The sequence below is a fragment of the Podarcis bocagei genome (genome assembly GCF_964188305.1).
Source record: "Podarcis bocagei genome assembly, chromosome: 8".
NCBI classification, from domain to species: Eukaryota; Metazoa; Chordata; class Lepidosauria; order Squamata; family Lacertidae; genus Podarcis; species Podarcis bocagei.
The window spans coordinates 61945804-61999806 of NC_138133.1; the positions used below are offsets into that span (position 1 = coordinate 61945804).

General features: G+C 41.2%; 1 protein-coding gene and 1 long non-coding RNA gene across 5 annotated transcripts; one reads left to right on the forward strand and one right to left on the reverse strand.

Moving 5' to 3' along the window:
* Positions 1–1089: 1089 nt before the first annotated feature.
* On the reverse strand, positions 1090–15688 carry IL7 (interleukin 7). 4 transcript variants are annotated; one of them, XM_081205247.1, is made up of 6 exons: positions 14942–15688; positions 10971–11098; positions 7004–7075; positions 6485–6526; positions 4384–4503; positions 1090–3759 (listed from the first exon to the last, which is right to left on the reverse strand). In XM_081205247.1, the coding sequence occupies exons 1-6, from the start codon at positions 14949–14951 to the stop codon at positions 3607–3609; spliced, it is 525 nt and encodes a 174-aa protein (XP_081061373.1). In that variant the 5' UTR covers positions 14952–15688; the 3' UTR covers positions 1090–3606. The 4 variants fall into 4 exon arrangements, with proteins under 4 accessions (XP_081061373.1, XP_081061371.1, XP_081061372.1 ...); XM_081205245.1 differs by lacking the exon at positions 14942–15688 and adding an exon at positions 14237–14319; XM_081205246.1 differs by lacking the exon at positions 14942–15688 and adding an exon at positions 12219–12739.
* On the forward strand, positions 14613–49505 carry LOC308593111. Its single transcript, XR_014010732.1, has 2 exons — positions 14613–14747; positions 49089–49505. It is a non-coding gene; the product is annotated as an uncharacterized lncRNA (long non-coding RNA).
* The last annotated feature ends 4498 nt before the right edge of the window (positions 49506–54003 follow it).

The following is a 54003-nucleotide window of genomic DNA, read 5'->3' on the forward strand; positions in this document are numbered from 1 at the left end:
GTCGAACAGCTCTTACTGTCAGGAAGTTCTTCCTAATGTTTAGGTGGAATCTTCTTTCTTGTAGTTTGGATCCATTGCTCTGTGTCTGCTTCTCTGGAGCAGCAGAAAACAACCTTTCTCCCTCCTCTATATGACATCCTTTCATATATATGTGAACATGGCTATCATATCACCCCTTAACCTCTTCTTCTCCAGGCTAAACATGCCCAGCTCCCTTAGCCGTTCCTCATAAGGCATCGTTTCCAGGCCTTTGACCATTTTGGTTGCCCTCCTCTGGACACGTTCCAGTTTGTCAGTGTCCTTCTTGAACTGTGGTGCCCAGAACTGGACACAGTACTCCAGGTGAGGTCTGACCAGAGCAGAATACAGTGGCACTATTACTTCCCTTGATCTAGATGCTATACTCCTATTGATGCAGCCCAGAATTGCATTGGCTTTTTTAGCTGCCGCGTCACACTGTTGGCTCATGTCAAGTTTGTGGTCAACCAAGACTCCTAGATCCTTTTCACATGTACTGCTCTCAAGCCAGGTGTCACCCATCTTGTATTTGTGCCTCTCATTTTTTTTGCCCAAGTGCAATACTTTACATTTCTCCCTGTTAAAATTCATCTTGTTTGTTTTGGCCCAGTTCTCTAATCTGTCAAGGTCGTTTTGAAGTGTGATCCTGTCCTCTGGGGTGTTAGCCACCCCTCCCAGTTTGGTGTCATCTGCACCGGGCCCAAGACAGAACCCTGTGGCACCCCACTAGTCACTCTTCTCCAGGATGAAGAGGTTCCTTTGTTTTGTTTTTCTGGCAGCACCCTTGCTGCTAAGTTAGTACATAAGCTGTCAAATCCTGAAATCTTTCTCAATACCTGGGTGATGTGAACTAGATGTGGGCAAGCTACTTGACACTGAATCCTGATGGGGCCAACATAATGGTCTTGTGGCTTGTCACACTATTGAAAGGGTTCATCCTTCCCTGATCAAGCAAGCTGACCTAAAGTTTGAGACTGGGTATTCGTGTGCAATGGAAATTGTTAAAGTATATAGTGTGCTATTAACTGGGTCCCTGCAGCTTAAGCTTATATGTAAGTCAAACCCCCAATATTTTGTTTATTTTTATTTAAAATATGTTTTATTAAATATACAAAATTGTTTACATCAAAAATCCATCCAACTCAATATAAAAGAAATACACACAATTTAAAGCAGCAGCATGAATGAGGAAAGCAGTCAAAAATCAGTTGAAATTAAGAACAAACCAAGCAGCCACCGATTGCCATTAAAAACCTTGAAGATATTTTTTTTGTATAGTCAACATGTACATATTTAGTAAGTGGGGGGGTCCCCACTAAAAGTGGGCCATGCAAGCCTAGTATCGGAAATTGGGGGAATCCAGAAAATGACTCTGAACCCAACCTTAGATTTTGGAAAGGCTTATTTGGCAGTCCTCTACTCAGGTCTAAAACCCCATTTGCATTGCACCTGGAAATGCACTGGAAAGAACTTAACACAGGTGAGTTAATACTCCTCTACTATGTATATTTGCTGTGTTTAAGAAACTGCTGATAACACTTTCCATGTCAAACTTGTGCTCAAAATACCTCCATGCACTCTCTTGAAAAATAATAAAATCCACAGAAGTCTACTCCCATACTTCAGTGCTTGTACAATGTTACAATGGAGAGCTGGGCCAGTGTGCCTTACTGGCTTGACCAGGTGGGAAATAAGAATAACTGGAAGCATGAAACAGGAGAATTCAGGTCTAATGCACAGGTAGGCTAAAACACAGGTGGCAACCTATGGACTGCATGCAACCCTCAGCTTTTCCTCCTCAGTGCTGTGAAGAGGAACAAAAGAGCCATTGGGAAGACATTAGCCAACCACAGCATGATAGCTAGAGTACCATTGGCTCTCTTTCTAGGTGCATGTGTTCTGTAGGATTGCTGCAGAAAGTCAGACAACCCAGCTACAGGAGTAAGACAATCTAGTGACATAGGTTGGGACACCTGGCTGCCTTCCTGATGGATCTTCCGTTTCTCATTGAAGCAGCGCAAAGGTACATCATGGGGCACGGAAGGAGGCTGACTGGGCAACCAAGAAACTAACTCTGCCATGACAGAAGAGCCAGCAGAGAGTCAGGCAGGTGAACAAGTGCTAGCCATCGCAGAGGGAGGGATATAGGGAGGCCACCAAAGGTGGTCTACCCTTGGGCTCAACTTGACTAAAGGAAGAAGACGCAAGTTTTAACAGATATCAAACATCTTCCTAGAAACAGGATGTTATGTACTAAGACATTTATACAGGGCTTTTTTTTCAGCGAGAGCTCACTGAAATTCAGTTCCAGCATCTCTCAGGTGGGCACTATTGTCATTCTAAGAGGATGAGGGAGGCATTCATGGTGAGTTCTGGCACCTCTTTTTCTGGAAAAATAGCACTGCATTTATAACTATTAACTACACATGTTATAGTCGTGTTTTGTTTGCATTCCAAATTTATTTAGCTTAATCCCTGAGAATTGAGATCATGGTTACATTTTTTGGCTTTACGGTTGTTGTTCTTTAAAGAAGAGTTAACAACTTTCCGCTTCTAAGCTTTCTGTTTTCTGCTTCAAGACTGTTTTCTCCCTAGTTAATGCTAGAATGCACTACAAATATCATTAGACAGCAATATAGATACAATATAGGAGACAGCAATATAGATACTTTTAATACTAAAAATAGTTCAGAACTCTGCAATTTTATACAAGACAAATATAAAAAGCATTTTTTAAATTAAAACATTCTAGCTGTAAAATGCCAGTATTATTTTATTTTTTAAAATCTAAATATTTTAAGTTAAATGGCTGTTTGTTGCATTAAATGGCTGGCACCCAAGAAGTCAATCCCAAATTTGAGCAATTCCTGAGTATTCCTGCAAGTACCTTTCTAACTTCCACAAAACAAAGCAGCAGTACTTTCCTCATATTCACAGTTTAGCTCCTAGAAGCTACCTACACTCCTCCTCACTACAAATCCCCAAACCAAGAAACTGTACTCTTCGTTCATCCTTTTTTTCCTTCCAAGCTTGCCTTTGGTCCTAAAGTGGTTTTGAAATCCATGAAGTACAGTATTAGTAACTTAAGAAATCCCTCGTAATGACTTTTTTAAAAAACAACACCACCACCACCACAATGTATTACAAACACATAATTTTCTAAGTTCCTTTGTATTTTTTAAAGTGCTTCATTGTTTCAGTTGTACATTTAAAACAGTTGTCGGTTTAAATAATATATTTTAAAGGGCAGGTACAGGTTTTAATGACTGATGAAGTACAGATTGCAGTTCTCCACCCCACTGGTCAGTTCTCTGCTTCCACTGGTGTTGAAAGTTTCCTTGAGACACAGAGTGCTTTGACTACAAACTTCCAACTTTTGACTCTGTGACCCCTCTTCCCAAGAACGAAAGAACTGCCGTCTTCTCAGGGACTTGGTGCAGAAGATTTGCATAAGCAAAGAGGAGATCGTTGCAGTGCTTAAAAGTATTTTTGTAGAAAACCGGTGTGCTCTGAAAAACCAGAGCATTGTGTAGTTCATAAAGCTTCACTTAATTGTAACAAGCTTTAAAATGCTTCATCCTATTCCACTTAAGTCCAATGTGACATCAGTTGATCCCAACATAACTTAAACTGAAAAGTTATATCTTTTATCAAACATTCACGACAGAGCTTTTTGATATATCTTACATTTGGACATGGGTTTCCTCTTTGTCGTTTTATACCAGTGTTGTTGTTACAGTCCTATTTTTTTAAAAAAAAAGAAAAGAAAAGAAAAGATGACTGTTGAAGTGTACATAGATCATCTTTTTGAGTGACAATATATCAAGTCTGTACACAAAACATTTTGAAATTGGTAGGCTTAAGAATATACTAGCTAGATTTTAAGCCACTACAAAACAAAAAAAAGTTGTACAAGGTCATGGGTAGGTAAACTAGGGCCTGGAGGCTGGATCCGGTTCAATCGCCTTCTAAATCCGGCTGCGGACATTCTGGGAATTAGCGTGTTTTTACATGAGTAGAATGTGTGCTTTTATTTAAAATGCATCTCTGGGTTATTTGTGGGGCACAGGAATTCATTCACCCCCCCCAAAAGAAATTATAGTCTGGCCCCCCGCAAGGTCTGAGGGACAGTGGACCGGTCCCCTGCTGAAAAAGTTTGCTGACCCCTGTACGAGGTGTTTCAATAAATCAGCTAGGGGGAAAAGCAGTTAAGTACTATGCAGGTAATAACACTAGGGAAATGATGGATATGTTACTGAATCAGCAAATTCAGTGTCAAATCTTCCAGAAGTAAAGAGAGGTGCACAGATTTGAGGGGCAAGTAAAAGTAGCTGAAAGGAAACAAGCTGCAAAAACAAAGCATACCTTAAGCATTACCAATGTCATATTGGAAACCTCATTCATGTTCCTCTCTACACTTTCAGTGAAGTTACATCTCCTGGTCATTTTTTGAAGATGGCATGCCACGTCATGAATGTCTCTCTTCTGTAAACAACAAAATTTTTTAATGAGTTGGAGTGCTATTAGGTTTGATACAACTTTCTTACATACTGATCCTTCAGGCTCTTGGTTCTCAAAATTGAATAAAATATTCAATATGTTGATCCCTACGCCCCACTTTTACTTCAGTGTGGAGTTTAATTCCCAGTCTCTCCTTTAAACTACTTTCAAGTGACACCGACACTTTGCTAGGTCTTCTCCATTTAATGCTGGTGCCTCCAATAACTGCTTTAACATTAAAAACAGTTAAACTTTCCATAGGACTGTTTCTTTTATATTGGGTAATCCTGTGCAGCTCTAAGGCCAGCGGGCACTATCCGTGTACCACTTTTCACAATGGCTTGGGCTAATTTAAGTGCCAAGATTAGTTCTGTTCTTAATGGTTTTTCTATTTTAGTATATACATATATATATCATACACAGCTCTGATACTTTATGACAGACGGAGAGTATATATAGGGTTGTAATCAACTAAGTTTTACGCAAAGTAGACTCATTGGAATGAATGACCCTAAGCTAGCTGTGTTTATTACTTTAAATGGGTCTAGTCTAAACAGGGCTTACACTTGAATACCACCCTATATTTATGAATAAATTCAAATATTACAAGATGCCATAAATTTCCAGGGATGCTTCCTTCCTTCCAAACCCTAGTAAGTGCCGCCTGTGAAACAATATAAAATGCAAATAGAAGATAAAGTCAAAATGCCCCCGTGAGTTGTAAAAATGCTTTTGAGGCATCTGATGAAGATCTGCATTTTTAAAATGAGCTTAAAAATATATATTTGTAAATGTTTGTATCTCTCATTCTCTCATGCCAGGCATAAAGCAGCTGGCAGCTGTTCAAGGGCCCCTGTTTAAGCAAGTGCCTCAGGGTTGTAAAAGGAAATTACAGGCTAGGAGCAAAAGGTCACACTGACCATACAAATTACAGAATACAATCAAGCTGCAAAGACACAATTAAGAATTGGTAAATAGTAAGAATTATTGTGCCTCCCATTAAAACTTGAGCCACATTTTCATAAGGTTAAAAGGGCAAATAGAAACAGCAGCTGGACTAGGGAAAGAGGCTGCTCTCTGAAGCTGCTTTGAAGCTTCAGAGAACTTAGTAAAAGCTAATTTCTCTAAGTTCTCTAAGTTCCTTTTCTTCTAAAAATCTATATATGTTATGTATGAAATATATTGGCTTAAATGTAATTATGCAAAGGATTTAGAAAGTAAGAAATGTTAGATTCTTATGTTAGATTCTTATTTCATTGATGGTGTGTGAGAAGGTGAACCCAAGATCTCTGTTTAAGATAAAATTAGAACAATTAGCCATCTGTTTTGCAGTGAATAGGGCAATAGGGCAAAGATAATCTGATAATTAAGGTGCCTGGTCGAGGTAAATGTAAGGTATATGGCTACTTGTTTGCCATTTATAGATAGAAGGAAATATAGCTCTTTGTCTCCCATAAAAGGTAATAGGAAATGGGTGTATCTTTTATGATTGGTTCTAGCAAACAGCCAATAGGAATTTCAACCAGGCTGACTGGACAGAGCCAGCCAAAGGAGGAGCAAGGGGGCTGGGCTGAGGGAATTTATTTGTCTGACAAATAAATTATTATTTTAATTTCTCTATTGCTGCGTTGAATATTTCATTCCAGCTAAGCGTTAACCACAAGCAGGGTGCTACACTTTATCATGCCTTTATAAAAGCTCAAGCCATTTGACCAGGCTGTTCATGCCTTGGTCATGCTTGTCCATGCTATATTTAAAGCACATCAGCTTCAGGCCAAGTATAAGAAAGTCTGGAAGGACAACACACTCATCCTGCTGATACCCTGAGCAGGTCACAGGCAGGGAAAAGGGAAGGAAGTAAGTAAGTTATAGTGTCTTTCATAGTTATGGTATCTTTCCTTGCTTGTATTTGCTCCACAGAAACTAAGGATACAGTATATACTAACTCCAGAAAAATCAACATTACCAAAGCTGAATTGCAGAAGACTTCTAGTCCAGTTGTATTCACCTATAACAAATTAGAACACAAGGAACAAGCATGTTAATTCAGATGTTTCCGCATTTCTCTTTCCAGTGTAAATAAACCCACTGTTGTATAACCAGTCAATGGCTTGTGCACATTACTGTGGTCAGTTCTGAAACTCTGTGATAAATGTTTCTACAAGTATTCATTTACAACTATCATTTTGTTGGGCGCTGTCAGGATTCTCTTTGGCACCATCCCACACCACTTCCCTACACACCTTCCCAGGTGTGAAGATCAGCATAAGGTCCTCTCTTGGCAGTTCCATCAACGCATCCAGGAATCAGACTATCAAAATGGCGTCTGAGCAGATTTCAATCCAAAAAAGCCTGAAGACTTTTTGGGGGGGAGGGGGAGATGTTCCCCCCCAAAAGTCAACAATGTCTCATAATTGTGAAATCCTTTCCTATTGTGCTTGCTCTACAGAAACTACAATGTGTTGTTGTTTTTAAGCAACATTACCTCCATTGTGTTGCAGAAAACTCTATTGGTGTTAGACCGGTTACATCCATCATTTTGTTCAATCTGGTTTTCCTATAAATTAGAATGCAAGTAACAACGTTTAAATTTAGATGCTTCTGCATCTCTTTTTCCAGTGTAATAAGCTCAATGCACTCAATGATTTGACCATGTCCCTGAGATCCATTGTGAAAGCATGAGAAACGTTTCTGCAAGCATTCATATGCAGTGGTCTGTTTTCCCTCCATTTGGTTCATCAGCCTGGAGTAACTGATCTGCCTTGCTGGGTACATTTACATGTAGACAGTATGAAGTCAGTTGGATACAACAGCATTTTATGTCCAAACCTCAAGAATAGATTGATATGCTTCTTTTGTTTTTTAAAAGGAAGACATAAAAAAAGTTGTTGAAGAGGAAAATACATGCTTGCCTGCATACTTTAGCTTCATTTCACATTTTAAAAAGCTTTTTGTTATTTCAGCATTCCCCCCACCCCAAGTATCTAGGTCTGTACATGAACACCACAAATGTTCTAATGCAGGATTTTATTATGATTTATTGCCAGCCATATGAGAGGACATCCTGGAAGCACTGTATGTCGTCAACTGCTTCAGTTTTGCATGTTGCTATTCCTACGGAATTTCCTTACTGTTTTAATAGATTCACTGTAAGCATGTTTACTCAGAAATCAGAGGGCTAGACTTTCCTTTTTCCTAGATCCATAAATAAGCATTTTAAGCTAGAAAAACTATGGCACAGGGGAATTCAACTGGATACTTTGTTAGAAAAGGGGTAGCTAGCCTTTTTTGGCTCTGGGGTGGCATCCACTCTTGGCCAACTCTACAAGAGAACTTAACACGATCCTGCTGGATCAGGCAGCTTATCTGGTCCAGCATCCTTTTCTCACGGTGGCCAACCAGATGCCTGTGAGGAAGCTACAAGCAGGACCTCAACACATTCGCACTCTCCCCCTCCGGTGGATTCCAGTAGCTGCTATTCAGAAGCAGACAGCCTCCAGCTGTGGACGCAGAACATAGCCACCATGGCTAGTATCCATGAGACTTATACTCAATTCATTTGTCTAATCCTCTTTTAAAGCCATCCAAATTCGTGGTCATCACTACCTCCTATGAGAATGAGTTCTACAGCTTAACTATGTGCTATATCTTCCTGCATTCTGCTTTATTAGATGTACATGAGTTCTAGTGTTGGGAGAGGGAGGGAAAACTGCTCTCTGACCACTTTTCCCATGCCGTGCATGGTTTTATAAACTTCCCTCTTACTTGCCTTCTCTGTAAATCAAAAACTCCCAAATGCTGTAACCTTTCTGCACCAGGGAGTTGATCCACCCACCCAACCTCCCCAGTAATTTTGGTTGCCCTTTTCTGAACATATTCCAACTTTACAACAAACCGGCAAACCGGAACGACACACAGTATTCCATTTGTGGTTGTACCATAAATTTAGATAACGGCATTACGATTTTCAGTTTCTTTCCTAATGATTCCTAGCATGGAATTAACCTTTTTGACAGCTGCCACACCCTGGGTCAACATCTTCATTGAATTATGATTCCAAGGTTTCTTTCCTGGTCAGTCACTGCCTGGTCAGTTCAGGCCCCATGAGCATTATTATGTGATATGAAGGGGATTTTTTACACCTACATTTACACTTGTGACGCTGTGGTCTAAACCAATCAGAAGGTGGCTTGCCGATCAGAAAGTTGGCAGTTCAAATCCCCACGACAGGGTGAGCTCCTGTTGTTCGGTCCCTGAACTGCCCACCTAGCAGTTCAAAAGCACGTCAAAGTGCAAGTAGATAAATAGGTACTGCTCCAGCAGGAAGGTAAATGGCGTTTCTGTGTGCTGCTCTGGTTCGCCAGAAGCTGCTTAGTCATGCCACATGACCCAGAAGCTGTCTGCGGACAAACACCGGCTCCCTCAGCCAGTAAAGCGAGATGAGTGCCGCAACCCCAGAGTCATCCATGACTGGACTTAACAGTCAGGGTCCTTTACCTTTACTTTACACTTGTTTACATCGAATTGCATTCGCCATCTTATTCTCCATTTGCTCAGTCTAGAGAGGTTATTGGGAAGCTCTTCTCAATCTCTTTTTGAACCCCTTTTCCTACAGCTGCAGTCATTTACTTTAATCACCTCTATACCACAATCCTTTTCGAGATTAATCCCATCTTCCCAATCACAGCACACTACAAAGCAGAGACCAGGAATAAACAAAACATCCCTTTTACTAAGTGCATGCAAACACTCAATGAACAGTTTACTAAGTCAATTTATCCTGCTATCAATTTATCCTAAATTTCTGTAAAAATAAAAATAAATTTTATTATTTTGACCCCGCCCATCTGGCTGGGTTTCAATCAATCACCTTCCTGTCATGCTGCTCTAAAAAGGCAACCTCTCCATCTAAACGGAAAATGACCACAAGGCAGCCTGTAGCAAGTACAAAACAAAATTGGGCTCACAAGTATTTAAGAAGATCTAGTTTTGGTGTCTCAGTACTGCAATCTTTTCCATTGTGAAAGTTTGCTAATTATTCATCCCTTGGCAGTTAAAATGTTTGCTCTATTTCCTACATTTTGGCACAGAGATGCCTGGCAACAGATGCACCAGAATGATGGGAAAGTGACTTGCAAATAAGCAAGGAAAAACCCATTTCCCTAGAACAAGAATAGAGAAAGGATTAGCTTCTGGGAGGAAAACTATAGCTGCTTCCTAGCAACGTATTATGGAATTTTGATAACAAATTAGGTAACGATGTAATAGATTGGATCCAGACATAGGCTGCAGTCCTAACCCTACTTACCTACCTGGGAGTAAGCTGCATTGAACTGTGGGACTTACTTCTTAGTAGATATGGTTAGGACTGCACTGTAAGTGAGTTGAACTAAGATCCTATTGATTTCAATGGTGCAAATTAGTCATGGTTTAACAACAGTGACTTAAACAGAGATGAAGTTCAACTCACTTAGTTTGGATCCAATGCATGAATTACAGGAGTTCTGAAATCACTTCGAGACATTCAATGTGAACTCAGCTACCTGCATGTTGGATGCCAAACAAACAAACACTGTAATCAGAAGCATAGCTTGTTTTCTTGGTATTAAACACTGGCAACAACCCAATGACAAATTACTGTTGACTCAGCAGCTGAGATAGTAGAGGGAAACAACCACAAGGCATGAAGATGCAAGTGGAAGCACATCTCTTCCAAACAAAGTGATGCTAATGCAAATCAGCAATTGCAGCGTTATATGCATTTGTTCTTATGTTATTATCAGTTGAAAGAGGCAGGCTTGAATCCTAGCATCTCCCATTTCTCCAAGTGTGTACCAAGGACTAGTTCTGCTTTCTTTTCTAATGCCACCATTGCCTCGGGTCTGATTTTCTGTCACCAATTCACCTGTCATAGTTCTTTCAAAGAGAACATTTCAGTTTTGCATGGAACTACACCAGGATTTGTTTCATAATATAATTGCCATACATTCCTGTGGAGGAGAGAGAAGTAAGATGGCTCGTGTGAGTAGACTGGGGGGGGGGGGGGAATTCAACAATTCAATGTTTGCCCAGCACTGGCCATTTGCAAAGCCATGGCACCGTTAACTTTGTCTGTTCAAACCAATTCAAGTTTGTTGTTATCTGTTGTTTTAACCACTGGCCTTACTAAATCTTTTGTCTTTTTTAATGGTTTTATTGTTATATTCCCGTCCTGGGAACTCTCTGATTGAAGGGCAGTATGCAGGTGTAATTTATTACACAAACAATACCATATATTCATAGATTCCCACATAGTAAACCTCATTTCTATATTTCAAGACAACGGGATTCCTAACATCTCCATTGGGAATGTTTTAACATTCAGTGTGTTAAAATTGCTCAGATAAATACATTTTCCCCTCTCTCTCTCTCTCTATATATATGTATGTATATGTATATTAAATGTTACCTACCAGCAAGCGAATGTTGAAAGATAGAAACATTTCATATTTTTTCAGGAAAGCATTCATGGAAGCAGATGAACCAACTGGTACCAAAGCTAGGAACAGTGGCAGAATCCCAAAGATATACCTTAAAAAAGCTAGATTACAAAATGACATTGAATTACAGCTTGTACCAAGGAAGTTATACGCTCAGCTGACTATGGTAATATGACTTAATATTAAATAGTGATAGGTTGGAGATATGTAACAGATTACTGCTTGATAACATTATTCAGATAATAAAAACCATATTAAAAAGTTGAAAACAGATTATAAATTAATCACTGGAAAGATCTATACTAAACTGGCTACATAGGCCTGGTGGAATAGTTTTCAGCAGAAGGTGCCACCTGAATCTATGTGAGCAGATCATTCCACAATACTAGGCCAATGGCACTAAATCATGAGGGTGGAATTCCTTTTATCAAATTCTATTAAAGGGGAAATTCACAAACCATATTTCCTATGGGCATTTTAAAGTTGGCTTATTGTTTAGCCTGCTCTACTTGGTTTGAAGACACTTCTTTTTTTTCTTTTCTTTTCTTTCTTCGTGAATATATCTTTATTGTTTTAAAATAAATACATTTATGAAGAGAAAACAAACAAACATACATACAAGCAAGCAGGCAGGCAAACAATAAAAAAGCAAACAAACAACAATATAAAAAACAACAAAATTAATATGACTAACATCATTTATGCTCCCAATAATGAAACCAATTATAAAACTTGTAAAGAGAAAAATTAAAAATGACTTCCAATTAGTCTCACTGTACTTTATCTATTGGTTACCTTATACCACACAGTTACATATTTCTTATATAGTTTCTTTTTACCTCCCTACGAACTTATATCTATACAAGGGTCAGTCTAATTCTGCCAAGAGGTTTCCTTTTATACCATAGTTTTTAAAGTATTCTTTAAAAATGTTCCAATCCTTATAGACTATTTGTTTTGTTTGGCCTCTTATCCTTCCTGTCACCTTTGCTAGCTGCAGATATTCTGCCATCAGGATTTGCCAATCTGCCGTGTTAGGTATTGTTGTATTTTTCCAATTTCTTACTACTAAAATTCTGGCCGCCGTTATCCCGTACATGAACAATGTTCTTTTCAATTTCCCTATTTCTTTTGGCAATATGCTTAATAGAAATATTTCTGGCTTTTTAAGACACATCTAAGTGTTTGGTAATTAAGCTTTAGGTAATTCTATTGTCTTACTGCAGCAGAGGTCCATTAGGGCAAATGGTACAGTGCCCCCATCAAGCTCAGACGACCCTCAGCCAGCCCCCACTTGCTTAACTTCACACTTACAACCAGCCCAGGGGATGGCAATGGATGGCAGCTGCCTTCTCCTTAGTCTCAGTGTAGCAGTTTCAACTACTGTAGTAGAAGTCCCACGAATGGAAGCCCACACAAGGACTTCTGCTAGCACAATGAGGCTCACCTCCTGTCCTCCCGTTGTGTGCACCTCGCAGGAGGATGAGAGGGCAGATTGTTCCTTCAGGCAAGCAAGAAATGCTTGTGTCGATGGAGCAATATGCTTAACCCTATGTTGAATTTCTATCTCAATGGAGGGAAAAAATGGAAAACTTTAATTTAGCTGGCTCTGTCTGTCATCAGCTCTGGCTCCATCTACTGTTGGTTTTCTGCTTTCTTCTGCCCTTCCAATGCCAACAGCTACCAGCCACCAGGGTTATTGCATATTGGTTTTTTTGGCACGATCAACTTTATTCGTGCCTATTGTATTTTTTTAATTATTTTTTATAAGATTTTTATTGGTTTTTCGCAGTTTTTATAAACACAAACAATACACAATACAAACAAACAAACACACAAACAAACATGTATAATTTCATATCCTTTTTTCTTAAACCTTACTTCACCGACTTCCCCATACCTCCCCTTTCTACATCCCATTTTCCAAATTTGTTTCAGCAAATCCTAGCCCTTGGTTTTATCAAATTTTTCCCTTGTTCTTTTCTTTTACTTAATCTTTTACAGCTGTAATCCCCTTTTATTCGTGCCTATTGTAGCTTGCCCTGGTATCCATGAAAATGAAGGGTGGTTTAAAATATTTCAAAAAAATTATTTTTAAAAACAAATGACTCATGCACCACCCACCTGCATTTCTACACATATGGCCAAAACCAGGCACTATAGGTACGCAATGGAAACAACAAGCAGGGAAACTATTCTGTTATTTCTGAACATTATCACTGCTACACAGCCAAGGGTGGAGGTAGGAAGAGTGGAGATTAGGGCAAGCCAAGAAGACACAGCATCCTGCTGTACAGCATGGTTTTCCCAGCCAACAGGAAGAAATGGCAGCAGAAAGAAACAAGTACATGAACAAGCTTGCAAGCAAAAAAGTGGGGAGAGCTATACAGTACAGGTATTCCTTTGCTGAACAAGGTGAGTTGGAACACAGTCTACATAAACTTCCGCAATACTGTTCTACAGTCCTCACTTGGCAGCTTTTCCATGCTAGTGGGCATAGTCTGCACAGTTCTGGGAATTAGCAGCAAACAGTGCTGCCTGGCAACCTTATCTGTCTCATTCCTCTTTACCCATCGAAAGTGAAACATCCTGCAGCAAAGAAGATACAGAACTGGTGAAAAGCCTAAAAGTGGTATTTTTAAAAGAGCACCAGCCTGGATTCAAGAGCTAGTATAACCCTCTGAGTTTTTCTTGCTAGGGATTGGGATTCCGCTAAAAACTACTGCAGCTGGTAGCCTGTGACTGACCCAAAGCCACTGGAATGGGGGTGTCTAAAAATGGGGTGGGTTTTTAATGCCACCCTTAGTTTAAATCATGGCCCATGCGTATTAAGGAACTAATGACAATCTGGAATAAGTACATGGAACTATCCCATACTGTTTGCAGTATAAGAGTCCTCTTAAATTTATCCCCCAGACACCTGACACAGAGAGATGGTGCTGTGTATATTTGAACTGTGGCAAAGGGCACTTGCAAAAGCACCTGTTGGAGGAAAATCTTCACGTTCGGCTCTGGCCGGCCAAGATCATTTTTTAGAAAGGATCCCACAAACCCTTCTGGAGAGGCAGAAGAGTCTCATTTTGATACCCTTATGGGTATTGCAATTCTTATGGGCACTGCAATTCTTAACCTTATGTATTTTTTTATTATTTCCTTGTTTGAGAGAAAGTCAACTAAGGGGTTACCATCTTTTGCAACGCTATCTTTTCTTTTTTAATGGCTTTTGGCTGGTGCTTTACTTTTTGGGTCGTCCCGGGGAAGTTTTACGGGAAAAGAAGGCGCGAATGCTGCCATGCGAGCGGCGGGCAGCACCTGCAGGAAGAAGCGAAGCCTCGCGCCTTGCCAGCTGGAATTAAGCCCGGCGCCCTCGGGATTTTCTGGACTCCGCGCGGCGTGTGGAGACGCCTGGCTTCCGAAGACTTGGGAACGGGGTTAATGGCACCCTTCGAGGGCGGGGTGACACTTGGCTCCGAGGACTCGCTCGCCCCAACGTGCCTCGCCTCGCAAACAAATGTCCTCCACCACTCCCCTGCCTTTTGTCTCCGGGAGATTTCGGGTGTCTCTGCCCAGCACTGCTGGGAATAAGGCGCTTCCAGTTTCGCTCTGGAAACGCGGGGAAATTCCCTCCGCGGGCCGAGGGGATAAAAGCGCGGGAGCCTCTCACGCGGCGCGCAAAGGCTCGGGAGTCGCCGAGGAGGCGCAGCAGAAGCAGCAGCAGCAGGAGAGCGCGTGCTCAGGCAAAGCGCAAAGGTGGGTTGTCGGGAGAGAGACGCTGCGGAGAAGGGGCCACGGGGGCGACTCGGGGTCTCCGCTTCCCTCTCCCGTCTTCCGCGGAGGGTCTACGCGGCGCCGAAGCGAAAGGGTCGGCGAGCAGGGCGCGTGCGCCCGCGACGCAAGGCCGAAGCGGGCTATGCGCGCGCAGAGCCTCGCCGCCGTCTCCTTACCATGGAACATGGTCCGCGCGGAGGGAGTTTTCCGCTCATGATGGTGGTGGGGCCAGGCTCGTGCCCATCGCGCTGCCGCCTTGAGGCGAGACCTCGAGTGCCGGGGGGGGGGGGGGAGGACGGGGACGCGAGCCGAGGCTGAATATGGCCGGCTGGCTGCGCGAAGCTTTCAGCGAAGGTTGAAATAAAACGTTCCAACAAACACAACTGGCAGCGTCTCTTGGTTTGTTTTGCCTCAGCCTTCGTATTCTGGGGACGGCAGGCAGCCGAACCCGGGAGGCTTCCGACTGGGTCCAATTAAGTTTCGCTTTGCGACGTAGCCACTAGCCGCGGAGGGCTCCAGTCAGTCAGCGAGGAGCGCACGGCGAGGAGCCCGGGCGCGTCCCACCCGCCTGTAGCCAGGCGCCGCGGTGTGGAGCCGGCGCAAGGCGCACGCGAGCGCAGGGCTTGCCGCGCTGCTCCGTCCCGCCGCTCCGGCTTGCCCAGCGCTTCCCCTTCAGGCTCGGTCCGCTGGCGCGCAGTGACGGAGCTCTTGAGCGCTCCTCCGAGGTTCCTCGGCGAGAGGCGTGGACGGCGCTGCGGGTGGGTTTTTGCACGGTGCCGGCTGAATGGCAGAGGAGGTGGGATCAAGCGGGTCTCCACTCCCAGCAACGCCATGGGAGCGTTTGCGGCGGAGGCAGCCAAGAAACTTGGGGCTTGGCGGCTGGAAGGAAGGAAGGAGCCATTCATGGAGATGCCAGCGAGTGTCAGGTTGGGTGGGGTTTTCTCCGAGGGGGCTGGGAGGGCCGGAGCTTGGAACTCGGGTTCCCATTTGCCAGAGATGGAAAGCGCAAAAAGGAAGACTTTCTCCGGAGTGGCGCTGCTCTCTTTTTGTTGGAGGTTTGGCGAACTCCTCGCTCTTTCCCTGAGACCAAGAAGCTTCCAAGAGCGCAGAGGCTGGTGGGAGGGGAAAGAAAGGGCTGGCCTCCCCGCCTAGGGAAGGTTCCTCGGCTTATGGAGTTGTACTCTGGCGTGGTCAAAGAGTGGGGTGAGGGTGACCTTGGGCAAGATCCCTGGAGTCACTTCTTTCCCACTGCCTTCTGGTAACTGGATAATCTGTTTCCCTGCTTTCCCATTTTTTCCAGTCTTAAATTCGGTTCTCCCCATTTCCAACTTGGCTCTGCAACCATGGGTGCCATGCAGCGTGCATGGCCCTGGCACCGAAATTTGTGGGTGCCTGGCCCCATCATGGGGAATGTGGGTACTCGGGCACCCAGGGCCCCAGAGACTTGGCACCTGTGCACCTCAGTTTGCAATTAATAGGAGAACAGTCGTCGTGAAAATAAGCCAGCATTTTACTGCATATTCCCTTGTTACGCACATTTTATAGTCCCCCAATGTAATGCATTTTGCATGTTGTCTTCACATTTCTTCATTTTTATGCAGAGTTTACCCTAATTACATGTGCATTTTTCTTCTCAATACTTGTTTGGAGAACTACATTGTAAAAATTCAGGGAAGTTCAAATTTCAAAGGATGCCCAGTGCCTAGGTTGCCTTGTTATTTGGGGCAGTGCAGATTAGGTAAATTCACCTTCCCATGCAGTCTGAACTGAGTTTCTCGCCAATTCTCACTTGCACTCTCCATCTGAGCCCAGTTTGCTCTTACCCCTCATGCTTCGCACTGTGTGCATGACCTGAGAGTGGAAGGTGAACAGGCAGTGAGTGACCAAGGGTTGCTGGACTTGAGAGTGCCCCCTCTGCAGGGGTGTGGGAGCTGGCAGGAGCCCAGCGATGACAAACCTGGGCATGGCGCACCTTGGTCCCTTCCTATTCTGTGACATGCTGCAGATAACAGCTAATCTGTTTGCTTTAAAGGTTTGTGCCAAAGTGCAGGCAGGTAACCTAGTGACGTTTGGTTCTGTCAGAACATTATCTTGAAGAGTACAATACTTGAAAGAAAATTTGCATATATCAAGCAGCCTATTGGTGAGCTGTAAATATGAATGGGTATGATCGTCAAAACTAACTTTAAAATGTGTGGTTTAGGACAGATTTTCACAAAAATACTGATGAATTTTCGTGATGATTTTTTTTTAAGCTGCAAAATGTGGAGAACTTAACTTGGAAGAATGAAAACAGGAGGGAACTGAAATTTACATATCCTCCCATCCCTAGTTGTGCCCTGCATATATGTGTACGTGCATAAATGCATGCACTTAAAATGGCCATACCCACTATGGTCTTACCCACCTGTGGCATGTGGTCCCTGGAGGACTGGGCAAAGGTGAACCAAAAATGGTTAGCCACCACTGATACATAGGGAGGATGAGGGAAGGGAGACAGAAAAAGTTGTGTTTGGGGCTTGAAAATACAAAAAAACACATGCTAATAGCCAAGCTTTTTATTAAGTTAAAATTTCAGAGGTTAGCAATTATAGCCGAACCCTGAGAAATCTGGATACACGCTGCCAAAAATAGCAGAACAAAATATTTTCTGCTGTGTTCTCTTTCTAAGGGCCAGCATAACAGTACTCAGTAAGTAGAGTATACTGCAATATTTTCCCCTTTTACTTTCTGAATTGGCCATTTACTTCCTGAAGTGAGTTGTTCTCCTCACTACTGATATGCTCTTTTGCTGAAAGATTATTCTCTGTGAACATAAATTGCTGAACAAAAAAAGTTTTAGTTGAACTTAAAGAAAGCAAAAATTGTGCAATGAGAGGAAAGTGTTTTGAAATACTTCATATCTTATTAAATTATGGCATGCCCGAGTTTGGCCGTTGGCCCTAGATGAAACAGCATTTCAGCAGTGGAGGAGGGTGAGCAGGGAGTGTGAGAAAGGCAAGTTTACATAAGTGCAGCTTCAATTCATCAGATATACCAATGCAGATGGTAGGATGGAAAAATTTCTGGTGCTCTGGAGAGTGATCTAACTGAGCATGCTTATTTTACTTTTATTTAGTAAACAAAGGCTTTTCTAAATTGTACCTTGTGCTATTTTTTTGTCCCAACATGCCACAAGCATTTGACTTGAGATATATACTGTACATGTTTTTCTCGTTTACATGCCAGGGATAATCACTTGAAAAGCATTACCACTTTGCAACTGGCACACTTGCCCAAAATACTATCGGCATCCATTAATTTTTATTATTGAACATATGAAACAAGGTGAAAAAATCCCTGGAAATATAAAGCACCAGGCTTGGGGGTGGGGCGGGACTGATTTTTTTTTGGGGGGGGGGAGTCTAAAATCAGTGGCCAGCAGATTATATGCACAACAACAGCATAAGGGGGTTCTTTTCCAAAACAGGAACTCGTGTTCCAATCACAATCTTTTGGTGGTGTTTCCTATAAAAGCTAATGCTCTGTGCTTTACTGGTAAATGCTTCTATCATCATCTCTTTTGCAGTTAAGTGTAGCTGGAAAGAGGACCAAATAAAATATATGAAAAATACTTTGATAAAATACATGTATAAAGCTGGTGCTGTCTCCATATTGACGTATTATGTTGTGTGTCATTCCCTCTTGCCCCGACCCAGAAAGCAAAACTGTACATATCACAGTTTAGGGAAGGAGTGCTTATTCTGTCTGCAAACATGAATTCAGGGGGACATTCCAGATCTGAGCCTAAATTGGAACCTTTATAATCATTAATGGCCCTTATTTTCACCATGCATATCTTGTCTTCTGGGTTTGTATGTAAAAGTGTCAAATGGCTGTCGGAGAAAACTGTGGTGCCTCACAAATCACAGTAAAACGAAACAGCTTCAGAAGCCTGATTGTAGGAAAATACACTTTCTTTCACAACATTCACCTCTAGTTATGTAAAGTACGGGCCCATCCATAAACAGGCACTCTGCCTTCCTACTTTTTTTTAATTTTTTTTGCAAAAAGCATCTAATAAAGATAATCTAATTTATGTCTACTCAAAAGTAAGTACCTCTGGATTGTATAGGATAGCAGCCTAAAAACTTCATGGGCCCTCTTAAAAAAATATTCATAGAAGTTATTTTTTTATTTTCTTTAGAGAATTCTCATACACCATTTTGTGTCTCATTTCACGTTGTTCCTCCTTTTCATTCATTTCATTCATTCATTTTCGAGAGTCATGGTTCCTCATTTTAAAGCAGGGGCAGAGGGGTTGAAATTTATAAATGGATCTCCTTTCACATGCACACGGTAAGGACAACAACTTTGCTACAACAACCTACAGCTACTCCATTCATGAAAGATGAAGCAGCCTAGATGCTACCTATACCACAGTCAGTTAATGTTTAAGGGAAAATTAGTGTAGATTTTGTGGTTTATTTAACAATACATAATAAACCACGTAATCATCAAAAGCCTCTGAGTAGTTTATGTAAAACAATATGAAATATTTATTAAAATATTTCTGCTGTTTGTTATATTTATTTGTCATCTCACACTGAAGTGTAAAAACAAAACAAAAAATAGAAATAACTAAAAAAAAAAGTATGTTAAAATCAAACAGAAAGAGCAGTGAAACAAGACCTCAAGTGGTATCAAGGTTCAGAAATGGGCAGCCAAAATTATCAAGGTTGCGTTGTTTGAGACTTTTTAGTTTAGAGATGAAGCAGGGTTGGATTTAGGCTTGAACGTAATAGGGCCCTTTATATGTCCAGCTGTCCTTTGTCGACAATAAATTGCTGCTGTTTTTTTGTGTTGAATATATGCTATGTGGTAATTTATGGACCTAATAGGTATCTAAAGCCATTTGCACCTAACAAAATATTTATTTTATCAAAGTAATTGTTGAACGTATATTTTGGAAATGTACATCCAGTGGTTTTTTTTCCTTTAATTTTTTTGGGGGGCCCCAAGAGAGTGGGCCCCTAAGCTATAGCTTGTTTAGCTTATATGTAAATCTGGCACTGAAGAGGCAGAGATAGAGAAGGGTTTTTCTCCCTCCTAATACTAGAGCTCATGGAAATTCAATGAGTGCTCCTGTACTCACATCCTGTTTGCAGGTTTCCCACAGGCTTTTGGTTGGCCACTTGTAAACAGGATACTAGACTATCATTCTATGATTCATCCCAACCACGTGCAGACTCTTCTTACAATCTTATGAGCTGCATATTCCTGCATTGCTGGGGGCTGGACTAGGTAATCCTCAGGGCCCCTTGCAACTCTACAATTCTATAGCTCATCCAAAACACATGCAAAGCTCACCCACCCTAATTAAAAGAATACATACAGAAAGAGGACACATAGTTACCCTCCCAGTTAAGAACTTGAGTCAATAAAAAATATTTTTGAATGGCACCTAACAGACAAAATGATGGTGCCCAGAGTATTTCCCTGGGCAGAGCTGATAAAATAAAACTTTAGAAGAAGAAGAAAGATATATGATTGATCAAAAACATAGGTAAAACCAGCAGTTTTGTACATAATAAAATTACATGTCTGGGTAGGCTGTCAAGGTGTCAAAAGATGTCAAGGAAATAAACTACTATCTGACTTTTAGAAGACATCTGAAGGCAGCCCTGTTTAGGGAAGTTTTTAATGTTTGACGTTTTACTGTGCTGTTAATTTTCTGTTGGGAGCCACCCAGAGTGACTGGGGAAACCTTATTAGATGGGACAGGGTATAAATAATAACATCACCATTATTATTATTATTATTATTATTATTATTATTATTATTATTATTATTAGCTTGCCTGAACAAACACGTTTTTAGAAGACACAAAATGCAACACAGTAAAGGTGCCATCCCAAACATAAATGCAGTTGGAATTTTAGAGAGCAGGTGCTTCCACACTGAAAAATTTAAATAATTTTTCTATTATTTTTTAAAATCTTATTTGATAACTGAAATAATTTTTCCTGCTATTTATTCATAACAAATGTTTGTCATGTCTAGGTGTGAAACGGTGGATATTTGCTTTTGAGTAAAATAGCAGGGGAAATATTTTGCATGTATTGAGACTTTTTAAAAACGAAAACTATAAATAATAATCCCAAAATTTTCGCTTAGTGCCACATACACACCAAACCAGATTCAGGATCAGGGGCAAAAAACACCCCCTAGCTTTAATCATTAATAAATGACTGGGTAATGTTAACTAATTAATGGGCAGTGGACAGGTAACACTTCTTTCTTGTTAAGACCAGTTTTCAAAATCTGCAAGGTCCTGCCAGATTATTTTTACAAATTAGTTTTGTGTTTAAATATTATTTCATTGGACTTGTAGTCAAAGTAACAGAGGAAAAATATGATTTCATCAGAATTGTAGTCAAAGTAACCAACAAAAAAACAATTGGGGTTGGTATACATTCTGTTGCTAAATCAGCTGTCATATACATGGTGAAATAAGGCATCAAATGAGACCAGTGAAAGGAAGTATTGCACATATTTTGATACGTAAGCATTTCTTACAGTAAATTGAAGATGTTCAAGTTTTGTGGAATTCTAAAAACAGCTAAATATTTTAATACATTTTATAACTGCTAAGCAGAGCTTTGCTTCCTTTATACATACACGTTCAACAAACCTGTTGAAATGGAGGACAAAAACATGTTTACACAGGCAATCCCTTGATCTCTCTTCTGTTTTAATTTCTGTGTTGTTTTAATGTAGGAATGGGGAACTGAATCCGACCAGTGGGCTAGAGCTCTATCCTTCATTTGCCTAATTTGACAGGTGGGGGCAGGCACTCATGTGTCAGTCTCCTGATGTCACAAAGATGTCATGCAGCGAGGTGCTTTGAAGTCTCCGTGATGCTCAGGACGTCAAAGCACAATGCAGGACTTAGAAAGAGCCCTGTGCAGTGCTTTGTTGTAGTGAGCTGATCATCAGCAACTTCTAGGTGTTAAGCAGGTCTCTTTGCAAGGCCCTTCAAGCATCAACTGATTGGTAGTGACAACAACCTTCCCTTGCCAATACACCATCAGGAGGACCCTCTGAGGCTCCCAAGAGCTGCATCTTGGCAGCTGCATCTCCACCTGTCACCTGCCATCACATCACATGGAGCAGCTGGGCCTTGTAGGCCAAACTGGAGCCTGTGCCGACCCAGATTAGGTTTGCAGGCTAAAACTTCCCCACCCCTATTTATTGTGAATTTTAATTATGGATTCTTATCTCTGTATGCTAATTTTTGTAAGGAAACATTCCATCACACTGCAGTTGGTATGGCTGCCAACAGAGAGGGCTTTGCGAGCACGCCTGCTCTCCCCCTGTCGCTACTACTGGTTGATTTGGGAGATGGGGTAGATGATGGGGCCAACAGAACGAGCAAGAGAGGCAGGGGGGCAGTCTCCTTCGTCTGCTTCCTTCTGGTGGTGGTGGGGTGAAGGGGTGAAAGACTTTCTCCTCTTTATCGCCACCATCCCATCACCAGTGGCGGCAGCAACAGGGGGAACTGTGTACAGTGGTACCTCGGGTTAAGAACTTAATTCATTCTGGAGGTCCGTTCTTAACCTGAAACTGTTCTTAACCTGAGGTACCACTTTAGCTAATGGGGCCTCCTGCTGCCACCGTGCCACTGCCACACAATTTCTATTCTCATCCTGAAGCAAAGTTCTTAACCTGAGGTACTATTTCTGAATTAGCAGAGTCTATAACCTGAAGCGTCTGTAACCCAAGATACCACTGTATTGGGGCGAGCTGTTTAGGGAATGAGGGGATGAGGATTGGCAATGAATTGGGGTCAGGGTTGATGGGTACACTGGAATGGGGGAGTTGAAGTAGGTGAGGGGATGGGGTTGAATGTTTTCCTCCCCCCCCCCATCTGTTCTGGTTTTTCCTCCAGTGTAGAGGGAGTATATGGATGGAAGAGGAGGGCAGAAAACTCCCTTGCACTCATGCAAAAAGTCAGTGGCACATCTACTTGTGAGAACTGTCCTGGGCCATTTCCAGATTGTCACACTTTTGTGTGTATCTCCCACTCAGTTAGAAATATGGTATATGTCATTGGTACTGTAAGAATGCAGATAAAGCAGGTACATTGCAAGAGGCAAAGGTACTATAGCACTCTTGTGAAACAAATACACATCTTTTTTAAAAAAGGACTTTCGTGGTAAGGGAAGAGTCAGAAGTGCTGGATAAAAAACATGTCATGGCAACAAATAAACCACACAAATGTTGTGAAAACAAATCAGGAGTATTTGCTTGATGTACACTCCATCTGGAAGTGACTCTTTTGCAGCAATCAACATCCAGAACATGTTTGCGTTCAATAACTTTGATATCTGTTTCTAGTGAAATTCCGTTGGGCATCTTTTACATTTATAAAAATGTGTTATGCAGTTCCAAATTTATACAGTATGTTGCATACAGTGCAAAATGCACAATATGTTGATTTTTAATAGTTGTTTTCTAGCTGATGCTGATGAACAGTATAATGCCTTCAGAATACCCAAAGCATAATGCAATATGCATAATGCAATGCTTTTGCGAATAAAATGTTTTTATAGTGCCTTTTTGGGGTACCTCATTATGAAGGTATGGTGCTGCTTCTCCCCCCCCCCCTCCAGCCACTTTTAGCCTCTCTTTCAACAATCTTGTCCATTGCAGTGTGGGTTTTTTTGTCCTGTAAAACCTACAGCCATGAGAGTCATGGAGTAGCGCTGCCCAAGGTTCGATTACTTGGTCATCCTAACATGTAATTAAACAGAAACAGCTTTTATATATTTTTTTCTTTTGAAATGCCTGTCATTGTGATGGGTGGGATATATATAGAGAGAGGGGAAGCTTTTCTATTGCAAGGACACTCTGAAAGTATAGTTCTCTGTGCATAAACACTTTGCACTTCCCTGCAGATGTGCACATGGATCATGTTGTGCCTTCACTGTAATAGTGTCAACAAGTTCACCACTCTTATCTATTGCATTTGTACCCTACTCTTCAGCCAAGAAGGTTCGCTCAGTGGCTTATGTAGAATCAATGAAAATAAGACAGTTGCTGCCAGCAGGCATTCATTCTCTCCCCCCCCCCAATGCATGACACACAAGGGGAAACGGATAGGGAGAGAAGAAGAAAAAAATCAAACTCAGACACCAAGCCTTCAACCCTTGCCTTTCCTGAGCGCTTGTGGATAGGGGACAGGCCCTAAACACTAACAAAAATAAATGTGGAAATTGTCTGTTAGGGGTTTCCATGCAGTAATGCCATCATTTTGCAACTGTGGGACAGTCCAGCAAGCTAATGCCCTTCTCACATTTGTGTTCTAGCAAGCATTCATAGGGGAAAATGGGGCAGGGATGTAGCTTGGTTTATTGGTTCTACTATGTGCCCTTTGGTGTTTTTGTTGGTGGTGGTGATGGTTCTAGTATTCGATATTGAATTTGATATTGTTTCTTATTCATTAGCCTCTCAGAGGGCTGTGGGCCATGTGGTGGGTTACAGATACCAAGCACAAATCAAAATACAATAGTAAACATCTCCCAAGTAAATTAAACTAGACCTAAGAGACCAAGGTTCAAATGTCCACTTGGCCATGAAACGCATGGGGCAATCACTGCTTCTCAGCTTAACCTACCTCACAGGTTTGTTGTGGGGGTTAAATGAGGAGGGGCCGACTCAAAGTATGGAGAAAATAGCCCATGTACTGGAGAAAAAAGGTGGGGTGTAAATTCAGTAAATAAAATCCACTCCAATAAAGTAGAATGCAGCCATTGCTTCAAATCATATAATGAAGGCACCAGACAGAGCAACAATAGTCTGTATATTGCTTAACCAATTATTCTAAAATTCACAGTTAAAGAAGTTCCTCAATGGTGAAATCCAGTTACAGTAAATGTTTTTCTTTCTTTCTCTTCCTTTTGATGCAATTCATTGTAAAAATATGGCATGTGATTGGTTAAAACAGGAAGCTCTCTTCACATGCAAAGACCAGAGAGTTTTGCTGATTGAATTAATTCTGAACTCACTGCCCTTCTGAGTAAAGTTTTAAATTACCACAGGGTAATTTTCCTACCCCCTCCCCGCAAAAATACTTGTTTTGTTTTAGAAGGGTTGAACACAATTGTTCCAAGATATTATTGGACCATAAAGAAGGTTGATCGCCGAAGAATTGATGCTTTTGAATTATGGTGCTGGAGGAGACTCTTGAGAGTCCCATTGACTGCAAGAAGATCAAACGCATCCATTCTTAAGGAAATTAGCCCTGAGTGCTCACTGGAAGGACAGATCGTGAAGCTGAGGCTCCAATACTTTGGCCACCTCATGAGAAGAGAAGATTCCCTGGGATGTTGGGAAAGATGGAGGGCACAAGGAGAAGGGGACGACAGAGGACAAGATGGTTGGACAGTGTTCTCGAAGCTACAAACATGAGTCTGACCAAACTGCGGGAGACAGTGGAAGACAGAAGTGCCTGGCGTGCTCTGGTCCATGGGGTCACGAAGAGTCGGACACGACTAAACAACAACAACATTATAAGGTTTTTGAATTGTGAATCTTGTTTTCAGTGCTTAGAACTTAAACTTCTTAGAACTTACATAAGACACTCGTGCTGATTGCCAAAGGAAAGTTCGTGTTTAGGTATTTCCCTTAATTAGTATTACCTACTCTTGGTTCAATTGTAGCCATAATTATTTTAACTACTATTGATATTTTAGGTATATTAGTGTTTCGCTACACTAGATTTGTTCATTGTGTTTGTTATTATTTGATTGGCTTCATTTCAGTTGCCAGACTGGGGAAATTCAAGGGAAAGGTGTCACTCTTTGAATTAGGAACCTAGGTGTTTGGGACTATGTGCTTAAATTCTACATCTGTTTGTCATGCAGAAGTACTCATAATTATTTTGGGAGTAAGCCCCTCTGAAATGTGAATAGAAAATAGCAGATCTATAGAATTGTGGTGTTAGGTGTGATATTATTGTCACTTAAACTATTTTGTGAAGTTTAGGGGTGTGTGGCCTACCTGAGAGGTATCTGCTGGCTCAGGGAAAACCAAGGTATGCAGAAATACGGAACACAGGAACATGCCACTGGCTAGATTTGGCACAGACACGAGCTGTTCCCTATCACTAATGTAAATTATTTTAAAAATATGCCACCACAACTAGTACTGGGCCAAAAAGCATTCATTCAGTCCACCTGAATTTCATAAAACATTCCCTGAAGTTTGTGTTCACCTTTTGAAAGTGTATGAATTTAAATATTTTTTTGTTCTAACTTAAATACACGGTGGCCAATGGTTTCCCTCCTCAGTTTCTCTTTCTCTTTTGTTCTCTCTTTCTGTCTCTCTTATTCTTAAACCAAAATAAAGGAGCCTTGCATCTGCTTCAAGTGGTAGCTTCACTGCTCCCAAATATACTGTGTTTCTGGGTCAAAGTTTTCCTGGAAAAGATGTAGCAGCATTCCCAGGGAAATTCAAGGGAATGGTGTCACTCTTTAAATTAGGAACCTGGGTGTTTGGGACTATGCTTAAATTCTAGATCTGTTTGTCATGCAGAAGTACTCTTAATAATTTTGATACAAAATATCAAAGTCTTTATGTGTAGCAGAGCCAGGAGTCATTATATCATTGATACAATCAACATCCCATTGTCACAGTCTGGTTCACGGGCGGTCAAAGTCCTGGCTGAGGGTGTCAGGACCGGGGGGCAAGATGGCGGGGATGGGAGAAGGAACGGGAGTCCGGAAGCTGAGGGTCCAAGGGTCAGAGAGCCGGGAGTCAAGAAGCCAAGGGTCTGAGGATCAGGAAGCAAGGAGTCAAGAAGCCAAGGGTCCGAGGATCAGGAAGCAAGGAATCAAAAAGCCAAACGCAGCAAGGCAGGAAGCGTGTTGCTCTGGCAAAGAGCTAAAGGGAAATGCTCTTGCCACCAGGTGCTGTGAGTTACCAATCGGCCTCACCTGTGCGGCCGCGCCTTGCCTCTTCAGAACAAACCTAGGAAAGCCCCAGTCTTGCAGAGCCCTACTGTTCACAGGGACTGGCTCCTGCACGCACTCCTGACACCCATGAGATCTGGTTCTCTTTTTATGAAGGCGAGACCATCTGCCTATAAATCTGATTTCATTGTTGCGAATTGCTCCAATAACAATTAAGGTTGAACATGGTGCACAAATATTGTAAAATAAATACAGTCAGAAAGAGGCTGTCCTTTCCTGGCTCTTTTTATTTACCTAAGTGGCTCTTTAAAAAGAAAACCATAGGAAGAGATAGTTGTAGTTTCGTTCTTTAAAAATGATTTTTGTGGTCTTCCTACCACCCTTGAGAGCTCCAACCACATTCTTTTTGGATCTACATTCCATGCATATTCTCCATTTCGTAGCATGGAGGACTAAATGCCACTCAGACTAAATAGCCTGAGCCACAAAGGAATCAAGCTCAAGTTATCTGGTTTCAAGCCCATATAGAGTGCAAGGAATTTTATTTGACCGGGTTGTAGACCAAGTGGAATCCAAAGTACCGAACAGAGCATATTTAACAGTAGTTAAGAAATTTCCAAACTGAAGCTGAAAATGGTAAAAATACATTTTTAATTAGGAGATGCCAATGTAGGCAGTGGGTTCAGCAGTATTTTCTATGGTGCCCACAAAAGGTCTTAGTAAACACCCCCTCAACAAAACACAACACAGGAGAGACTGTTTGCTTTTCCTGCTCAGCACACGTTCGAATTACCTGAAAATGACTGACCAACCAAGGAATTGCCTGAAAAAGGGAGATTTGGTCCTGGTCAGTACTTATATCGTTGGGGGTCTAAGGTAGGCTTTTTTAAAAGGCAGCTCAGAACTAGGGATGTCAGCAAATTCAGACAGAAATGGGAAAGGAAGGAGAAATTGCTGCAATAGAAATTGCTGTTTGTCTGTGGTGAGGAATAGAAATCCTTTGAGCAAATACAATCCGTATTCGTTCACATCATTGCTGTATTTTGTAAGTCTGCAAATGATATCGAATTAATTACTTTTGTTTACATTGCTCTGGCATTTCCTTTCCATTGAAATAAATGTAAGTTACAGAAATATTTACGTAAGTCATTTAACTTATGTTAAATAGCAGACAGCAAGACAAATAGTGTAGTGTTCAGTCGAAAGCAAAATGCAGTGGATCAGAAGCAGCACTGAATGTGGCAAATACAGGTTGGAATGAAAATGGGTGTTTTCTTACTCTTACAAACAGCTTTTTTAACCACATCAAAACCACCTTCGCTCTCATCAGCATTTACTACTCCTGGATCCAACCAACCATTCTCTCTTAGATTGGTAAGGGCTTGGCAGAGAAGTTGCAGATTGGTGAAACCTCTTCAGTTTGCCATTCCTCAATCCTTTGTCTTCAATAACTATATTTTGCCCGGATCATTCAGTTTTCCTGAGATTACCCACGGAACAGCTTGGCTCAGTCTTCCACATCTCAGTTGGCCACACTATGGAGTACTTTTTTATTTTAGGGACCATGAATTAGTTACAATATATTATATCTTATGCCGGGAAGCCACTGAGGTCTGTGAAAATCCTAAATTGAAGATTTAAGTTTCCCTTTTCCTGTTGGTAAAATGCTGATACTAACAGCTGGTATTCTACCATTTAGGTCAGTTTTGCATTTCTTTTAAATTAACACAAGTTAACATAAATTACGGTGAATGTGGTATGCTGAAATAAGTGCATCAGAGACTTCCTGATCAAGGGATTCTTGCTCTGAACACAGTTAAAATGGGGATATATATATATATATATATATATATATATATATATATAATTTTTCATTGTACACATAACAGCTTTCAATAAAACCAGCAAGACTGCTTCTAATACTGTTTATGAAAACAGTTTATATATACATTTCCTATTTTTTTGTTGAATGAGCATAAATAAAATAAAGGTGTCTTTAACAGGAAAGCTGCAGACAATTTTTTGGTATTTTTTTCTTTATTTTGTTAAACCTGAATTTGGTGTATCCTGACATTCCTCATATTCTTTAATAAAGCTCATTAACATTTATTCTTGGTGTCTTTGTTGGCTGAACTGAACATAAAACATTAAATTCTGTCTTCTTTTATGGGTTGCATTGGGCCTGTTAAGCCTCCTTATTCTACTGATAGGGTCTGGGCATAACTGTTTGAGTAAGAATCTTATAAGGCTTGGGCAGAACAGCAGGTGGGGAGATGGCTTGTCCAGAAGCAATGTCAATCCAAAGGCAGCCTTTTAAGGACAGTCAGAGTAGCACCAGATCAGCTGTCACTTTTAGGTTACAAAAATCCAAATACCTAGAGCTGTCTGCTTCTAACAAGTGCAAGAAAAAAGAAAACATTTTTTAAAAAGGCCTATGGCAAGGATTGGAATCTGTTGTTGGACTCCATCTCCCATCCACCCCAGCCAGGATTGTCAATGTATGATGGTAGTTGTGATCCAACAACTAGGGAGCCAGTGTGGTGTAGTGGCTAAGAGCGGTAGCCTCGTAATCTGGTGAACCAGGTTCGCATCTCCGCTCCTCCACATGCAGCTGCTGGGTGACCTTGGACTAATCACACTTCTTTGAAGTCTCTCAGCCTCACTCACCTCACAGAGTGTTTGTCGTGGGGGAGGAAGGGAAAGGAGATCGTTAGCCACTTTGAGACTCCTTAGGGTAGTGATAAAGCGGGATATCAAATCCAAACTCCTCCTCTTCTTCCAACAACACCTGCAGGGTCACCGAGTCACCAGCCCTCATTTATTAGAAAATGTCCATGGAAATGCTGGTTTTCCTTTGTTAAGGTTCCTGATTCTGCTAGCCATATATTATGGAACCTGCTGTCTTGGTTCTCACCATTAGCCTGGTTGTCCAGCAGTAGAGTGTTTTCTTAGGTGCTACTGCCTGAGCTGGCAAGCCCTCAACTAGGTGACAGGGCTGTGCTCTGGTTTGGTTGTCTCTCCAGCCACCTCTATAACTGGCACCAGAGCTCCTGTTGGAGCACACTGTGCCTCAGCTTTTGCCTTTACAGTGATACCTTGCTTCTCAAACTTAATGGGTTCCGGAAGTCCATTCCAAAACCAAAGCATTCCAAAACCAAGGCGCACTTTCCCATAGAAAGTAATGCAAAATGGATTAATCCGTTCCAGACTTTTGAAAACAACCCCTAAAACAGCAATTTAACATGAATTTTACTATCTCACAAGACCATTGATCCATAAAATGAAAGCAACGAACAATGTACTGCAGTCACACAATCAATCAGTCAGTAGCTGAACTGAGTTCCATACAGTCACAAAAAGGGGGAAAAAAGCCACAAAAACGCAAAATAAATAGCAAAAACAGCGTAACACTCAAAACAGAAGTGTGGCACTCAAAGCGGAGCATGTTCAGCTTCCGAAAAAAGTTCACAAACCGGAACACTTACTTCCGGGTTTGCAGTATTTGGGTTCCAAGTTGTTTGAATACAAGGCATTTGAGAACCAAGGTACCACTGTACAGAACACGCATCTTGCCTGAGGTATGCAGCAGTTGCTTGGTGTGCATGGTGTGTCGCCTTAGTACACAGGCCTGCTCAATGACCACACAGAGAAGCATGCAATAGAAAAATGGGATAAAAATATGAAGAAATAACATCAAAAGCAAACACCCTTGTTAGAAAGACATCATGTGCTGTCTCCCTGCCTGGCCTGCTGCCAAAAAGATAAGACTGTCATCCAGCCAAAATTTTAACACCTGCTTCTGGAGGGTAAGAACCCAGAGACTGTCCAACTTGCCAAGTATAACAGCAACTGTACACACACAAAAATCCCATTGCCTCAGATATGAGTCTTGGACCCCATCTGTGCTGTAGATTTAAAGCTGTATTGTATCACTTTAAACAGTCTTGGCTCCCCCCAAAGAATCCTGGGAAGTGTAGTTTGTTAAGGGTGTTGAGAGTTTTTCAGGAGTCCCCTCAGAGAGCAAGGAACATCAGAGTTCAACAATGCATTGCAGCCAGCAGTACATATTACAGGCCTGCTTGTACGCAAGCACTATGTTCTTAATGAGTGATATCCCACCCATGAGTAGGGAGGTAGGGAATGGAGGAAAGCTGGAGACAAGAAGGAGCAAGGATCTCCTGAGCTGATTCTAAGCAACCTGTGCCCAGGACAAACAGCTCAGTCACCTGCCAATATCCATGCTTCCTTCTGAGGCCTGGAGCATTGGGATATACCAGGCAGATAGTTATATGGGTTGGAGGGCAAGCTCATTGACCCCTTCACAGCCATGATAATGATGCGTAATTTTTGATGGCAGGGAAGGTTGTTGAATATTGTTAAAATAAAATTATAAAACCTAAGCAATCATTTCAATGCTATGCATTAAGCAGATCTATTTTATTATTGGCCAAAGGCTTCGTTGAGCTTAGGTTGCTATGTTGCAATGCAGGGCTGGAGAAACTTTGAACCACCAGATGTTGGATGCCATGCCCCTCATCGCAGCTGGTGTGGCCGATAGTTAGGGGTAGTAGGAGTCCAGCAACATCTAGAGGGCCACTGGTTCTCAATCTGTGGAGAAAATGGGTTTGTTTTTCCCTTAAAGAGACCATACTTCCTCACACAAAAATGAGCTTTTGTTATTTTGCTCTTACTCCATTTCTAGAAGTCTGAACACTGAGAATATGCCTGTTAATAAAATATTATAGGAGCGGAGAAGTTAAACATTTAAAAGCCTCGGCTTATATAACATTGTTTAATAGCAGGCAGCGTCATAATACATGGCTCACATTTACTGGAACTGGCATCATGGACTTATCACAAAGCAAACATACCTAAATGGGCATTAACCCTTCTATCAGCTGCTGGAGAGCAAGGCTTAGCCAAAGCATGCGCCTCATGCACATTTTTATCAGAGAGATTTGTTTGCTAGACCCAGCCAGATGGAGGGGAAAGCTTCTTGAACTTTGCTGTGGTCCCTGGCCAATAAGAGTGATCCACACAGAAAAAATGGTTTCCATGCACAGATTTGCTCCTCAAGGGTTGGTGTAGACAGGCATGGGGATCATGCTGCTCCCCAGATTGCCAGACTACAACTCCCATCATCCCTGCTCATTGGCTATGGTGGCCATGGCTAATAGGAATTGGAGTTCAACAATGCCACAGGTTCCCCCTTCTTGCTATAGAATGATGGTTGCTCTGCGTTCAGCACCTCTGGGTGTGCATGCAGGGAGAGCCCTGATCCAAGGATATGCAGATAAAACAGTAAGCCAAGCATCTCCCACTGTGCCTATATGAGTACATGCACCCTTCGTAATATACGTGGGGCGTATATTGAAGGTGACCCGGAAACTACAACTAATCCAGAATGCAGCAGCTAGACTGGTGACTGGGGGCAGCCACCAAGACCATATAACACCGGTCCTGAAAGACCTACATTGACTCCCAGTACGTTTCCGAACACAATTCAAGGTGTTGGTGCTGACCCTGAAAGCCCTAAATGGCCTCGGCCCTGTATACCTGAAGGAGCATCTCCACCTCCATCGTTCTGCCCTGACACTGAGGTCCAGCTCTGAGCGCCTTCTGGCAGTTCCCTCACTGCAAGAAGCAAAGCTACAGGGAACCAGGCAGAGGGCCTTTTTGGTAGTGGTGCCCACCCTGTGGAACACCCACCCATCAGATGTCAAAGAGATAAACAACTACCTGACATTTAGAAGACACCTGAAGGCAGCCTTGTTCAGGGAAGTTTTTAATGTGTGACATTTTAATGTATTTTTAATTTTTCCTGGAAGCTGCCCAGAGTGGCTGGGGAGACCCCACCAGATGGGCGGGGTACAAATAAATAATAATAATAATAATAATAATAATAATAATAATAATAATAATACAATCACAATGAAAACAGCATGGCACCATCCCCCTCATGAAAAGCACTGTAACTTACTGTTTTATTATTCTGCAACCTGCCCTGAAATCTTTAGTGCAGGGTGGGCAATAGATGCATTAAACAAATAAGTAAAAGCACCCAGGTTACTACAACAACAACAACAACAACAACAACAACAACAACAACAACAACAACAACAACAACAACAACAACAACAACAACAACAGAACATTTTTAAAAAGGAATCTCAAAAGTCTATCCCCTAATGGTTATGGCACTGTAAAACCATTAGAGATTTGATGGGCAAAACTCTATACCATATTCCCATTGCCATCACACCATATAAAGGCACAGCCACTTTTGCTTTCAATCCCTTTCCTATTGATCCCTACCATGGAATTTACATTTTTCGCTTGACGAACAAAACAAAGCTAAAAACTGGGACATTTTTAAAAGTAGCAGTAAAAAGGACATGGGGTTGACTTCAAAGGAACAAGACTTTAATGCATAAATGAAAGTTAATTTGTTTTTAAATAACCACACCTCACAGCCCAGCCTATGAGTTCTGTCATTCCTTCACCTTTTAATTGGCCTTCAGAGAACATACAGTAGCATACAGCAGAATATGGTATATGTTTATGCTTTCGGTGTACAAATTTGAGTGGGGTATGTGTGTATTAGGTTGCCAAAAGGACTACCTGAATGGGTAATAATGAAAAGGTATGATTGATTTATATAGATAAGAAAATTAGCAAGCTCTGAGCACAAATTTAAGCATTCAGGTTTTTAACCCCAACAGTTAATCCTCTGACACTTTCAGTTTCCTCTGTTGTGTAAATTTGCCATTCATTTCTCCAGTGATGCCATGTGGAACCTTGCCAAGATCACGATAGTTCTCAATGGGAGACTGAAATAATCATGGGAGTTTTTCACAACTGCCGGACAACTTTGTCAAACATTGACAGAGTCTGCTACATTTATGGCAACTCCATGATGCATGGAGAGTCAATATAATGTCACAACAGGATTTTGGGTTTTTTTTTAAGCAAGAAGATTCACCTTCTAAACAAAAGCTGTTTCCCTTGTTTGTTTGTTGTCCTTTTTTTTAAGCATAGCTCTTCATTTTTAAACCATCTGTATGTTCTCCCCCCCCCCCCTATACATCACTCTTGAGATTCTGCCAACTAAAAAGTGATGTAGGAAACTATGGGTAGGAACTTCATTCTAACCAGCTGAACAATAAAGCAAACTAGCTTGCATCTATCAGGCAATCGTTTTTGTCATAGACCACCCTTACTTTCCCTTCAATTTCCTCGAATCTCAGCCTTTCCCACCTCAGTAGTTTGTGGATTCACCTCTTTAAATTGTTCCACAGCCTCTGAAAGTAATTTAGTGTTTTCCCAAACTCTGGAGGCTGCCTTAACAGCATTTTGCTTTATTTCTTTTATCTGATCAAACAATTCTCTTTTAAATTCTAAAGCAAGTCGAATAATTCACCTTTTGCTGGTTTGCTAATTTGTTTCAGCATTAATATTTACACCTCGTGTGAATTGATTTGGGAGGCCTATGATTTGGTTCAATATAAAAACAATACCATGTGTGCATGGATTTGGGAAGCTTTGACGGTGATGGAGATGAAGCAGGAAAGGCAGGTAAAAGGTATGAGAGGTGTGTATGTGTGGTGGCAATGTAAAATTATATATATATTTTTCAAAAGCCTGGGAAGTGATATATAAAGATCTGAAGAGAATGTTGAAAATGACTTTTGATTTTTTTAAAAAAAACAGAAGCTATGATTTTGAAAGGTACAGGGCTTAATGGATTTACCATGCAAAAGACTTTGTTCCTGCACCTGAGAGTGGACCAGCCCATCCCTATAGAAGGAAGAAGCCACCGCCAAAGAAGATAAAGAAGATTGGCAGAATAATCTAATGAACTATGCAGCACATATTAGACAATTTGAAACCCAAAAGAACATTAGTGTTTTCTTTTTTTGTTGTTGTTGTTGGGAAATAAGGGAAATGTTTTAAGCATAGCGCTGTGAGCTTTGTGTATAGGTTTTTACATTAGCTGAACTTTTAAAGATGGCTTGTAATAACATGAATACGGTTTTTAAAAAGGGCAGTTAAGAGTATAAGACTTTGTGGACGTGTATAAATAAGTATACAATAATGGAGCCAGGAGGGGGAGTTGAAGTCAATTAAGATGTATGATTTTGATTGCGATCTTTTTATTTTGGGTTTTTGTTAAAAAATTAAAATAAATAAATAAATAAATAAAAGAGTTTACCACCATAAAGGAGGTCAACTGATGATTTCTTGGGAGGGAAATCCAGAGTTGGGATGTCTTAAGTTACAGGTTGGTTTGGGCTAAATTATGTTACGTGTGCTGTGCACCTCACACTACAGTATAGATCAGCCTTTCTCAACCTGTGGGTCCACAGATGTTGTTGAAATACAACTCCCATCACCCCTAGGTAGGAAGGCCAGAGCTCAGAGATGATGGGAGTTGTAGTCCAACAACATCTGCGAACCCACAGGTTGAGAACTGCTGGTATAGATGGTTTGTATATCTGTATGAATTGATAGAATCTTTTCTATGACATGTGTCTGAAAGCATATCAAAAACACAGAGGCACCTGCCACAAGACTTGCAATCAACAAATGCTCCTCGTCTGGTGTAGCTCGATGATAGATCAGATTATTGCACACAGAATATCTCAGGTTCAGTCTCCATCACCTGTAGCTATTAGGACCCCTGTCTGAAATCCAGGAGAGATGCTGCCTGGCAATGTAGACAGATGGACCAATGGACCGACTTGTATAACACAACTTCCTCTGTGATATATGAAAGCAAGCCCCATGGAGTTCAATGGAACTTGGTAAGTGTGTATAGGATTATAGCCTTATAGATGAAGATGACCAGAAGGAAGGCATGGGGCCTGTCTCTTACTAAAACATAAAGTAGATTGGTAGAATAAAACAGGCGTGTTTTGTTAAATTTATTAAGAGCCACCTGAAGATTGAGGGGCCCCAGCCCCCTTAAAACAAATATTGAAGGGGCCGAGGTGCCTTCATCCCCATAGAGTTGGCACGCCTGTCAGGGACAGTGGGAGTTGTGGTTCAGTAATGACTTATTCTCCTGCACTGTTCTTGCATTTGGTTTTCCCCCAGTAGAATTGCCGGGTTATGCTACTACAGGAGAAGTAGAACCCATAACTGGTGGACTGTGGACTAAAAGGCTTATTTCCCCTCAATTCCCTAGACAACAGCCATATCCCTTGTTTCAGTAGTTCCACTGGCTACCAGTCTATTTCCAGGAACAGTTCAAGGTTCAATTCCTCCTCCTGAGCACCCATTGCTCCTACCTCTCTCAGAAAGGCTGTTTACTTAGGCTGCTTGCAAACCTATATATTGAGTTAGGCTCCTGTCCTTCCTTGAGAGTAAGACCCACTGAAGTAAATGGAGCTCACTTCTCAGTAGACATGCATAGATAGGATTGCATTGTTAGCCCCACTGAAATTGCTGGAACTTCAGCAGTTTTCCTCCATGCAGAAATGCAACCTTAACTGTAGCTCTTTCAAGGGGAAATACTGCATTCACCAAGTCTAATTTAAGACCTCACTAGACTTAATTACACTATCAAAAGGGAGAGAATTCTATTAAAAACCTGCCAGTGGAAGTGAATAACGTCCCCATCGCTGCCTCCCCTCAACTCACACAATGAATTTAGCAGAAGCTGGAGATTTACCTGTTAAATAAATCATTCAATTGTCGTTATTTTACTTTCCACTACATTTAAACCAACACCCTGCTATGCAATTAAATGTCACAAAGTCAGACTATGTATTATACGAAATCTTTACCTTTTCATTTTCAGCTGCAATTCTTTTTCAGAAGAAACGAGAAAGGAAAACTGCTTTGCAAAATTAAAGCTCATGAGGCTTCCAGCATTGGAGTCATTAAGTGAACTGAGGGATGTTCAGGTGGCAAATTACCAGACTACTCATTCAGAGCTGTCAGTGTTCTGTCAGCCACATAGACAAGGAAGAGGCCACCCTAGAATTCCTGCCAAAGGTATAGACAAATACGGTGCTGACAGCTGTTCTGTGTTAGCATTTGTCCAGGTTCGTCTAGGACCCAGGGTGTAGGCATTTGAGTGGGTTGTTGATTGAGGATGTGAGATGCAATTATGGGAGTGCTTGCACAGCATAAAGAGTGCAATTTGATGTGTTTGAGTGATGCGATGTTTCTAGCTGTAGTTAGGTGCTTGTGTGTAAACCAGGGGTCAGCAAACTTTTTCAGCAGGGGGCCAGTCCACTGTCCCTCAGACCTTGTGGGGGGGCCAGACTATTTTTTTTGGGGGGGGGGATGAATGAATTCCTATGTCCGACAAACAACCCAGAGATGCATTTTAAATAAAAGGACACATTCTACTCATGTAAAAACAACAGGCAGGTCCCACAAATAACCTAGAGATGCATTTTAAATAAAAGCACACATTCTACTCATGTAAAAACACCAGGCAGGCCCCACAAATAACCCAGAGATGCATTTTAAATAAAATGACACATTCTACTCATGTAAAAACATGCTGATTCCCAGACCGTCTGCAGACCGTATATAGAAGGTGATTGGGCCGGATCCGACCCCTGGGCCTTAGTTTGCCTACCCATGGTGTAAACCTACAGGCAAGATAAAATTAGAAACACCCCCCCTCTTAAAAAGCCACGGATTGTTAATGGCCAAAGAGGAAAGTTTTCACCTGGCACTTAAAGATAAGTAATGAAGACACCAGGTTGGCCTCCCTGGGAAGAGCATTGCTACCGTAGAGAAAGTGCATTCTCGTGTTGCCACCCCCTAAGTCTTCCATGTAGGGAGCACACAAAGAAGGGCCTCAGATTACGATGGCAGGGTCTGGGTAGGTGAGGCTGTCGTTGAGGTGCTGAGCTGCAGAAAGCTTTATGGGTCACAAACAAGACTTTGAAATGTAGCCAGTGCCGTCAAACCAGGGTTGATGTGATAGGCTTGGACTTCTGATGCTCTGGTGAGCAATGAGGCCACTGACATCTGCAACAGCTGAGGTTTCTGAACCATCTTCAAAGGCATCATGTGAATTTCTCCTAATATACACATTTTTGCAAAGCCGTTTCCCCAAATGTAATGCATTTATTAAGTTATTGCCATTGATATGTGTATTTATAGGTGCGCTTTACCCTAATATAAACATCTCTGTTTACTCATTTGGCTGGAGCTGCTTTGCAAAATTCAGAGAGCTGCAAATTTCAAGAGGTTTCAGTTCGTGTATTGTTTCAGAAAGTATGAATTAGGTATGTTCATCTTTAAATGTGAACTAAATTAATTTTCTCTCCTGTTCCTAATGGGTATCAAGCTCAGCGTGTTCATTCTTCCTCTGTTTATGTGTCGCTTTGACCCTCTTAGTAACATTCAATACTATTCACCATGGCATTCTTCTAGAGTTGTTGTTTGGGTTGGGAGTTGGAAGCACAAAACAATGGTGGCTCCAGTTCTTTCTGGAGGACCAGGTCCAGATGGTACTCCTGAAGAACAACTTTTCCACCTCTTGGCCTACAGGGCGCAACTTGGTTCCATCTTATCTCACACGCAACACTAACTTATCAGCAAACAATGCAAATATGTCTAATTATGAGTCATTTGGAAGACATTTATCACAATGTTAAAAATATCAGCAAAAAATAGAAGTATGGGTGAATGAATAAGAAAACCAAATAACATAAGAGACCTGTATTTCCATAATTGTAAAACCAACCAGTGCTTTTTTCTGGGGGGGATGCATACCCCTAAACATTTTGTGAATCTAAGTTTGGCCTCATTGAGGGGCAGTATTTCAATATGAGTAGGAAAATGAGAGTACCCCTAAACATATATTTTTTAGAAAAAAAGCACTGAAACTCCAGGTATAATTGGGTTCTCTCTCTCTCTCTCTCTCTCTCTCTCTCTCACACACACACACACACACACACACACAGAGAGAGAGAGAGAGAGAGAGAGAGAGAGAGAGAGAGAGAGAGAGAGACAGAGAGACACTGTGTTGAAAATAAACTCCAGGTGAAAATTCCAAGGAAAAACAGATAAAATAAAGGTAGCTTACCTATATGAGCCATCTCATTCAGTCAACAATGAATAGATTCTGAAGATTTATTTTATTAATTTTTGTGTGTGTGTTGTAAAATCAGTCAAAACCCAGTGGAATATGCTTTCCCATAATCAGTCCCAGTTTAGCAAGGTGTCTATATACATTCCAAAGTTACAGCTTTCTAGCCTGCTCTTCTTAAGCAGCACAAACAGTCTGCTTCATGTCCTCAATATTCATTCCAGACATGCATGTCCTATAGTAGCTGCTTTCCCAGGCATGGGTGTACAAGAACACTCTCACCAGCTGTTTCAAAGATGATTCAGAAACCTACTCTTAGTCCAAACCAAAGCGGCTGTTTTCCTTAAGTGACGTGATTCAAAGTTTCAAACTATTTCATCAGATGTTTCCTTAACTTTTAAAAATTAGATAGATGACAGATAGAGATAGATAATAAACATGTACGTGCACGCACACGCACATGCACACAGTATCAGTCCTGAAATAAAGTTTCAATAAGAACATCTTTCATACACTTTTATAAACTCATATGGAAGCCTCCCTGAAATGATTTCGTTTTGCTGGAGTATATCAAGAAGGGTCTCCAGAAGTGCAGAGTGTGTCTGTTATGTACTGAGTTGAATAGGATCCAAAATGCAGCAGTCTGATTGGTCCACAGGAGCCACCCAATACAGCTCCAGGTGGAAGTGAATCTGCAACCTGATTGGCCTGCAGGAGAATCCCGGAATTAGCCAATCATGTGGGGCCCATTGTGTAAATAATGTATATAAAGCAGACATTCTGGGGGAACTTCCATTCCTCCTCACCACTATGAGCTGAATAAAGAGCATGAAATCCACTCTCGACTCCGAGTATATTTCAGTGTCTTTTAATGATGAATTTTTATCATCACCAAGATTTTCTGAGTACTTAAAAGTCGGTCATGCGCAGTGGACCTTGTGGGTTTTTGTGTGTGTGTGATCATATCAAGAAGTTTCAGTTTTAGAAACCAATTATCAGGGTGTTTAGACATGAGCACCTCTCAAAGAATCTCCAGAGTGTTCTTGAATTAAATATCCAAAAGCTGTGCCGTGTCCTACAGAAATGTCTTCTGATACAAATGAATAAAAATCTGACGCATTAACTAAACCAAACACCTCAAATGCTGTCCATTTGGTATAAGCCAAATGGGACACGGCTGAAACCCATGTCATTTGCAGAGAACCTAACATGTTAAATATAAAAACTGGTGAGCATTTTTAGGTGTCTTATTATGGATATGTTTTGAGCTGAGTTTGGGAGGCTCAAGCTACATTTGTGTGTTGTTCTGTCTTGTCTAGCAGGGGAGTGTTCTGGAGAGTTCACCACAAATTCAATTTATTAAAAACATGTCTGTGGGTTGTGTATTCCAACCAAGCTTTACAAATAAGCTTTTGTTTTGCTTGGGGGTCATTGCAAGTCTTACATATTAGTCAGACATGGAACACATGAATGAGGGTGGGAAAACAGTAAGTGGCCCTCACTATAGAGCTCACTTAAGCTTTTCGTGCTTGCTATTCATTAAGTCTTCATAGCACAGAGAATATCTAGCACTCTGGTTTCCACCGGGAAATTCATAAATGTGCTGAAAAAACAAGATAGCCCATGTATTCAAACTTTATTTGAAAGATGGGCAGTTGAAGGAAAAACCATGATTTATGTCACCAGGGTCTCAATCTCTATCTGAAGCCAACATATTCCGACACTGACTTTCATGTTTCAAATAGATAAAATAGCTAGAATTTCATGCCTTGGCTAGCTCATGAGAAATATTGGGAAGCATCAAGAAGGAACACAAACATGGAGCATCCTTTGTAAAGAGAGACCAGAACCATGTGCATGAAACAACAGCTTCAAAAAGTTAGTTCCATTTCTTGAATAAGAAAATCTAAATTCTGCTATCAGGAGAAAATTATGCTAATAAATTAATAATAATAATAATAATAATAATAATAATAATAATAATAATAATACCCTGCGCATCTGGCTGGGTTCCCAACACATATGGCTCCCAACCAAATATTAAAACACAATACAGCATTAAACATTATAAACTTCCATAAAACGTTTTGCACAAATTTATCCTGCTTCTTAGACCCATGCAGAACACTAAAGCTCTCTTGACCAGGAGAAATCTTAGGGCCAAATTACATATTAATTAAATGACTCAATCTTATCTCTGCCATGTCATCATAAGGTGGTGTTAGAGACATCTCTTTCTCCCCACCTCTCCCCACATTAGACCCCCATCCTCAGAGCTGTAATACAGTGGTGCCTCGCAAGACGAAAAGAATCCGTTCTGTGATTCTCTTCGTCTAGCGGTTTTTTCGTCTTGCGAAGCAAGCCCATTGAAGGATTAGCGGATTAGCGCTATTAGCGGCTTTTAGCGGTTTATCTGGTGATCGGTCAGCTGATAAGCGGCTTAGCAGCTTAGAAAAAGGGGGGGAGGGAAAAAACCAGCAGGAACTCGCAAGACATTGTTGTCTTGCAAAGCAAGCCCATAGGAAATTTGTTTTGCGAAGCACCTCCAAAACGGAAAACTCTTTCGTCTAGCGAGTTTTCCGTCTTGCGAGGCATTCGTCTTGCGGGGCAGCACTGTACAGAGGATACGGTAATTATATTGATATTTACAACTACATCTCTTTTCTCTTCCCTTCTATCCCAGTTTTCTTTTGTGTTGTGCCTTATACATTGTAAGCCTATGTGCAGGACGTGTCTAGTCCCCCCCCCCTTTTCTTGACCATACAGAATTTGGTGGATAATCGACACCAGAATCATGAATCAGCATCAGAATCAGGAAGGAGGGGTTTCTCCTTCTCTACCAACACTACTGTACCAGTGACATCACATGTACATACCATAACCAGAGTGACAGAAGCTGCTATTGGTGCCAATAATGGCCTCCCTCGTGGGGGGAACAACAAGCTCCAGGGGAATTTTCTATTTTTACATTTTTTTGCCAGAAACATCAGGAGGCATTCAATGTAGCACAAAACTGCGTCTGCATAAGTATTTCTGCTTTGCAAATGGAACAATCTGCTCTCGCCGTGTGGTGTTCTGATGGTTCTCCTGATCTTGGCAGATCCAGTTTGTGGGCCACAGGGGGAAATGCCCTGTTGCACTAGCAAAAGTCCGCTGGCTTCCACTGGCGGAGCTCTCGAGTTGTCTCCCGCCCATGTTGTGAACAGAAAGGGATAGCCTCTGTTGTGCTGTATTGCTAGTCCTGAGTCACACACGTGGAGAGAGAAATATGTTTATTAGAAAGGTGTACTATACATGATCTGGTAGTCAACTTATCATAGAAGGAACGTAGCATAGCAGCGCTGCAAAAGCTCCCAAATTCAACGCCGGGTATTTCCAGGTGGGACTTGCAAAAACTCCTGGAAGCTGTGCCAATCAGAGTAGATAAGTCTAGATCTGGGATAATGCTCTGACTCAGAATAAGGCAGATCCCCATGCAATTTGGTCCTCATTCAACACACCCTCTGCTATTTAGGTTTCAACAGACATTGTCTAATACATGGGTAGGCAAACTAAGGCCCAGGGGCCGGATCCAGCCCAATTGCCTTCTCAATCTGGCCTGCGGACGGTCTGGGAATCAGCGTGTTTTACATGAGTAGAATGTGCCCTTTTATTTAAAATGCATCTCTGTATTATATGTGGGGCCTGCCTGGTGTTTTTACATGAGTAGAATGTGTCCTTTTATTTAAAATGCATCTCTGGGTTATTTGTGGGGCATAGGAATTCGTTCATTCCCCCCCAAAAAAAAATATAGTCTGGCCCTCCACAAGGTCTGAGGGACAGTGGACCGACCCCCCGCTGAAAAAGTTTGCTGACCCCTGGTTTAATACTTTCAAGCTCATCTTCTCTTGCATGAATGTACAGTGGAACCTCAGGTAACAGACGCTTCAGGTTACAGATGCTTCAGGTTACAGACTCGGCTAACCCAGAAATAGTGTTTCAGGTTAAGAACTTTGCTTCAGGATAAGAACAGAAATCGCGTAGCGGTGTGGCAGCAGCAGGAGGCCCCATTAGCTAAAGTGGTGCTTCAGGTTAAGAACAATTTCAGGTTAAGAACGGCCCTCCGGAACGAATTAAGTACGTAACCCGAGGTACCACTGTGAGTGTTTATAAAGATCTGTTTCAGAGGCTCTGCTCCATTGTCTGAGGGTTCCCCAGGACCTTGTTTTCTTCACCATGTGCCAAAGGTCTGGGGGAGGTATGTTCTGCTCCCTAGATAGTAGGCTTCCAACAGCAATTTACAAGTATTTTATTTCAGAGATCTGCTCAAATAGGATTGCTTTCTGTTGTTGGCTTGTCTGTTTTATGGCTTTATACGACTTACATCCCCTTCTGCCTGAAGTGCCTTGCACAAAATGAGAGAATGTAAATATTTTAAATAGCTGAGCAAATAAGATCTATCCAGGCATTTTTGTAAAAAGGAGTGGGCACAGTACAGCCAAATAACTTTTAAGTATCATTGGTTCCAGTGGGAGACATGTAATTACATGACATTAATGGGACTTAACTCTTGGATCAAAATCATACTTCATTTGGTTTACATGGCTTTACACAAACTGCTAAGTACAGTTAAAGTGCATTCCATCAGAATTAATAGGATTTAGAAGGCAATACATTCGGGGTGGGGTGACTATTTATTACCTGTTCACCAAGTAGGAAACAAGTCTCTATAGCGACAGTGAAACAAAGACTGTCACAAACTAAAGTCGCCACTAGAGGGAGCCCAAACTGTCTCTTGAATACCTGGAGAAATCACAATGTTCTAAAGATTGCAGTTTGTAAATCATATATGGCAGGTCGCTTGCGCCAACAAGTATACTTTAATGTGAAGTATATTTAATAGTATTTTTAACAGATTTTTAATTTCAAGTAACAAAACATCCATACAAGGAAAACAGAGCTTATTAGCTTTACAAAAATAATAATAATAGTGGCTGATGATTATAGTTTTTAGGAATATCTTTAAAGAGTTTCTCTATAGTAAAAATAACTATTTAATGTCCAGTAGTCTAACTTCCGATAGAAAAGTTTAGGTTTGTGTACTCTTCATGATTACAGCGGCATGGTCCGAGATATTAAGAAGATCAATCTCTGACTTGTAAACCTGAGAGATAAGGCTTTCTGTGATTAATAAATAACCCAGTCAGGGGTAATTTGTGTACCTTGCTGGCATATGTGTATAGCTTCTTAGTTCTGGGTTGGCTATGTGCTAAGTGTCAAAGTTATTATGTTTATGTAATATTTTGTAGAAGGGTGTTTTAAAAGATGGTGATTTGCACATGTTTTCTGATAGCGGAGAAATTCTGCTTTTATCAGAATAGTTATTAAGTGCAAGATTTAGGTCGCCACCTATCACTCCTTCGCCTTGTTTACAATAATGTAAAAATTTCATCCAGAAAGTCCACTTGTGTACTGATAGCAACCTAGAAAAGTATACCTACAATGATGTAGGTATACTTTTTTAGGTTGCTATCAGTACACGAGTGGATTTTCTGGATGAAATTTTTACATTACTGTAAACAAGGCAAAATTACAATTTACATATTCCATAAATACAATGGGATTAAAATAATTGTATGTCACATCAATATTATGGATCTTTACAACAATAACAATATATTGAGCAAGCCTCTCTAATCCTCATTGATTTCAGTGTGACTTGAGTACCCCCTAATTGTGCATCAGTGTGTGCAGCCATAGGGCAAACTAGAAATATTAAGTAAGTTCTGGATCAAAATAATAAACTCTCATTACTGCACATTGTAAAAATGGATGACTAAAATGGAATGTTCCTGTATTTCATCATAAGCAATAAATTCATAACATAAATTCTTGCCCAGCTCCCAGTTATGAAGAAATAATAAAAGATAATTTTCCATTCCATTCCATTCCAAATCAGATTGCTTCTGATTTATATATTATCTGGTGTTCAAGAACTTAGTGTGGGGTGCAAAATGTACAAACACACTCACACACACACACGCAGAGAGAGAAGTATAGCCTCTGAAAAAAGTGATCTTTTTTTAGATGTAGGTTTATAGGCATCATTCTGCATCAAAGGTCTCTGACTTACAATAAGAAAAGGAGCACCCAAATTGCACATTTAAGCATGAACCTATAAAACCAGTCAAATAACAGGACATTAAGAGCTTCCTTAACTGAAACTGGAATCAACAACAGTAGTATAACCAAAGAGACTAACCCAACGATGCCTTGATAAATATCAAAGTTTGCACTTGGCATTACTATGTTGTTGGCATCTGTCTGCCTTGAAAGACAATGGAATGTGCCTCTGGGAATGAAGTCAAACCACTGGATAATCACAGCGCCTGCTGTGGCTGAAAAGACCAGTAACTTGTAACTGCGGTCTTCTGCATTGTTTTTGCTGTGTTAGCAGCACCGAAGTGGCTTCTCCAGGGCACAAGCCTAGGCAGTGTGTCTGGAGTTCCTGGGCTGCCCAGAGAGCAAGACCCCCGCTCTCATGGATGTGGTCCAAAGGAAAGCAGAGCAATACATTTGGCACCATCTTGGCTGCAGGAGTTGCCAGAAAGAGGTGTACAAGGTGCCATCCAACCATCTTAGGGACTCCACCCTGGATTTGTGTAGCGTTTACTCCTTCGCCTTTTCTTCTGAAGATGCCCTACAAGGTAGATTAAGACAAGTCAAGTTTCCTCAGCTCATCAATGAGGGTGCTATCAATCCCTACTTCAGGCAATTGCAACAAAATTGGTGATAATACCCAGACCACCATCATTCCCCATGGTGCTGATGTAGTGTCCATAATGTTCAGATTCTGAATGTAAGCAGATTGTAAAAATTAAACTATTGGGCACCAGCTTGGACACTCTAGCCAGGACACTCCAGCCAGATGAATAATATAGTCTGTGTATCACATACTTCTGAGAGGCTTTAAGGAATGAACTCATAGGTATTCAATTCAACCTCAATCCTGTATAGTTGTACATGTTCATATTGCAAGTGCACATTGAAATATTATCCCACTAATGCAGCGCTAACAGATATCTATTCACATTCTGTGACACAAGAACCTGCCTTATTGGAAGTCAAACTAGGCCAGTCCATCAAAACCAGCAATGTTTACTTTGACTGGTACCACTTCTCCTGCTCTGAGACAGAAGTCTTTCAAACCACCACAGTCTTTTTTTAGTTTGAGATGATAGGGACTGAACCTGGGACCTTCTGAATGCAAAGCATGTACTTTGTCAGCAAGCTTTTGTCCCTCCCATTCGTCTCCTGTCCTTCCCTCTATATAACTTGCACAAAATTATTGCACAGCTGATGGAAACAAATCAGATAGAATCAGACATAATTGGAATAATTGTCCATTTTCGGAATATGAAATGGAACATGGTAGTTGGAGCAGTTTCTTAGGTAAATGGTATGCAAGCCTTTTAAATCAAATCTATTCACATAAGCTTCAATAGATAACACAATGGATAACACTTTCATTGATGTAAACAGGGAATCTGGCAAATGAGGTGAGCTTCATGAGTGTATTAGGCTATCACAACATAAACTGTCAGCAAGTGCAAAATAAGCTGTAAGGATTTTCTCACAAAGATCACGGCAGACACATTGGCATTTTATTATTATTATAATAATCAGTTTTCTTCATGTGTACTTGCAATCCCTTTCGTCTAGCGGGTTTTCCGTCTTGCTTGCGAGGCGTTCGTCTTGCGGGGCACCACTGTATGCAGAATATATATATTCCTGAAATAACTTGTTCCCTGTGATGATCTGAAATTGTAGTCTTGTAGGTGCACATAACGAAATTTAATCAACCATTTGAAAAGCAGACATGGAGGTTTGTCTTACTTATTGAGGTTGCGGACAATTGTTTTCTGTGCATCGGTTGCTTCAAGGATGTGAAGAATAACAAAATAGCTTGCTTGCGTAGCAGAAGTGAGTCATATGTGTATTGACAGCACTTTTATCTTAACAAAATGGTCTAATGCTTCATGAAAATCCTATGTAATGGTATCCCTCAAGCTAAAGTTATATTTCAGTGACTCTTCGTTTATTCTAGGTGAGTTGCTTAACAAAAAGCAGAAGAAAGCTGCTATAAGCATTGACACAAGTTAGACAAGCCACCCACTGTCAGGAGAGGAGTGGTAATGTTTTGAAATGTTGACCACCAAACACAAAATGTATGCTAAGCAACATATACCCTAAACTCAAATGGTTTAGTAGACTCTTATTTTTAGGCAGCTGTGCCTAAGAAGTTTTTTTTTTAATAGGGCTACACTTTGCAAGTAAGTTCCCCAATACATTCAAATACTAAATACTTACTTGGTTCAATATAGCTTTCGTGTACTTTCTGAAAGGGCCGACCCCACCGTTAGGCAGAGTAGTGCAGTCACCTGAAGTGTCAGATGCTAGCAGATGGGTAACAGCTGCGAGGAACTGAAGGACAAAACTGTGTGTGATGGGCAGGGGGGCTGCCTTGTCCATTTAAGCTTGCCTGCTGCCCTCAGGTGTGATAAACAGCCAATAATGCCCTTTGGTTGCCTGAGCCAGTGGGCTGTTCTTAGACTTTTATGCCAGTCTTGAAGTAAGATCCCACAGCCACTCTTGTCAGCTTCTCTACCCTTCTGGGTGAATGGGAATTGTCCTTTGCCACAGGCAGCAAAATGTTTTGGACCAGCTCTACTTTCTGATACCACTTTTGAAAATTCAAAGTTTTGGTTCCTTCCACTTATTCTAAAGTCCCCTTCAGTTGCCCCCCACTAACTGAGCAATAAAACGACAGTACTAGCCATAGTAATTTCAATATTTGCATTCACTGAGTTCATACCTCTAAATCTGAAATAAGGACAACTGCGGTAAGATGCTTCACATTTTGTCATGTGGATATCAGGGAAATGACTGAAAATGTTTAGGCAGTAGTCCTATAATATTTACTAGGGAGGACTAATCCTGATTGCAGGCGCCAAGTGAAAACATTTCTCTACATTCTGTGTTTTGTGGGAAGGTGGTTATTGGCTTGCTTTTGTTCTTGTTTTTGATGTATCTAGTGTTCTCATTTTGTATTTTTATGTTGTGAAATACCCTGTGATCTTTGGTTGAAGGGCGCTATACAAATTAAACAAACAAAGAAAGAAATAAACAATTTGGGGCCTTCCATTAAAAAAAATACTTCTGGATCTGTAAGATGAGTAGCTTAACCCATTTTTGGGAGCTACGTGCCACGTTTTAAGAAGCACGAGGAAAGAATTGCTTGCACAATGCAGCTTTTTCAAGTTCCTCCCCAATGAGACCTCCACATCTCATCACAAGTTCTTGTTGGAATTCCCCTAAGTTTCAACAACAGTTTCTTTGTGTTGAATATTAGCACTGACTCTAATATCCAGTGTGGGGATTTCTACATTTCTGGTGTGCTTATCTACTATATATATAGGAAAGTGGTTTTTCTGTCTGTCCTCCCGTCTGTTCTTTATGCAATTGGATGCCTCATGAGATACTACTGCCCAATTTGGCATAAGAGTTCCTGAGGTGGAGGAGCTGGTTTTCATTTATGTTTGGATGTCAGATGCCATTTTGAATCAAGACTGTGGACCAAAATGTGACTTTGCCCAGTTTGCTGTGACAGTTCTAAACTGTTTTGATTTGGATGCCTTTGAAGTTATGGTTGCCCAATTTGGCACGATGATTCCTAAGAGCAAGGACTGGGTTTTGTTCTATATTTGGATACTACTGGGTGCCCATCGTCTCAATTGATTATGGTCCGTATCTAGGTTGGGTGTTCTCTAGGTCGGGTCAGGGCCCTGAGGTGGAGGTCGTAAAACTAACAAGTTACACTATATCCATTTATAAATCTCAACGTGTTTTGGTTTCTTAGAATTCCAGATCAATGCCATGTACTTTCAGCCTGTCTAGTATATATTTTGTAATTGTGTGCCCATCTGTTTTCTATGCATACAATACTTCTTAAGATATTGTAATCAAATTTTGCATGATAGTTCCTGATATCAAGGAGCATGTCTATGTTTTGATACAATGGGATGCTATTTTGAATCAAGATGTCAGAGGACACATTTAAAAACGGAAGGGTTTTTTTTAGTTTCTCAGAATTCCTGAGCAACACCAGGTACTAGGCTGCTAGTGAAACAATTATAATAGCATGGTTCCTTGCTATATTTCTCTTTAAATTATGATAATAATTTTTAAATGTGCACCTGTGCATATGAATTTGCATTCTAACATTTTCTGAAGATCCTCATCTTTATTTTGTCCTCTTTTTTGGCAATGCAGAAGTGGCCACCCCTGGATTATTTCAGAAACAAAGAAGATGGAAAGAGAACCATTTCTAACTTATTAGTTATTACAAAACTGCTCATGGCACAATATTGAAGAACTATAATGCACCATCAATTGATATACGGCCAAATAAAGTCCTGAATATTATAGAAACGTCAACGTTGACTTATTAAATTCAGAGAAGGAAGAATAAATTAACTCAAGAAATGAGAAAAGATATATCATTTGCTTTGGGGAAAACATGCAAAAATAAAGATAACTGAAGAAATATTGCAAGTTTAATGGTGTTTGCTGTCAGTTTATGTCATGGATGCTCAGACTGTGACCACAGTTTAAATTTAATTTTGCAACAATGATGAATAAAAATTAAATGTAAAAGTCATTTACTAAATAAAATTAACACTGATAAAACATAGCAGAATGAATTTCTATTGTATTAAGATGATAACTGCATCGTTTCAAAAGAAAATGTTAGAAGGGGTGTCAATGGATGTTCTAATCCAATCCAAATCTTTATTACAGTCGTAGACCAGCATAAGATAAAAGCACCTCCATACTTACATAAATGGATGTTGTTGTGGTTGCTAATATTTGTTCATCACTTTCTACAAAGCTTCTCAAAGCAGCTTACAAAATATCAAAATACAGTCACACCTTGGATCTCAAACGCCTTGGCTCCTGGACGATCGAAACCCAGAAGTGAGTGTTCTGGTTTTTGAACTATTTTTGGAAGCTGAATGTCCGACAGGGCTTCTGTGGCTTCCAATTGGCTGCAGCCAATCAGAAACCATGCTTTGGTTTGCAAACGTTTTGGAAGTTGAACTTCCAAGGTACAACTGTACAGAATATCAAATAATTAAAATACAGAACACAGAAAAACGTAAGAATAATAAAAGTGTTCATCTCCAGACTGATGTTTGCTCCAATTTAGAGCTAAAGAACATATTTTTCCTGGGAAAGGAGTAGGGCAAGGGTACCTAGAAAGTACAGGTCAAATGGAAAACTGCTTTCTAAGCACAGGACAAGCATAAGTATGAACAAGCCCAAAGTGATACGTCTCCCTTTTAAAAGCAAATTTGAAACACATTTCCACCCTCAAGGAATTTTGGACACTGTACTTTGTTAAGGGCTGCTGAGAACTCTGTGTGGGATAAACTACAGGGCCCAGAATTCTTTTTGGGGAAAGGGTGTGCTTTGAATGTGCTTAGTGTATAAGTAGCCTATATCCTTTTAGAATTGGCAGCAAACTGCTGCTGATATAGAAGAAGCTTTGTATCGATTTACTGCAAATTGGCTTGAAAGGGAAAGAGATCAGTTGTTGTGCCCACACTTTAAGAAAATATTGCTGTGAAATAGGTGGCAAATTATGCATTTAGTAACCTCAACATATCCAAATGGACTTGATGGAAACCCCAAATATTTGGATAATTGGGAATTTGGCAAAAAATTACACCTCCTGACAGCAGCAGATGAAGTGTTTTGCTGATGATATTTTCATAGGTGGGTGGGTGTGCCAGGATCCAAATTTCCTTCACTTACATTCACTTTCTCGCTCTCTGACACTCATCAAAACCCACTCCGAAAGGTCAAGAGATTTCCCCCAAGAGCCATGCCTGAAGCAACATGGTGTTTAAAAATTCAAATGTACACATTACAGTCCATTTGTTCAATTTACAGAATGCGGGTTTAAGAGTGATAAAAATGTCCTTTGCAGACAACAGAATGGAAACTGCCAGAATGACAGTTATCATAAGTATTTTGTGTGGCAGACTCTTCAGCTCCAGGCATTTTATGGGCAGAGTTTTAATTGCTTTCATTGACCACGCAAAAGACAACTTCCAATGCAAGTGAATGCCCAGGAGGTTATCGCCCATCAGAGACTGCAATATAATTTCATGGATGCTTATTACTGGCTCAGACTACCCCCCCCCCCGTTGCCTAGTTAAGTTGAAAGGTGTGAACGGCTGTTGTGGTGTTTAATAGCAACTGCACTGGGCAAAGTACACCGTTCTTGAGAATTGCTTTCATTCTCAGAAAGGCAGAATGTCTAGCCTGCCATTCTCATGTTCTCTCCAATACTGTCCTTTTGGGGAAAGCAGTTTTGCAGCTCTTCAGGCTCCTTCCTTTCAACAAGCTGTTAAGGGAAACTCCCTTGCGGTTTGCCTTGGAGCGCTCTCTTCCTCTCAGTCAGCCGCCGCCATCACCTCTGACTCCTTTCTCTAGTGTAGCACAAACAGTGTCTGAAACAGTTGAGCAGCCTCAGTAATAGAAAAGCAAAATGCTTTTAGATCAGTTTCCTGCGTACAGGCTTGGTAGATTCAGAGCTGGGAGACATGGGTCCAGGCCTCATTTTTGCGATGGGTAGCCATTGGGTGGCCTAGTTCACAACACCATCGATCAAGCTTAGTAACTTACTCATAAAATGGGAACTGGAAGTAACCCACATTGTTAATAGTGACTGAGGCAGATGTGTTCTAACACAGAGCCTGGGAGCCAGAAGTGGCCTTCCAAGCCACCGGAATCTGACCCAGAGATAAAGTGCAGTGCTTGGTATTTAGAGTGTGGTCTAAAGAGCAAACAAAATTCTGCTGATCTCAGGGCTGTGATCAGAGGGGTGGGGGAATAATGCCTCTGTCTGCTTTTTAAGAGATCCACTCTCAACAGCAGGCAGGAGGATCTTGTTGTCAGGAGCTTGTTCTACATCGAGTAGGACCTTGGTAGAGACACATGCCCGACTGGCATGTTCCCTCCCTCCTGGTCGATCATTTGGGAGCTTCAAAAGCTTTCTTCTGCCCGAACATCACAGTGACCGATGCCAACAGACATCGGCACACTTAGGGATCCGCAGAGTCTTCGCAGCTTGCATGACAGACCTCAGCAACTCAACATTTTGGCTAATCTACTTTATTTACATAAAAACACACACGGAGCACTGCAACATGGCTGCCTCTCTTTCTAGCATCAGACAGCAAAGAGTAAAAGAACAAAGGACAATAGTCCCACTTCACAGAACACAGTAACGCAAACATCCTGTCTCCGTCACTTCCCACTCTGCGGAGTCAAAATATACACCGTCATGTGATAGACAGAAATCCCATGACTGCAATCACGGAGCAGGAATTCTAACACTTTTATCTCTGGCCTCAGTGCTACGCGCCACAGCACTGAGAACAAGGAGAACCCTTTGTCTGCTCTTTGAGAGTAAAAGGAGTGTGTGTGTGTGTGTGTGTGTGTGTGTGTGTGTGTGTGTGTAAATGTTGCCCTTTCCTTTGCACAAATCCTCCAATGCAAACTAAAAGACAGGGCTTCCAGCCCTCTCCACACAGCACTTGGATCAGGGGGAGGGGAGAAATGCTGCCTTTTACTCTCGCAGAAGGAGTTGTGCAACGTCAAATGGCCCATTCCAAGCCACTCCATCCTTCTAACACAAGGAACTCTCTTCTGCTGCAATGTCTCCCAATTACTAGTGCATGCATATGTTACACACTAGTATATAATCACACCTGAGCCCTCATAGGTTGTCACCTTGGAAACCACAGCAGAATATCAGTGCAACCACTGGACTCATTCTTTGTAACTAGGTGTGCTGGAAACCTGAATTAAGCTTTATTGGTGGTTAAAATATTTGTGCAGTATTGACTTTCCAGAAGCTAGGCTGAGTAATAAATTGTGAGTCTCCATGGCTAAGAACCCAGTACCAGTTTTTTCCGTCATGCTATTAACCGCAATGCTGTATACAGCACTGATGTGATAGATTTCACCTGTCAAATCCAGCAAACATAGTTGCGTGGGTTCGGTGTCATAATGTATCAGGCTTAAATTCCGATGTGCTTGAGAGAAGGGGGTTAAATCCTGTATCGCAAAAAGGACATACACAGATTTCATTTTCTGCCTTGGGAATGCAACCGGTAAACGTGATGACTTTATATAACTCCGTCGATGAAAAATGACCAACCTGTGATGAGCAAACAACGCTGGCAGAAAACACAAGAGCAGACACATAATTCACAAGCCAGACAGTGAGAGATAAGACGTAGAATGAAAATAAGTGTGTGCCTGCATGTGTCGCTGTAAAGGAGAGAGGGAGGGAGGTTGGGAGTTGAATGGAGGTGGGGAAGAACGGAAAGGCTTTACTAGAAGAGCACATTGCATGCTTGCCATTTAAAATTGCCGTTCATCTATAGCTACTACTAGGGTAGCATAAGTGTGCCGAAATTCTTTATCAAAGTGACAGGTCCTGCTTCCAGGCAAAAAATAAATAACAGGAGCGATTAAAAGCATTGATACAGAAGATCAGCCTTTAAAACCAATTACCTTTGTTTCATGTCACAGAATGCAAGACACGCACACACATTGAGCAGAGCTGTTCTAGGTATGCACAGACCGCATCACAGTCCTGAGGAAATTGCTCATAATGGGATTGCAGTGTAAGATCAGTTCCCTTTAAATAAGAATAAAATACCGCGAGTCACCATGCCACATAAAAATGGATATGCTCTAGACAATGCTGCCTTCTGTCATCAGGCCATTTGGACATCCAGCTCAGTATTGTCTGCACTGATTGGCAGAAGCTCTCCAGGTTTTCCATAGAATCATACAGTTGGAAGGGATGCTGAGGCTCATCCAGGTCAACCCCCTGCAATGCAGGGATCTCAACTAAAGCACCCATGACAGATGGTCATCTGACCTCTGCTTACAAACCTCCAAAGGAAGGAGAGTCCAAGGGGTCTTTCCTGGGCCTGTTTTGAAAGACCCAGGGACCTTCTGCTTATGCTCTGACGTATAACACACTCCCCACTTCAAAACAGACTTAGTATTTAAATTGGAATGTTAAGCATGTGGTTAACACTCTTCAATTGAAATATTGTTGGTCAAAAAAAAGGTTTGAAAACAGCTTCTCCATGTGAAC

Coding starts and splice junctions, on each gene's coding strand:
- IL7 (XM_081205245.1), bottom strand. CDS start 14,291: ATGGCAGCATTCGCGCCTTCTTTTCCCGTAAAACTTCCCCGGGACGAC. Junction 11,099..14,236: donor TCCCCGGGACGACCCAAAAA/GTAAAGCACCAG, acceptor TTTGTAATCTAG/CTTTTTTAAGGTATATCTTT. Junction 7,076..10,970: donor CTTTCAACATTCGCTTGCTG/GTAGGTAACATT, acceptor TCTAATTTATAG/GAAAACCAGATTGAACAAAA.